The sequence below is a fragment of the Quercus suber genome, unplaced genomic scaffold (assembly GCF_002906115.3).
Source record: "Quercus suber isolate HL8 unplaced genomic scaffold, Cork oak 2.0 scaffold_103, whole genome shotgun sequence".
Taxonomy (NCBI): Eukaryota; Viridiplantae; Streptophyta; class Magnoliopsida; order Fagales; family Fagaceae; genus Quercus; species Quercus suber.
In genome coordinates this window covers 739,637-804,225 of record NW_027069568.1, presented here as the reverse complement: position 1 = coordinate 804,225, position 64,589 = coordinate 739,637, and the positions used below count along the sequence as shown (strand labels likewise).

The window sequence follows — 64,589 nt, the reverse complement described above, 5'->3', positions numbered from 1 at the left end:
TTTTTTTTTTTTTTTTTTTTTTTTTTTTTTTTTTTTTTTTTTTTTGTGTGTGTGTGTGGATAAGATTGAAATAAATTTTTTGAAGTAATGTTTTGATTTAGTTTTGACAGTTTTCAAGAAAATTAAACTAAGCTTGACTTGAGGCCATCTTTGAATGCTTGAAAAGAGTAAAGCTTAGGGGAGCGTATCACGTGTATTTGGTGAATATGTAATCCATATAATGTTTATTACGTAGCCCAATAAAAATAATACATGTATATTAATCACCTAAGCAATTGAAATCCAACTAAAAAATTACACTTCACATTAAACCAAATGAACAAGTCTTGGGATAATTCATAAATATTTTCACTTCCTGTGTTAAAGTAATAGGTTCTGAGTGTTGGAAAATAAAAATAGAGTTACGTGATTGTTCATCACACTTACAACTTATTACCTAAATGAAAAAAAGTTGTGTACACGACAAAGTTGAAACCAAATACATCTTACACTATCACATCTTACAGTAATCAAACAATCACATATCTCCCACACCAGATAAAAACGTTGGTCTCTATTGCTCCACATTCAACACTGGATTCAATGCCACCACAATCATAAGCATCGCCACGTGTTCTTGCCTCTCTGCTTGATGTGAAAAATTGGAATGGGTTCGTTTGCCTACAAGTTTGTGTTCCAAGTGATGGATTATTTGTGTTTGCATTGCAAAAGGAAGTTCCAAGCAATGTTCTCCTTTGCCAAAAAAACTTATAGCTCAAATGTCATATTTTTGTGTTTTCGACAGAGTTAAAACCTCCAACTTTTAACTATTGATGACTTGATGTATCAAAAAAAGTGACATTCTCCTTTATAATATTCTTTCAGTTTTAGTGAAAATTAAACACAATAGAAACACAATACTCATTGTAATTGTTAACATGACATATTATAATTAGAGTAGCATTATTTTGTCTATCATTAACATCACTTTTATTAAAAATTATAATTAGAGTAGCATTATTTTGTCTATCATTAACATCACTTTTATTAAACATGACATGTAAGTAATCATATATATTATATATAATATATGGTAAAAAAAGAGTAGTGAAAAATAGTTTTTTTTTTTTTTTTTTTGATGGGTGAAAAATGGTTGTTGGTTTGGTTGAAAATGAGCTTGAGAGTTGAGAGTAAAATATTACATTACTCATACATTAGATTGTGGTATCCCATGAATGATACATTGATAGTTGCAGTGAGTGAGTTTTATTATGATTTAAGTAGCCTTAAATTCTGCCTCGATAAAAAAGTAGCCTTAAATTCGTTCACTCATGACTGCTCAGTTCTCGTGAAGCCTAAAAAAAAAAAAAAAAAAAAAAAAAAAAAAAACTTATTTCAATGGTTCAAACTAATGAAGTTGATTTAGTTTCTTGAAAAATGAAATTTAAAAACAAAAAAAACAAAAAAAAAAAAAAACCTTTGTTTCGATGAGCAAAATTTACCATACATAAGAAAACCTTATTTCAAAAGTTCAACAAAAATTAATTTATTTTTAAGATTCTACTACTAAATTCCAAGTCTTTCAATCGAGAAAAATGAAGAACAGTGTGCTTTTGAATATTAAAAGCAGCAGAAGAAAGATTAGTGTGAGATATGGCCATACGGGGCAGGTTTTCCTTGGTCACTCAAGAATCACTATTTAAAAGAATCAATTTTGCCAAACCCAAGACCAAAGAGACTGTACGAGGATTTTTGTAGATTTGAGAAGGAAACAAATTTGTCCAGATTCCATACACGAACATAGGATTCCTTCCTTCTGGGCTATGCTATCATATGTTAATGGACATTTCAGCCTTTTAAATTCCACTTTCAAAACATCCTCTGACAAATTAGACAGAAAAATTTTGATTTAGACCAATAATTTTTTTGTTGAGTAAATTTGAAAGAGATGAGTAAATCAAGTCCATCAAATATACTTCTAAACTCATCTCATGTAATTCTAATAAAGATGCATATATATATATATATATAAATTAGAATTTGAAATTTTAATTTTGCGCTACTTAGTTTATCCCATTTTTAATTTTTGTCTCAAGTGAATTATTGAGTGTAAAAATCGAAGAGTTCGAATTCAATTAGATTCTAAATTAATTAGATTTCAATTAAAGTTCAATTTTGCACCATATATCTATCTAAATTTTTTTTTTCCTATGCAAATGAATTATTGAGTGCAAAACCAAAAAAACTAAATCCAATTAAATTCTAAATCATATCATGAAAAACCATTACATATTTTAGAAATATATGATTTTAACAAAAAAAAAAAAGTAAACTAATACCATGTATAATTTGAACATACTTCTAAATATACTTCTAAACTCATCTCATGTAATTCTAATAAACACGCATATATATATATATATATATAATTGGAATTTGGAATTTCAATTTTGCGCCACGTAGTTTATCCCGTTTTTAATTTTTGTCCCAAGTAAATTATTGAGTATAAACATCGAAATGTCCAAATTTAATTAGATTCTAAATTAATTAGATTTCAATTAAAGTCCAATTTTGCGTCATATATCCATCTTTTTTTTTTTCTATGGCAAATGAATTATTGAGGGCAAAACCAAAAAAAGCTAAATCTAATTAAATTCTAAATCATATCATGAAAAACCATTACATATTTTAGAAATGTATAGTTTTAAAAAAAATGTAAACTAATACCATGTATAATTTGAACATCTTCTTAAAAAAATATATAATTTGAATCGTGTAATTATGATTGTAGGGACTCGATTTGGATTGACCCTGAAAGGTGGGTTTGCAGCCCAATAAGCCTAAACAATAAATTTATAGAGTATGGGTCCAAGAACTAGTACTGTTTTCAGGAAAGGTTATACTCTTCAATAAGGGATACTTTTGATTCGCTCTTCGAGGAAAACTCTCCTCGGATCTCTTTCAATTGGTTTCTCTTTCTTTCTCTCTCTTTCTCTCTCTTTCTCTTTCTTTTTGGCCAGAAAAATCCCCCCAGCTATTCGGGCTTCCACTCCCTCTACCCCTATAGGGGAGGTATCTGTCATTGTTGCTGAGCCTCCTGAGAAAATTCAGACTCAGGCTCTTCCCACACTGAGCCAACAGGAGCCACAATCAGTGCCTGGCAAAGAGAAGGATCTATCTTTGGCCGAAGACATAGCAGGGCTCAAAGATGGAGCAGCCTCCTCTACTTTCGAACAGGCCTTAGCCTTGACTACCCAACCTGCTGAAGATACTCCCACGGTGCAAGAAAGAGATGCTCCTCAAGAGGTAGCTGGCAAAGCCCCTCCCAAGCTTCAAATAAAGTTGACCAAATAGCTGCTTGTAATTAATTTTCTTATTATTATTTTCTTTTCTTTTTTTTGACCAAAGAGCTTCCTGCCAAGTCTGGGCACAATATTCCCGACACACGACAGGAACCTGGGCTCGGAAATTATCCTCTGTTTCGGCTACTCCCATATTGTAACCCTGCTGCTCAGCGGCATCTCTTCCCCTCTCAGCCTCGGCTTTGGCTTTTTCAGCCTGATCTCTGAGCTTTTGGACTTCCTCCAGTTGTTTTTGTAGGGCCAGCACCTGTTCCTTAGAGGATGTCAACTGGGCGTTGGCGTCATGTAAAAGCCGCCCCTGTTCCTCCGCCTGTGTTTGGAACCCCTTTAGGGCCGAATCAGCGTTTTTCCGAGCTTCCTCTTCGGCTGATAGCTTCTTCTTTAGCTGCGCAATGTTTTGCTCGGAAGAAGCATTCAGAGTGCGTACAGCCGATATCCTTTTCTTCTTCTTATTGTCAATTTGGTCGTAGTAGGATTTGGCTATCTCTTCCAATCTAAAGGTGGCTTGTACGGCCTAGAGAAAAAGAGAGTTAAAAATATGCAACAGTAAGAAATATATCTATACGTACAATAACGGTCAATTAAAAAGAATAAGGCAACAATCATAATGCCGTACCATACCCAAGTATCTCTTAGTATTTTGAAAGACCTCGTCCTTCTTAATCGCTCTCAGCTCATTCATATCCTTGGGAAGAAGAAGTGTTTCTTCTAACGCTGAGGCAACTCGGCACCCAAGCCCGCCGTTGAAGTTCCTAATTGAGGCATCCTCTTTTATGGGCTTTTTGTCGAGCGTAGGGTGGGAGCCAAATCTCGGGATCCGAGGACTGGGTGGTTGTTTATCCACCCCTCGCTGGGTCCATGACCTGTTTTCTGCTGCTTAGCAGCTCTTTGGTCTTCATCCTCGTGGTAGTAGAAGTTCCCAGCGCCATCACTTCTTTGCCCTTCGACTCTCTTCTTCTCTTCGGTTCACTGGGCTCATTCAGCGTCGGTTGGGATGACTGGGGAGGTGGAGGTGGAAGAGACGGAGATTGGACCTGAACTTGCTTCTTCACCACCCTGCCAGGCTGACCCTCAATTACTTCTTTCAAGCTCCTCTGACTTCTCCTCTGGATGACCATCTTCTAGAAGTCGCTTCAGGAGACTGGGGGTGATCAAAAACTTCAAACTCGTCGGCAGAATCGGGCAACTCAACAAATCCTCCGAGAACTTCTTCTTCTTCTTCCTCTTCTTCTTCTTCTTCTTCTGCGGTTTCTTTTTCTTTGTCTTCTTCTCCACTTTTTGGGAGTAGAGCGTGATGACGAAGCTCCTATAGAAAGATTAGCCTCCGACGAAGGTTCAGTAAAGGGCTCACCTTCAGGAATAGGTTCGCCCTCAGGAACGATGAATCCTCAAAAAGTACACTGATACGGCGGAGCCGAGGATCCTCTGCCTTTATTACGTATTTGGGAGCCTGAAAGGCTGTGGCTGACGCAGGCGTATACTTAAGTATTAGGTGTGCGGCTCGTATTGGCCGTCAGAGGGATTCACGAATACCTCGGACCGCAGAATTCTATCTAGGCTCTCCCTGTTATCAACCTGAGACACGCCTAGTTGCGCGATCTGTCTGCAGAGTAATTAAAACATAAATTCCATTAGAAATGAAAACTGCGCCAAAATATAAAATAATTAATAATAAAAATAATAATAAAAATAATAAAAAAATAATAATAATGAATTAATTAGTCTGACTTTCAAGGACGTATATTCTGGAATCCCACCTGGTTGTCCCTCTTCAGTTGGGCAAGGCGAACCATCGTGCCATTCCCGGACAGAATAAGGAAGTCGTCTTTAAAACCTTTGTTCGAAGTAGGGAGGCACTGAATTAGTCTTACCGCAGGGTACCTAGACTTAAGGTAATACCCCTGATTCCTCAAATGATTGAGGTTGTATACCCAATTCACATCATGGTGTGTTAGACCTAGGTTGTATAAGGCGTTTAAAGCCTCTATACTCCCAAGCACCCTGAACATATTCGAGGCGCACTGTGTGGGAGATAACGTGAAAAACCTAAGGTAATCTCTCGTCAAATTACCCATTGGGATAGTCATCCCCCCTTCAACAAATGCTACCATGGGAATGACTACCTCCCCCGTTTTTCTATCGCGCGGCCAGACTTGGGAGGAAGCGTATCTCATACCCACTGTCGAGGGAATCTTGTACTTAGCCCTAAATGATTCCATTTGCTCCTCGGAATCGACTAGATACTTAAATCTACCCATCTTCTAGCAATAGAAAAAATTAATACAGAAAATGAAAAAGTAGAGAAAGGTAAAGAAACTTACAGGTGTGGAAAATGAGCTCCTCGGACGGACTCTTGGTATTTATGAGAGTGTAGAATAATGAGAGAAAGACAGATTCAATGAATACGCGCTGAGAGAGAGTAATTTGTAACTGAAGAAAGATTTGATTTGAAAGGTACTTTACGAGGGCACAGAAAAAAGGAGCGGGAAAAGCCCCGCCCATAAATGCAAAGTATCCCCCACCGTTAGATTTGCATCAGGTCGTTGAACGTGTGAGACAGCAGAGCAGTTACCATTTAATAATAGCGTGCCCATGACGCCGAAGCGTCAGGAGCGCGCCTTGGGCAAACAAAAAGACATTCTGAAAGTGGGGGCTGGATATCAAAATCTCCTTTTTTCCGAGATGGCAAAAAACGAGATTTTGAAGGGCTATTGTGGGGCCTGTTACCTAAAAAAGGTATAGTAGCCCTCAGAATTGGGCTCGGGGCCCAAAGGCCCGATCCGAGAACACGCAGTCGTCCGAGGACATCCTAAAGAAGTTTTATTCACGTCAAATAGGTGATATGAAAGGTATAAACAGGTGTTATATACCGTGGTATAGCACACGTCCGAGGACGCCAAAGTCCGAGGTGAAGGTAACCTTCGTACTGACTGAAAGAGTTTGCCAGGTTGTAGCTGAATTGGAAGTTGGATATAACTTAAAGAGGCGTCGGAGAAGGTAGAAAATATCTTCTAAAGTCTATCACCTCTTCATTAAATGCTGTCCACCTAACGCTCTGGCCGCATTAATGTGGAGGTGATACCTGAATAGTAACTAAGCAGCTTTATGACCACTAAGTTGAAAGTTCCGGTAGGGACTAGATGGGACAGAAAGGAGCTCCCAGGATAAGAACTACACGTGTACAAAGGAAACAAGAAAAGAAACGAAGTATATAATGTAGAAACGAAGAAAAGAGAAGGGACTTCTGACCAGAAAAGAAAAAGGAAAAAGAGAGAGAGAAGAACAGACCAATTGAAAGAGGGCCGAGGAGAGTTTTTCCTCATAGAGCGAATCAATAGTATCCCTTATTACTGGATGAGTAGAACCCTTCCTGAAAAACAGTACTAGTTCTTGAGCCCATACTCTATAAATTTATTGTTTGGGCTTATTGGGCTGAAAACCCAACACTCAATTCAAATTGGGTCCTTACACTAACAATATACTAAGTCTTTATCCTTTTTAAGCATGGAATTTTTTATCAATCTAACAAAGAATAGGACTCTCCTTTTGGCCTTGAAGAAATACAGTAAGGAGTATGAATAGCTGCAAAATAACATAATTAAGTCCACCTTCAAAATAACATAATTCTTTCCTCTTTCCATTTCAAAAAGATTTAAAATTCCAATATGCATAATCTGATTCTTCTTCAACCCCAAGAAACCCATAAACACCACTCCATACCTAATCCCTACAAGTTTTCCCTCACCATAACCAATTCTATGCATATTTAATATCACGGAACTTGATTAGAATTCCCAAAAACAAATCTGATTTCCCTAAACCCAAAACTTCTGCAAAAGATTTCAGATTGCATTTGTAGAAGCCTCAGCCTTTAAGGTAATCCTATAGATCTACTAACAATCTCAAATTTGATGGCCGATGATATTATTTTGCTGAGTTTCACATATATGGAAAATGATGCAAAAGATTTGACATGGCTGTATAAGACTGTACGCAATTTAGGTAGAAATCAAATGCTCTAAGTAATTGAACTTACAATTTCTTGAATCTATATAAGACTATAATTTATTGAATCTAAAATACTGTACGGAATTTAGGTAGAAATCAAATGCTTTGTCAATGCTGACATAATTATGTAGGAATAAAAGTTCTGGACTTGAAGAAGAATCAAAAGATAATCTGCTTGGCTGTATAAGACTATAATTTCTTGAATCTAAAATATTGTACGCAATTTAGGTAGAAAAAGGCCTTGACTTTAAGAACTAAGAATCAAAAGATAATCCATCTAGTGGACATTCATTACTATCAATTCATATTAACATTGTCTGTAAGTATTGAATCTATTGATGTATATAACAGAGCTCCAATTAAAAACCACAGCAATCAAAACAATCATCCACACCACAACACAAAGTACTAAACCTAAAAGACAAAGCTCCAATTAAAAACCCCAGCATTCAAAATTTCAGCATAACAATCATCCACACCACAACACAAAAGAGGCAGTAACAAAATGTAAAAAGGGAAACAAAAAGCATCAAGCAAAAGAATGGAGCACAAGAAGAACAGGGATTTAGAGATACCTCAATCAAATCCCCCATGTTCTGTCAGTATTTATATAGGCTGAGGAGAGGAAGACAGGAAGGAAGGAAGTCAGATAGGCGGCTGTTACTGTGAAACTGTAGAGCAGGAAGATGGGGAGATTTTCACGGCTTCAAATCGTATCAGATTCTTTCCCCTTTACTGTGAAACGGTATGAAACAGTAGAGCAGAAGTTCAAACCATCTGTTTGTGCGTAACCGTAGAACAGAAAGGTGGGAGAAATTCAAACGGTCTGTTTCCCATTCCCCATGATGTGTTTCTCACGCAATACCTTTTGTTAAACCTTGTTTCACGTAAAACCCTGAACACTTCCCCTTTTTTTTTTTTTTTCTTTTTCCAAACCGGCTTGAACATTTTATGTTTTTAATTTCTTTTTCCTTTAAGCTGAACTGAAAAGGCCCTTGAATGCTTCCCCCCCTTCTTTTTTTCTTTTTTCCTTTCTTCCAAACCGGCTTGAATGTTTTATATTTTTAATTTCTTTTTTCTTTAAGCTGAACTGAAAAGGCTTTGGGTTAGGCTTGATAGTGGTACTAAATAACTAAGAGGTGGGTTGGATTAATTATACAAACTAGCAAGTTGCCCACGCAATGCGCGGATAATGCTAAAAGCTTTTGTGTAAGGTGCTTTTGGAAATTGTTGTACATATATTATAACATAAATGGTGGATATTTTCATTGCTAAAATCACCTACAATTATAGCAAAAACCTCTGAGCAAATAGCCATATTTTGTTCCCTATTATTGATTGATTGTGAACCAATTAACCGCAACCGTTGTGCATATCAGACTCCTTGAACCTATCCCTTGTCATATGAAATGTCTAACCAAGGCATTGATTTTATCAAGCATCTTCAATAGTAGTTTAACTATAGCAGTGTCAAGGTCGCTTAGTGATTCATGTCTAGGCAAAGCAAAAAACACAATTTGATTTTGTCAAGGCTCTCTCGGGCCATGATACCCAAGCAATGGTACAATGAAATGAAAAAAGTTAGTCGTTTCAATGATGGTTGTGCTAGACATTGTTTAACATATTTTATAAAGGTGTACTTGTAAAACATATTTAACAATTTTTTTTAATACCAAGAAGCAGACGGGTTTTCATACAAAGAGATTCTAAGTTTATATAAATTCTAAGCTAACCTTCAAATAATGAAGACACCACATCATTTTTTCTACCCACTTAGTTCTTAATTTGTACCTTTGTGGTTCTCTTTGTTTTTTTATTTTTGGCAACTGAGTTTTTGTCATTAAGTAGGACATATAGAATATGGGTAGATTGTGGTGATTATTTTAAAAATTTATTGTCAAATAATCCTTAATCCAAAATTTGTTGTCAAATTATTCACTTAAAAATAATAAAAACTTTCTTACCTGTAGCTATGTTAATTTTTTTCACTCGTGTTAGTTAGAGGTTGATACACCATAGAACCAAGATTGGCATGAGCAACAATAAAGAAAACACAAAGAGACCAACCAATCCTTGAGAACCAAACAACACTGATTACTTGGCATATAACATGGGGAAAAAAATGAATGCAAGCTAAGTATATGCAAGTGCTTTAATAAACTTTTCCCAATTTAATTGTTTCTAATCCCAACAAAATACAGAACAAAAAAATATGATTAATAGAATTGTCAAGTCGGAAATAAAATTTATAAATTTTCTTTCAAGCATTTTATCAAACACTATGGATTCAAAATAAAATATATAATTACTTTTGGGATCTTTGCCATGCGAATTCTACAAAAGTTTGGCCTCAATTGACGTTTTGAATGTCAGCCAATCCATACAGATACATGGGTCTGTGCTTCAATTGCACATGCGTGGAGGAGTGCTTTTTTTTTTTTTTTTTTTTTAAATTTTTTTTTATTAAGCTTCTTCCTCATTGATCATTCTAAACAAAACCAGATTACTTATTTACTTATCTTTTCCTTAAGGTCTATAGTACGAAATTTAACAAATTTTCTTAATCACACCCCCATGTAAAGAGCCACATGGCAGGACCTCATGCACTCCCGCATGAGGTCTCTGCTTTTATATATATATATATATATATATTGATTTATTATTATAGGATAATAGTGAGAGTAAATAAATAAGTAGTGGGCTGCATTTATAGGGCTGGGATTTATAGGGCTGAAAATTGCAAAAACCATTTTAAAATTGAAGGGAAAATTATATATTTTTTTTAAAGAAAATGACATGGCAGCTGATGTGACATAACGTGAGAGCAGCAGCATTAAACGCTACGCTTCAGCTTTTAGTAATATATAGATATAGATTATTTTTTTAATTTTAATTGATAATAAGTTTATTTTTAATGATTGTAAAGAAATTATTTCCTATATTATGCAACAGTGGCACGAGAGTAATTTTATAAAATTATATTTTTTACCTCCTCACTTTTTTTCTCAACCAAACAAATAAGTTTTCCATTTTTTCACTTTTCCACCATTCTAACCAAAAGCAAATGAAAGAAACTAAAATCTCTTCTGTCCTCCCGTTTTTCTATTCTCTACCTATCTTCTATCCACCCACTTTTAAGATTCCTAATTCCTATGAGTTGTTTGTCTCCATTTGATACATTTTATTTCGTAATGCTGAAATTTTCTTCCACTTATAGTTCTAACTACTTTAAATATTTGTATTACTTGGTTGGAGCTTCATTTTGGTAAATAGAATGTGTCAAATATTGTAGATCGTTCCTTATTTTCAGATTATACTTGTTCCATTGGCCTTTCTAAGATCTATAGCAATTATTTATTTATTTATTTTTGTAAAAAAAGAAAAGAAAAGAAAAAAAGAAGTCCACAAACAGGCTTTGCAAATTGCAATGCCTTTAACTTTTACTACATCACATTTGCCTTGTTCTTCCTTATTCATTGTCAAACATTTTTTCCCCTATATCAATATTCATATACCAAAAAAAAAAAAAAAAACACCTTCTCAAAAAAATATGAGAAATGATATGTCTACAACATTTTTACAATATTTTTACAACAAATCCTAAGTGGCAAGTTGTTACTGGTTGTTATTGTTGGGGCAAAAAAGTAATCTTAGTATTAGTTTCAAATTTGAACCAATAACAACTAAACACCTGTGATTTGTTGTAAAAATATTGTAAAATTGTTGTAGACGTAGCATCTCTAAAAAAATATACCCAAAAAAAAAAATTTGAAAGTTTATATGACATCCCAAATCATTAATAGTGAAAATTAAACAATTCTTAAACTTAACACATATAAAACAAAACAAAGAATCAAACAAAACACATCAAAACTATTTATATATATATATATATATATTTATATCTATTAAAAAAAAAAAAAAAAAAAAAAAAAAAAAAAAAAAAAAAAAAACAGCATCTAGTCTCATTATCAACAACCCATTACCAAACAACATCAAAGAATGAGTTCTAACATTTACATTTCTAACAATGTGTAACCCACCATGCAAAAAGCCTAATTCTATAACATAAATTCAGCAAAAGAGGAACGGAGAACTGTTACCTAGCAAGCGAGATGAAGAACGACGAAGATACAAAGCAGAAGACTGAAGAACGACGAAGATAAACAAAGCAGAAGACAGCCCGTGGAGACTGAGAGCACAGGGGTAGCTGATTTGGGAGTGAGAGTGAGTGATTTTGAAATTTTGGAAGTTTGAAAATTTTGGCGTGAGTGTGACTGAGAGTCGCTATTCTTTGAGAGTTTTTTTAGGTTTTATGTTTGTGTAAAGAGTGTTTCTAAAACCGGGTTAAATGAAAAACGTTAAATAGAACTCGAGTTTTAGAAACTCGAGTTATATTTAGCGAGTTTTTAAAACTTGAAATCCGCGTGGACAAATTTGTCCGAGTCAACAAATGAAAAACCCTAAAAACGAGTTTTAATTATTTGGATCTCGAGTTTTAAAAACTCGAGATGTAGGGATGGCAATTTAAATCCAACCCGCGGATACCCGGCCCGGCCCGATCCTAATGGGCCGGATTTTACCCGGCCCGATAAAGAATAGGGTCGGGTATGGGTTTTTTAAAAAAAAATCCGAAGCGGGTTCGGGTCGGGTCCGGGTTTTATCAAAAAAACCCGAAACCCGACCCGGATAAGACCCGGTTATATATATATATATATAATTACTAAATTACCCTCCCATATATATATAGTAAACCCTAAACTCTTCTCTTCTTCTCCTCATTTCAGCTGAATCATCAGCTCACACATCCGCCTCTCCCTCTTCATCTCTCTGGCTCTGCTCTCTCACACTAACGGCCACAAGTCCACAACACACACGGCCACAGTCCTCTACCCCTCTCATCATCCTTACGCCACCGCCCCTCTCATCTTCCTCACGCCGTCACCGCACATGCTTTACCCCACGCCGCCGCCGCACAGGCTCTCTACAGTCTACTCTCTCAACTCCGTTTCATCTTCCTTGCCCATGGCCACAACTACAAGCGTGACAGGACCTCACTCCATGACATTCTCCTTTTTTTTTCTTTTTTTCTGGGTTCAGTTTCGCAGTTCGCCTCGGTTTGTGTTTGTGTTTATCATTTCTGAAAGGGAAAAATGAAAATAATAGATCTGAAATTTGTGTTTGGTTTGTGATTTTGAAAGGGAAAATTGTAGATCTGAAATTTGTGTTTGGTTTGTGATTTTGAAAGGGAAAATTGTAGATCTGAAATCTGTATTTGTGATTTCTGTGTTTATGTTTGTGCTTGTGTTTGGATTTATGTTTTTGTGATTTCGGGCCGAAAAATCCTAAATCAAAATTTTTGTTTCTGATTTTGGGTTGGGCTGGTCATGAGGGACAGGGCCCGTGGGGCCCGGCGGGGGCGGGTCCGAGCCCCGGAAAAAAAATCCGATTATTAAACGGGCTGGGTTCGGGCCTCGGGTCTTGGCCCGCGGGTCGGGTTCGGGTATGAAAAAACCCGGCCCGAACCCGACCCGTTGCCATTCCTATCGAGATGTTAGTTTTATATATTCTTTCCTAACCGGGAAACTAACAAAATTCTTAGCAAATTTTAGTTATTTAGAAAGAGTGTTCCGTCAAGTTCTTCGAATCTGAAGAATCAGAAGATGATGATGATAAAAATAATAATTATAAAGAAAAGAAGGCAATGTATTTGAAAGATGTGGTGGCAAAGCAATTGATAGAGGAGGGTCTGGAGTTTGAAGAAGAGGATGGTGAGATAGAGAAAAAGAAGAGTTATGAGGAGGAGCAAGAGGAGATAAGGAGAGACTTTTTGAAAGCAGCAGAGGCAGCAGAGAGAGAGGAAGTTGGAGAAGAGCAGTTATTGAGAATGAAGGAGAATGGTGATCAGGATGAGGAGGAAGAGGAGAGTGGCGAGTTTGTGAGGAAATTGGATGAGTATTTTGGAGGTGATGAGGAAGTGGAGGATGAGGGGAACAAGTTCTTGAAGGAGTTTTTTCGGAATAGGATGTGGCTGGGTAAGGAAGGGAAGAGTAGGGAGGTCAGGGAGGAGGAGTTGGAGCACATTTCAGAGGACGAGAGGGAGATAGAGAGACAGGAGGAGTATGAGTATAGGTTTCAAGAGAATGTTGGGGATAGGGTGATGGGGCATTCGAGGAAGGTAGAGTGGTCAGTTAGGAAGAAGGCAAATGCAAGAAAGGACCAAAGGATGAGTAAGAAGGAGAGGATGGAGACAGAAAGGGTAGAAAGGGAGGAAGAGTTGAAGCATTTGAAGAATTTAAAGAAGGAAGAGATGGATGAGAAGGTGAGGATGACAATGAGGACGGCAGGGATTAGGGAGGATGAGGTTCTGGCGTTGAGTAGGAAGGAGTTGGAGGAGGAGTTTGATCCAGAGGAGTATGATAGGATCATGGAGAAGGCATTTGGGGAGGAGTATTATGCAAATGACGACATGGACCCAGAGTTTGGAAGTGGTGGGGATGACGATGAAGATGAGGATGAGATTGAGAAGCCAAATTTTGAGGAGGATGATTTTCTTGGGCTTCCAAAAGGTTTGGATGAGCGTGGGTCTGGTGATGGGTTTTGGTCTATGAGGTAAAGGGTTATGAAGAGTAAGGCAGAAAATGCTAATGAAAATGTCCAAGAAGAAGAAGAAGAAGAGGAGGAGGAGGCGGAGAAAGAGAAAGTTGAGGAAGGTAAGCGGAAGAGGAAGCGGATGCGTAAAAGCATTGCTCTTTTGGAGAAAGCTAAAGAGGTGATGATGGAGGAGTATTATAAGTTGGATTATGAGGATACAATTGGAGACTTAAAGACGAGGTTCAAGTATGCGAAAATAAAACCCAATAGATTTGGATTGAGTCCAGCAGAGTTGTTGTTGATGAATGAGAAGGAGTTAAATCAGTATGTTTCTTTGAAAAAGATTGTTCCTTATAGGGAGGAGTGGAAGTTAAATGAGCAAAAGAGATACCAACTAAAAATGAGGACTAAAGAACTTCTCCGAGGTGGGCAAGTGGATGACCAGAAGGTTGGTGAGAAGAAGAGGACAAAGGATAAAGCAGAAAAATCAACTTCATCGATGGGTACCATGGAAACTGGGAAAGTAAAATCTGTGAGATCAAATGGTGATATGAGCAATTCATCCAAGAAAGCTAAGAGAAAACGACTCCAAGCTGAAGTTAAACTATCGCTTTCAAGGCTTGTCGCATATGGAAAGATACCTTCTAAATCTAAAAGCAAAGCGAAGCACTGAACCTCAGCCGTGATTTAGGCAGTAGACAGGTAATTCTTTTTGGAGTATATAGTTTTTCAACATTGAGATGAAGCATATATTATTTCTTGTTGCTTGTTTCTTTGTGACTAATTTGCATTAATTGTCGCTGGAAACAATTAAATGAAAAAAACACAGAAAAGAAAATCTTAATAGTATGATATGTTGAAACTTCTGTTTTTTTTTTTTTTTTTTTTTAAATGCCTTTTTAGTACTTGTTAATTCCTCTGTATAATTTCAGTAATTATTTTCTAAGATTCACAGCTTCTATGACCCATTTGATGTTATTACCTTGAGCCTTGATTTTTCACATAGAGTACATCTTTTTGCTATTTGAGTTAGAGTTCATAGGTTTTGCATAGTGATGCAGTAAGTTATGAAAAAGTGAAGTAGTACTTGGAATTCCCACCCCCCCCCCCCCCCCTCCCCTCTTTTTCTTTTTTCTGGGGTACGTCAAGCTTGACTAGCAGCTGTTCTATTTATGTTGTGTTTGTTTTTTTGTTTTTGTTTTTGTTTTTAATTAATAAACCATTCTGTTAAAGTGTGAATTGGCTGACTGTATAGAGAAGCTATTAGATTGGGTGTTATGGGATCTGGATCAGACTAACTATGCTCCTGGTTGGATTCAACATGATTTATAAATTGCACCCTAGGAAGTACTTGATAAATGTTTGTGAGCCATGTAGGCTACTGCTAAAATGCCCTATATTATGCCAATGAGCTCTAGGTCAAATGGCAGGTCCTTCACCTATAAAAATTAGTGGAGGGTTAGGTTGTGGGTTCAAAGACCACTATGTGTATGTGTAGCTTACCAATTAAAAAGAAAAAGAACGTGGTAGGTTTGAGTGCAAAGACAGAAGTTCTGTGCTTTTGTTCTTTTTTTTTGCTTGAACTGATGCGATTTATTAATTTTTCATGTTTTGTTAGAGCTTTGTGATCTTTTTTATAATCTTTACATGGTTATTGCCATTTTTGTTTTTATACAATCAACCTGAGGTTCAAGGAATAAGGTGCTTTTTTTTTTTTTTTTTTGATAATAAGGAATAAGGTACCGTTTCCTTATTTTGTGAAAGATTTCTGTTTAACGATTTCATGAATACATATAAAATGTTGGTACCATGGGGACTGGAAAGACACATGGATGAAACCAATGTTTTAATACTGGTCATTCAACGAGCCTCAAAAGTGACAGGTTTAGGGGTCATGGGTTCAACTGAGGTTTGAATGTGATGTCATAAATATGTTTTTTTTAAAATAATATGTTAATAATAATAATCAACTTGTGTGTATTCGTGTGTGTTGTAAAAGAAAAAGTTACTAGGATCAAGGTTAGTAATAAAATTTTTAATTAAAGATAAATTATTTTTGCATTTATTTTTTTGATAATTTTGTTGTTGAGGAAGGGTGGATTTAAAACTTGGAACAGTGCCAGAGTGACAGTTGAGTTACAAGGCTCTTGGTTAAAGTAAAAATAAATTATTGACGAGGAAAGTTAGTATGTTGATAATTTTGGTGTTTATAGTGTTTCAATTCATAATTTTTATATATTTTTCAATCTTGGCTTTGATTTTGAAAAGCTTTACAGAGCATTGCATGCAAAGTCTTCTCTTTAGCTTGATGGAAAAGGCTCTGGAAAATTCCCCCACATTAGGGGTGAAGTCATGCTGCATGCAATCATTGTCCAATCCAGAAGTTGACCCAAGATGGTTAATGGGATATGACTAGATCAGAATTAGGATGTTCACAATTCAACCAGTTGGATTGGCCAGTCTGGTCCAGTTCTTGTTTAAATTTCATGTTCTTTAAATACTAATTATGAGCAAGTTTGGAAGCTTATGGGATCTTATAGGGCTACTAGAGACTATTCCCAAAAAACATATGGGGATGCTAGAGTGATGGATAGCTATAAAAACATTTTATCTTATAATGAAGTTAAGAATATAGTCAAGGTCTTCTAATCCTAGATTAATTGTCATGGGATATTTTTATTTTTTTTATTTTTTTATTTTTATAATTTTTTATATTTTGAATTCATTCTAAGCTTGTGTTCTCTCTAATGAAGTTTGAGCTGGTTTAGGACTTCTTTTGGAAACATTTTTAGTAGGGCCTAATTCTTATAAAGGAAGTAACAATTATAACTAAGAAATCTTGGGAATTTCTTTAATATAGGACTTCCATTTAAATGAATGTGAACTACTTTTATGCGTTCCTGAAAGAAAACCTTTCCATTGTATTTGTTTCTGGTTTTTTGTGTTTCTGTTCCCTTCCAAGTTTAAAATTTGATCTTCTCCTCTCCCCTTTTTTTCTCTCCCTCTATCATTTTACCACTCACTTTATTTTCCCCTTTTGGGTTCAAGAGTTAGTTGGCTTTTTGTAAGGGTGAAATTTCATGATGTTTGTAATTAGGATTTTACTAACTTATGCCCTTAGGGCATATGTTAGTACACCATTTTTGGAAATGTTTTATGAGAAAATGAAAATGTGACTTAACCTTTTGGACAGTTTTTTCAATTTTCTATAAAGAGTTTTCTAAAATAGATGATTAATGTATGCCCTTAAGACATACATTAACCAGACCCCTGTAATTATAATCCAAGTGTTTTATTTGATAAGATATACTCACACTTGATGGGTTTTGAACCCCACGACTTCATCATTCACCTAGGACTTTTATAGGGAGGAGGTGCCAATTGTGTTAGAGCTCATTGGTATTATAATCCTAGGTTATATTATGGTCTTTTATACAAAACTCAGGCACACTGTTTGAAAACTGATGCATACAACTTTAATAATGTGGAGAAGATTTTCATGTTAGTCCCAAACTGGGCTCTTTTTCTAATATGAAAAGACAAACTGATCCAACACAAGGAAAGTTGGAAATGTCTAAGAATGAAAAGCTGAAAGTTTCTCTATGGTTGTTGGATTTATGTGAGTATATTTGTTTTTGTTTTTAGTATTTTTTCACTTTTTCTCAAGTGCAAACTTTTTGCCCTATTTGAATGTATTATTGGCCTCTTCAAACTTATTACGCTGAAATATAGTCGACAGTTGGTTTGGTATGTTAAATAGTCTGAAGAAACTAATGGCATGTTTGGATGTTTAAAAAAGGAGGGGGAGTAGAGTAGAGGGAGGGAGAGTAATGCAATTACCTTATTTGGAAGTTTTTTAAAGGATGAGGGAGAGGGATTTGGAGGAGTTTGGAGGGGTTTGGACTCCCTCTAGCCCCCCAATTTTAATTCCTCCAAATTGGAGAGATTTGGAGGGGGAGTAGAGTACATAAACTATTGACCAAGTAAATTACCTAATTTACCCTTATTATATTAACAAAATTACACAAGGGGAAGGGCTAATTAATCCCTTCCCCCTTACTAATTTTAAAAACATCCAAATAAGGTGGAGGTGAATCATTCTCCTCTACTCTCCTCCCCACTACTCCCCTTCCCTCTACTCCCCTCTACTCTCCTCCCTCTCTATTTTTTTTTTTTTTTTTTTGATAATAAGGAATAAGGTACCGTTTCCTTATTTTGTGAAAGATTTCTGTTTAACGATTTCATGAATACATATAAAATGTTGGTACCATGGGGACTGGAAAGACACATGGATGAAACCAATGTTTTAATACTGGTCATTCAACGAGCCTCAAAAGTGACAGGTTTAGGGGTCATGGGTTCAACTGAGGTTTGAATGTGATGTCATAAATATGTTTTTTTTAAAATAATATGTTAATAATAATAATCAACTTGTGTGTATTCGTGTGTGTTGTAAAAGAAAAAGTTACTAGGATCAAGGTTAGTAATAAAATTTTTAATTAAAGATAAATTATTTTTGCATTTATTTTTTTGATAATTTTGTTGTTGAGGAAGGGTGGATTTAAAACTTGGAACAGTGCCAGAGTGACAGTTGAGTTACAAGGCTCTTGGTTAAAGTAAAAATAAATTATTGACGAGGAAAGTTAGTATGTTGATAATTTTGGTGTTTATAGTGTTTCAATTCATAATTTTTATATATTTTTCAATCTTGGCTTTGATTTTGAAAAGCTTTACAGAGCATTGCATGCAAAGTCTTCTCTTTAGCTTGATGGAAAAGGCTCTGGAAAATTCCCCCACATTAGGGGTGAAGTCATGCTGCATGCAATCATTGTCCAATCCAGAAGTTGACCCAAGATGGTTAATGGGATATGACTAGATCAGAATTAGGATGTTCACAATTCAACCAGTTGGATTGGCCAGTCTGGTCCAGTTCTTGTTTAAATTTCATGTTCTTTAAATACTAATTATGAGCAAGTTTGGAAGCTTATGGGATCTTATAGGGCTACTAGAGACTATTCCCAAAAAACATATGGGGATGCTAGAGTGATGGATAGCTATAAAAACATTTTATCTTATAATGAAGTTAAGAATATAGTCAAGGTCTTCTAATCCTAGATTAATTGTCATGGGATATTTTTATTTTTTTTATTTTTTTATTTTTATAATTTTTTATATTTTGAATTCATTCTAAGCTTGTGTTCTCTCTAATGAAGTTTGAGCTGGTTTAGGACTTCTTTTGGAAACATTTTTAGTAGGGCCTAATTCTTATAAAGGAAGTAACAATTATAACTAAGAAATCTTGGGAATTTCTTTAATATAGGACTTCCATTTAAATGAATGTGAACTACTTTTATGCGTTCCTGAAAGAAAACCTTTCCATTGTATTTGTTTCTGGTTTTTTGTGTTTCTGTTCCCTTCCAAGTTTAAAATTTGATCTTCTCCTCTCCCCTTTTTTTCTCTCCCTCTATCATTTTACCACTCACTTTATTTTCCCCTTTTGGGTTCAAGAGTTAGTTGGCTTTTTGTAAGGGTGAAATTTCATGATGTTTGTAATTAGGATTTTACTAACTTATGCCCTTAGGGCATATGTTAGTACACCATTTTTGGAAATGTTTTATGAGAAAATGAAAATGTGACTTAACCTTTTGGACAGTTTTTTCAATTTTCTATAAAGAGTTTTCTAAAATAGATGATTAATGTATGCCCTTAAGACATACATTAACCAGACCCCTGTAATTATAATCCAAGTGTTTTATTTGATAAGATATACTCACACTTGATGGGTTTTGAACCCCACGACTTCATCATTCACCTAGGACTTTTATAGGGAGGAGGTGCCAATTGTGTTAGAGCTCATTGGTATTATAATCCTAGGTTATATTATGGTCTTTTATACAAAACTCAGGCACACTGTTTGAAAACTGATGCATACAACTTTAATAATGTGGAGAAGATTTTCATGTTAGTCCCAAACTAGGCTCTTTTTCTAATATGAAAAGACAAACTGATCCAACACAAGGAAAGTTGGAAATGTCTAAGAATGAAAAGCTGAAAGTTTCTCTATGGTTGTTGGATTTATGTGAGTATATTTGTTTTTGTTTTTAGTATTTTTTCACTTTTTCTCAAGTGCAAACTTTTTGCCCTATTTGAATGTATTATTGGCCTCTTCAAACTTATTACGCTGAAATATAGTCGACAGTTGGTTTGGTATGTTAAATAGTCTGAAGAAACTAATGGCATGTTTGGATGTTTAAAAAAGGAGGGGGAGTAGAGTAGAGGGAGGGAGAGTAATGCAATTACCTTATTTGGAAGTTTTTTAAAGGATGAGGGAGAGGGATTTGGAGGAGTTTGGAGGGGTTTGGACTCCCTCTAGCCCCCCAATTTTAATTCCTCCAAATTGGAGAGATTTGGAGGGGGAGTAGAGTACATAAACTATTGACCAAGTAAATTACCTAATTTACCCTTATTATATTAACAAAATTACACAAGGGGAAGGGCTAATTAATCCCTTCCCCCTTACTAATTTTAAAAACATCCAAATAAGGTGGAGGTGAATCATTCTCCTCTACTCTCCTCCCCACTACTCCCCTTCCCTCTACTCCCCTCTACTCTCCTCCCTCTCTAAACTTCCAAACAAGCCATAAATGCTCCTGACCTGCTATGCTACTCTGTCCAAATAACTTATGAGGTTGACCATTCTCCTATCCCTTGCTACTCTCTCTCTCTCTTAAGTCACAGTGGTTGATCTTATGCCATGTTTCCAACAAAAAGATCTCATCTGTGAGAGCAGTGCTGCTTTGGAAACATTTTCCACAGTCTCTTACAGGCTTGCCAAATAATTTCATTATCCGGTCAATCCTCTTCCTCTCTCTCTCTAGTTTTTTCATTGTTTATGAAAAGATAGGAAATTAGGAAGGTTCAATGTTTGCTGTAACAAGTTAATCTATGTGTAATGCCAGCTTACTTAGCTGAGAGTTGAGTACATGTCTTGATATAGGATTCTTCTTTAATGCCTTATCATTATTAGTTCAAGTCAACCCTGTTTACCAGAAAACTAAAACAATAAAAGACCTTTTTTTTTTGGTATGTATTACCTTTACAGCGTACAATTATTTATATGAGCTAGTTTAAGGTTCCAAAAGCAAAATAGTCGAAGGTTCCGAGTCAAATTAGGCTCGAGGTCATGAGCAGCCTGAATATGTTTATTTATTTACTAAATAAACAAGCTCAAGCTGGAAATTAAGGTTTGTTTAATAAATGAGCCAGCTTGAGCAAAGGCAAAGTTCAGCTCGTTTGGTCTTGCAAACAAAGTTTGCAAACTAATTCATGAATAAAAGCTAAGGAATATGTGTAAACAAAAAAGCTACAAGAGCCTTGACTCAATGGTGATGCTTGCTCTCCTTTATGAGGAGAACCAAGGTTCAAATCCATTCTCCCCTATTGTTGTAATTATTGAATTATAAAAGAGAAATTGTAAACAAGCTTGATTTTAGGAATTACATGTCTGCCCGGACGCTCGCGTGTACACAAACACACGCACATAGGTCTATTTTCATGTCATTTTGAACTCTAGTTACATTGAACATGGTATTGTTAGCTTGAATGTTGTGAAAATGAGGCCCAAGATTGGTATACTTGTGTTGATGATTGGGTTTTAAATTGCAGGAGTTAGTGATATAATATTTGTCACATGGAGGACTACATGAACAAACAACGAGAAGACTAGGGGAGTATGAATGAAGACATTCATTATTCTATAAAGGTCTTGTTTTTGTGTGATTTGAAGAAGAGAAGAAAGAGGAGGGGATGGGGATGGGGGTGGGGATGCATTATGGACAACTGCTGCAAGTTTCTTTATGGATAGACATGAGTTGCAGCTATCTGATAAATTTTGGAATCGACAGCATATTGGAAGAACTAAAGAGAAATGCTGGTGTATTATAGCCGGTTTTTTTTTTGTTATTTATTATGTTCTTTTATTTTGAAAAACTGAAGGTTTTAATATATTAATCTTGGATTGGAAGAGATATGGTGTCGCTCATTTTTTTCATTTATTTACCATCTTTACAGATAGTATTTCTTTTTTTAATTAATTTAAATACGAATTTCGCTGACATGGATTTATACTGGTCATGAATCATAACCATTTTAATACTAATAAGATTTCTCTCAAAAAAAAAAAAAAAAAAAAACCCTAATAAGATGGTTGGAAAGGGGAAATATGTCCATAAAAAGTAAATGATAAGAAGGGAAGGGGAAAAAACTATAATAAAAATTTTGACTTAGGTTGTGTTTAGTTCATGTAAAATATTTTCCGGAAAATATATATTTTTCGGAAATGCTATTTTCAGGAAAAGAAAATGTATTCAGGCTGTTTGATTGCATTTCAAAAAATGCTTTGAAAAATATTTTCTAGTGTTTGGTTGTATTCTTGAAAATACTATAGAAAACACATTTTCTACTTGTTGCTCACATTTTCTCAGCTTCCAAACAAATATATAATATCATTTCTCAGTTCACAAACACAAAAGAAACAAAACCCAAAGAAAAAAAATCATCAAATCCGGTCAAAAGGCAAAGGCGTGTGGGTCAGCGCAGTGCTGCGATCTTTGCTTGAGGCGAAAGCGTGTGGGTTCGAAGGCGAAGGCAACGGCGAAGGCACTTGAAGCGACTGGGTTCGATCTTTGCTTGATCGGTGCGGTGCTGCAATCGACGACGAGATGATCTTGGCGGGACAATCTCAGCGGGACGATCTTGAAGGCATGATCTCGCTAGCACGTCTGGGGGTTGGGGTGCGATCTCCACTCCTTCTTCTTGCTCTTTCTCTCTCTCTCTTTGGGTGTCTGTGATCCGGAAATGATTTGAAATGAAGATATAAACGGAAATGATTTTATGGGTGTTTTGGGTTATTTTACGATCAAAGGGGAAAAGTATTTCAGTTGACTGAATTTCCTAGTTCAACCAAATACTCAAGTTTTACGAAAAAAATATTTCCGAAAGCAATTTGAAGCCAAAACAAACCCAGTCTTAAAAAGAATATACTACATAAGCATGCATAGTGCATGTCAATGATGACTGTTTGTGAGAAAATGGTCTCCAACTTTGTTTATTTATTTTAAATTTTTTGGGGGGCAGGAAAAAAATTTTAAAAATAAATAAATAAGTAGGACCATCTTTAGCAATTTACAGCTGACACCGGATCTTTTTAAGTGGGAACACAAATATCTTTTTGTCAATATATTCAAATATCTTTTCTTTTGTCAATATAAATAATATCTTTTGTCAATCCTTCAATTGTATCTCAAAAATATCTCCCATCCCATCATCTCGTGTTTTTAAATCAGAAATCTCTATATTATTATTTTATTATTATATTCATCGAGGAAGAGGGAGAGAAAAAAATTAAAATTAAAATGTCTACGGCATGCCTTCCTCTGTTCGCTGCCAGTACTCCTTCAATCACAAGATTCACAACAAAGAAATTAACCCAAAAAAAAATCAGTCCGTTCAATGCAACTGCTAGAAAGCTGTACAGAAATTCGATGACCTGCAAAGCTGCTGCCGCTGCTTCCTCTTCAAGTTCAATCATGGACTTTGATCTCTATGATCTTCTTGGCGTAGATAGCTCTTCTCATCAGTCGCAGATAAAACTGGCGTATCGGACGCTGCAGAAGCGGTGCCACCCTGACATTGCTGGGCCAGCAGGACATGACATGGCTATCATACTCAATGAAGTTTACTCCATCCTTTCTGATCCTAACTTACGTTCAGCTTATGATAAGGTTTGTGTGGTTACGTTCAGCTTATATGATAAGGTTTGAACTTTTGTTTTTATCATTTTATCCAAACTAACAACAACAACAAATAATAATATCATTGATTATAACCTAGCATGACATTATTAATTATAGCGATTCACTAAAATATGGCTCCTTTAGTTTGAAGACTTTTGTTTGCTTTATTATTATTATTTTTAGAGTCAATTTAGTTTTGTTTAATATGACTATTTGTTATACTTGATTATATGCCAACAAGATCTGTCATTATGTGTAACCAACCATTTCGAAAGATCTGTCACCATGTGTAACCAAGCATTTCGAAAGATCTAATGCATCTGTAGAATAGTTTGGTGGTCAAGGCGTTTGTCTTTTTATTTTTGGCTCATAAATTTGCCATTGCTTCAAAATATTCAAGGATCTTGACAAACCATAGAGCTCGTCTACTTTTTGTATCAATGTTAATAAAAAATATAAATAGTTTAAAATTGAATTAGTTCTATTATAGGTTAAGTTTGTTGAGACTTAAGTTTTTTTTTTTTTTTTTTTTAGAAACAAACACACACACACAAGAGAGGGAAATAGGGTTTTAACACAAAGCTACACCATGACTCCATTCAAAAAACATGGTTTGTCAAGACTAAAGTTAAAACCAAATTTGGTGGAAAATTTACACGAAAAAAATAAATAAATAAATCAGTTTTAAAATTTTTTGGGGTATGGATATGTAAGTGAAAACACCAATTTTTATTCTTGGAATGGAAGATGCACTAGAAAGAATCAAATTTAAACCTATTTTTTATGAGAACATATATATAGTCAAATTTAAAACAATTATTGTGAACCATAACTTTTCCCAAACTATAAGGGTAAAAATTAGATACAATAAATTAGGTGCAGTACATTAAGATCCGCAATTGAATTCAAACATTTGGCTATATTGGGAATGATGTAATCTTTTCTAAGAATAATTAAATTCAAAATAACTAAGTGTTATTTAATTGAGGACTGTAATATATTATACATAAAGTACTATATCTAATTTTTATCTAAAAACTTTATATATAACATACCAAGTACCGTCCTTGAAGTGTTGAAAATGAAAATAGCTTGGGAAAAGAGTGATCAGAGTTGTTTTTTTTTTTGGAGCGAGAGAGAGAAATTGAACCTTGTAATCTTCTCTATGTTCCAATTCTCCATCTATGAGAAACAACATTGACCTTTAGAAACGGAAAGTCGAAGTAATTTTGGAAGATAGCAGGTTGAAGCACAAATGGTGGCTGAAGTCCTAGACATTTCCCTATTTCTGTACAAAACATAGGCCAAAAGCACCAAAAGTTCAAATGTAACAATCTTGGAAACTATAAACAGTGTGTAATTTCTCATTCATGTTGAAACTTTCAGTAACTCTTAAAGCATGTATATCTAGTCTAAATGTCTACGATAGTGTGAATGCTTAGGTAATTATATGATTGAGAATTCCTTTTGACTTTGAAAAGGAATGGTGCAGGAGCAAGCCAAAATTGCAGAACTTAGAGGTTACACAGGCAAACCTATATACTCAGCATGGTTTGGATTGGAAAACGAACAAAGAGCAGTATTTGTTGATGAAGTCAAGTGCGTAGGCTGCTTGAAATGTGCCTTATTTGCTGAAAAGACATTTGCTATTGAATCGGTTTATGGAAGAGCCAGAGTTGTTGCACAGTGGGCTGACTCTGAACACAAGATCCAAGAGGCCATAGGAGCATGTCCAGTTGATTGCATCTCGTGAGTATATATTTTACTCCAGCTACCTAGCTCATTTGCTCAAGTGTTATGATCTTTAACTTATACTTGAGGAGTATCTATTTTCATTCATTATATTGCTAATTAATGATATCATGGCTAAATAATAATCTCCCTCAACTTAATTAATTAATAATGATTTTTAGAGTGAAATCAGAAGTAATTAATACATCATGAAGAAGTATATGTTGTAATTAATAGTAATTGATGAATATTAGTACATATTAAGATTATAGTTAGAAAAGAAAGGAATTCCAATTTCTTTTTTTTTTTTTTTTTTTTTGACAGAAGGAATTCGAATTTCTTTATTAATATATATGTGTGTTCTTCTATATTTAGAAAAAAAAAAAAATTAATGGCTAATATATATAGGATTGTGGAGAGGTCAAACCTAGCAGCTCTAGAATTCTTAATGTCGAAGCAACCACGCGGCAATGTAAGAGTGGGCATGGGTAATGCAGCAGGAGCGCGGGTCTCAAATATCTTTGTAGATGTCAAAAAATTCCAGACCAGATTTGAGGATGCAATGGAAAAAGCTTCTTCACGACACCCCAAGGTTAGTTTCCTTTCCACGTACTAATTAATTATTAATGGGCAACGGCTACAGGCTATTTCTATCTCCCAGAATGTTATAAGGAAATTTATTTACAAACTAAAATTATGGCATTTATAGAATTTATATATATATATATATTTATTTTTTATCTGCTAGCTACTAGGTCCATATATAAATATAATTTTACTATTCAATTAATTAATATGTTCCAGAAATTCTTGAGCATCGATGGATTCGAGGGGCCTGGTTGGTTGTTTTTTGCTGTCTTGGACAGTAACTGATATGCTGACTTCGTGGAATACACCCCATTGTTTGTCTCCTTCCATATTCTGCGGTCATCCGGCCTTCTTGAGCTTAGTGGAATACAAAGAATCTCCTGAGCATCAAAAGGTAGAAATTCACCCCGAATTCGATCTTCATCCCAGCTGGTACCATTTTCAGTCATCAAAGCACAAGCCCTAGTATTCATAGGGAAGTGATTTTGGGGAGAAAGAACTTTGCTGTAGTGTAAACCTGGCAGCCACTTATCACCTCTGATCAGCACACTACGACCATCACCAATCCTCCAATAAGACCCCATTTCAACCATTTGGCGAGCCTTTAGTATGCTCTGCCATGCATACGATCCATTGGTCTTGACCCTGTCATCCATGATTGAGCAAGTAGGAAGAACCTGGCTTTAAAGACCTTGTAGAACAGGGAATCCTGATTGTGTAGTAGCCCCCATACTTGTTTTCCAAGGAGGGCAAGGTTGAAGTTTTCGATATCTCGAAATCCCAAACCACCTTGGCATTTAGGGAGACAAAGTTTATTCCACGCCAACCAATGAGTTTTGCGTTGCTCACCTTTGTAATCCCACTAGAATTTTCGAACGAGAGACTCAATATCCTTGCATAAGGTTCTTGGTAATTTAAAGCAATTCATGGAGTATGTTGGCATGACTTGCAAGATAGATTTGATTAGTACTTCCCTACCCGCCTTTTAGAGTAGTTTCTCCTTCCAACCTTAAATTTTTTGCCAAATCCTCTCACGAATGTAGCTAAAGCTTTGCTTATTCCCTCTGCCCACAAAGGACGGTAGGCCTAGGTATTTATCAAATTGATGAGAGACTGAAACACTCAATCTGCCTTTAATTGAATTTCTGACCTGCTGGTTTGTATTGGAGCTGAAAAAAAGCTGAGTTTTATCATGATTGATCCTTTGACCCGATGCCCTTTCGTACTTATCTAATAATTCCAAAACAGTATTGCATTCCTGGCTCTTTGCTTTACAGAACAATAAGCTATCGTCTGCGAAAAATAAGTGAGTCACTTTGGGACCCTCCCGACATAAGGAAACTCCTGTGATGGTTCCACTGACCTCTGCTTGCTTAATAAGGGCATGTAATCCTTCTACGCACAAAAGGAAAAGATAAGGTGACAACAGGTACTCTTGCCGGAGATTGCGTTGGGGGTGGATTAAACCATATGGTGCACCATTAATCAATATCAAAAAGGATAAAGTGCTAATACAGGATTTAATCAAGTCAATCCATTTCCTATCAAAACCTAATTTGTCCATTAAATTTACCAGAAAGGTCCACTCAACCTGGTCGTATGCCTACTCATATCAAGTTTTAAGGCCATAGAACCTGTTTTTCCAGTCCTCTAGTTTTTCAGGTGGTGTAAGGTTTCAAAGGCTATCAGGATGTTGTCTGTGATAAGGCGATTGGATAGGAATGCGCTTTGGGATTCAGAGACTAGTTTTGGGAGGCATTTTTTGAGGCGGTTGGCTATGTTTTTGTAGATTAGTTTTTATATGACATTACAAAGGCTTATGGGTCGCAAGTCTTTGGCTGTTTCAGGGGATTTTGTTTTGGGAATGAGGCTTATGAAATGTATGGTTTATTTTTGGTGGAATGGTTCTTGAGTTTAGAACAAAGAGAGTGGCAGAGAGGACATCAGGACCAAGAATATTCCAAAAATGTTTGAAGAAAATAGGGGGTATACCGTCTGGACCGGGTGCTGAAATGGACTTCATTTGTTTCAATGCAGCCTCTACCTCACTTGCCATGTACTCTCTGGTCAACTCCAGATTCATTTGTGGCGTACTTTTCTTTCAATCCCTTGAAGGATAGGTTCGAAGTTGGAAGGTGCTGTTGTTGTAAACAGTTCACTGAAATAAGAGGCCATCATCTCTCCAATCTTCTGCTCATCCTCAACAACCCGACCATCTTCACAAGTCAGTTTGGAGATGAAGTTCCTCCGATTTCGTTGGGTTGCTTGGCTATGAAAATAGCTAGTGTTGAGGTCACCAGCCTTAAGCCACTCCACCCTCAATCTTTGGTGCCACATAGCGTCCGCCTTGACCATTAAATCATACACTTCCCCTTTGAGAATCCGAAGTTGCTCATGATTTTGTCCTGTCATCGATAAGGCTTCAGCCTGAGCTAATAACTTCGTCTTCTTCTCTAATAAGCTTCGGATATGGCCAAAAGAGAGTCTATTCCAAGTTTTCAGTTTTATGCAGCATGCTTCCACCTTTGTAACGAGCCTGTTTATGGGATTGCCCCAATTTTGTTCATCCCAAGCATCCTTGATCACCCCCTTGCACCAGTCATCTTTCATCCACATCACTTCAAATCGGAAAGGCCTGCCTCTCTTGTAAAAGCGCACATTCTCATCATCAGAACAGATCCACAACGAACAGTGGTCAGATAGGGATCCCGAAATGTGATGAACCCACACTGTGAGAAATTTTTGAGACCAAGATGCAGTAGCCACTCCCCTGTCTAATCTGATCCATGTAACAACCCCATCAAATTGATTGTTGCACCATGTAAACAGTGATCCAACATATCCCAAATCCCTGAAACCACAGAAATTTAAAGCCCCTCTGAACTCCACCATTTGCCTCTCAGGCCGCAATGCCCCACCCATTTTTTCCCCTGCCTTAACTATCTCATTGAAATCACCTACACAAAGCCAAGGTAAATCCATTTGGAGATAGAGGTGCTTGAGTAGTGCCCAAGAGTGTTCCCGGTTGGCTGTTTCTGGGTCTCCATAGAAACCGGTAATTCGCCAGGCGTCATCCACTCCTGGGTCTACTACAACATGAAAAGGAACCTAGCTCGAAGGAAAATCATTACTAATGACTTATGCCATGATCAACCTGAAGATGCCATTCACACATTGTGGGATTGCTATGGGGTCAAAGAGATTTGGTGGAAGGAAGAGGTATGCAAACCATTTCTCTTTGAGGGATTTGTGAATTTCCAGGATCTTTTCTTGGGAATCCTTAAGGCACAAGATCCTCACCTCGCCGAGCGATTTGCATTTATTTCCAGTAGTATCTGGTACAAAAGAAATGCTGTTAGAACTGGTTCTCCCTCCCTGCCCTATTCAATGATCCATACCGAGGCCATGGAGCGCTCACAGGAATTCCAAGGGGTCCAAGAAATGCCTACGACTCCTATCCAACCTTCAGTACCAACCCATTGGTCCACTCCCCCTAATTCTTGGTGTAAAGCTAATTTCGATGGGGCTGTTTTCCAAGAACTAGGAGCAGCAGGCTTGGGAGTGGTTATAAGGGACCATGAAGGTAACGTGATTGGAGCTCTATCCGAAAGAATTGCTCTACCTCCTTCTGTTGAAGATGTTGAAGGTATTGCAGGTAGAAGGGCGATTTCTTTTGCTGCAGAAATTGGTCTCCGAAAGGTAATCTTTGAAGGAGATGCGGTAAGCATAATAAACTCCCTCAACACAGAGGATTAGTGCTTGGCCTCTTTTGGTCATCTCATTGAGGATTCTAGATAGTTGGCAGCAAGTTTCAGAGCTTTTGCATTTACTCATGTAAAACGAAAGGGAAACAGAGTAGCTGATAAGTTAGCTAAGCTTGCAAGAGAGTCCCATTTTCCTCAAAGTTGGGTAAAATGGCATCCATAATGATGCTATCAACCTTGTATTGTTTGACAGCAGTCTCTATTGATCTTTAATTGAATGAAATTATTTCTTTCTCAAAAAAAATAAATAATAATTAATATGTTTTTCTGTGTGTCCGTCAGGAAACAGACCTCCAAAGAGAAGCTCGAATGTCAGCAATTCAAGCAATTAGATCAATCTCAAATTGGTTATACTGGCAATCACCTATTGCAGGAGGAGGAGGGGGATCCACACCTGCGTCGTCACAAAATAATCTGACATACGTTTCTCATAATAAATCTAGTGAGCCAAGCATGGACAAGCTTCGAGAAGCAGCAGCTGCCAGAAAGCAAGCAGGAGGAATGACTTGTCGGATCTCATCAAACTATATGTATCACGAGGATTATTGGATTCCATCAATCTATGCTCTTCCAGCTTCAACTCAAGTCGTCAGCTATAATGCCTCAACTACCCAAAAATCCTCTCCACCTACTAAAGAATACAAGGATAAAAACTATAGAGTAGATGATGACAATCAGAAGAAACCCGTAATATGGGGAGTACTACCAATGATAACAGCAACAATTGCTTCAGTTATAGTTTGGTTACAAGTTGGAGAAGGGACTGTTGGTGGATTAAAACAACATATAGGTGGCTCTTTGGCTTTGGACATCGTTAACAGCTCTTGGTCACAGGTTATGTTAGCAGGGATTACTTGGTACATCATTGGGATTGTAATAATTGAACTTGTGGAAGTCATTCAAAGTAGACGAAGGTTATAGGGAAAGAAATCAAACGATTTAGAAGGTAAACGTAAATCCATTTGTATACAAAAGAACTTAATTAAACCATATGATATATACGTACTGAAAATTATTTGGAGATCAGTTCTCACATAGTATTCAACAAGCAATGACACTAATTCAATCAATGTTCCATCTAAACAATCCTCTCATTTTTATTTTTGATGAGAAAAGGAACAACCTATGCTAGTCAATAATAGCAACAAAGGAAAGATTTGCATTTGCTATACACCAGTATGTATTTTTGTGTCTCAATTAATTTCTAGGCAGTCAATATTCATGAATCTTTTAGAAAAATGATATAAAATTCTAAATGAAGTTGATAAAATTTCCACCATTGTGGGTGAGGGTGGTTGAATAAAAGGTAAAGTAAAATTACTCCCCTAGTTAATTATCTTTTAAAAAAAAAAAAAAAATTGTGTGTAAAATTCACTTCTTACAAAATTGATAGTCATGATTCTTTGTGAAAATTTAGTTTTCACAAATATAAAAAATGTATAGTATTGTATCATTTAAAGTTAAATATCATCGATTATTTGGTGAAATAAGATCTTAAATACATAGTACCATGCATGTATACATTAATTTGTTAAAGTTTTTATTATATTATATTTTCTAAATTTTATGAAAACGATAGCAGTTTTAAAGATTAAAATTTATCAGAATATAAGGATGGTAAAAGAAAAAGAAATGGAGGACAGTCCGCCGCCCATATTCCAACAGAATCTCTCAAGAGAGCCTCTTTGGCTAGTAGACGAGAAGCATGGTTACTAACACTATTGGTGAAATTGAAAATGACCATTCTAAATCTTGAAGTTGTAATGTTCCAAAAATAGCTAAATTTGGTTTAGTTTGTTGTAGTACAGTAAATAATATATGCAGCACAATCGCCTTCAAAAGTGACATCTTGTAAGCCCAAGTCGATTGCAAAATGCAAAGGCTTGTAGAGCCCCTTCTGCTGCTACTATGTTAATCTTTAAAGTGTAAGAAGATGAGGGAGGGGGACTCCAAGTAGAGCTTTGTGCTGGTTGCCTCTCTGATTCTCTCTCCAAAATTGTATGATTGTTAATGGTAAGCCCTCTTTTCTTTTCTATCCCATACTAGATCATTTCTAGAATTCCAAATCATAATCATCCAGGCTGCAACAAAGATTTCCTGGATTTCGTCTAGTTTGAACAGCTAGCTGAGGCTTATCCCCACAAAATCATCTGCAAATTAAGCATTGGGACCAGAGATGGACCTACGTTGGGGCTGAGGGGCCCATCTCCCCCCAGGAGTGAGCAATTGACCCGGCCCACCCGAAAACCCGACCCGACCTGAGATGTTTTGGGCAGGTCTGAGGATATTCGGGTCGGGTTTCAAGTCTTATTTTTGGGTTCAGTTCGGTATCGGGTCAGGCGTCGGGTCATATAAATTCACTTGTCTAAACCCGATTTTTTCTTTTGAAAAAAACCCTACTCTCTCCACCTCCCTCAGCTCTTCGTCTCTGTGTAAGTCAAATATATTGCTTTATGTACAAACTGTAAATAGAGTTGAAATTCTTTGTGGGTTTTTGAATTGATTATCAGAATCATTCCAATTAGATTTATCATCTCTGTGTGTTTGCTCTTTGATTGGTTTCTGAGAAAACTGTGAAAGAAAAAATGAACTTAAAATTCGGGTTTTCATATTTTTCTCACTTTTGGGGTGTTGCTAGTGGTGTTATTTTTCGTGGGTTGAACTCAAAATTTAAACTTTTTTGGTTCGTTCCCCACATTTTCTTGGCAACCAAACATAGGATTAGTCTTGTAAAACTTTTTGGTAGATATTCACCCCTAGTTTCTTGTTAATTTAGTTGGGTTTTTAATACTTTCAGATTTTGGGCCTTTTTTTTTTTTTTTTAAATGTGAATACCCTGTTTAGGTTTGATTTTCTTGCATTTTGTGATGTGGGTTTTGCTTGAATCATTTTTTTAAAGACCAATTTCGATTTTTTTTTTCCAGGTTTTTAACTAAAGAGCTGTGCTCCTCTGCCTCTCTCACTGAGTTCTCTTTATGTGTGTAACAGTGTAAGTCATCCACTCATCCTTCTCTTTGTTGGGTTTTTTTTTTTTTTTTTTTCCTTCTTAATTTCCTTGTCTTAGTCTTTGATTTTGGGAGTTTTTACATCTTATTAGTGCATTAAATGGAATTTAATATATATTGTTGTTTTAAAATGTTTTAAAGCTTTTTTGGAAGTGAAGTTAGCTTCACCTTTAGCAGCATCACCTTCACCATCAAACACTATTACAAATCATGACTGATCTGCCTACAAACATTGGTAAGTTTTGCTTCTGCATTTATTACTTGAGCTGCTGTTCCAATACGCTGCCTCTCTCTGTACCTATTAGCTCCCATCTGGAATATTTCTTGATGATTACTAAAAATTTGGATTATTTTTTATGTTAATGCCCAAATCATTTTTATTGCAATTATGTTTTTACAGTTATTATTATTGTTACATGTTCCACTAGTATATTCTTGAAAGAAGAACTTGAGAAATATTTTCTTGTGCATGTTAAAATATCCAAGCATCATGTTTCATTTCTTATTGTAGGGATTGGCGCTGTTAGGTTTCTCAACCCAAGTTGGAATTTATGTGGGATTACTGGCTGTAGCATTGGGCAAATCTGGTCAAGATCCAGTTTTAAAAGCCTTTCTTGCTGATCGGTTGGGTAGTAGGGAAGACCACAAAGACGAGGAAAAAACCAGTGCAGATGCAGAGCCCACTTAATATTTTCTTCTTTGTTTGTGTTTGTGGGTTGGCCCTTTTTGTCTTATTTGGTTTAAGGCTCTCTCTATTTTGTTGAAGTATCTGAATTTTAGCTGGTTAAATTGTTATTTGGATTATAATTTGTTTTTTTGATTGGTATTATTTTGGTTGGTTCTATTTAGAGTTTGTGTTTTCTAGGTGATTAGATTGAAATTTGATGCAAGTGAATTGCATTGACATGCATGGCATACTCCTTTGTAGAGAATCAATGTATCAGTTCTTGCTCTCCCTCCATTGGAACTTATTACAGAAATTTGGTGTCAGTGTAATTGTGTAATATATATCAATACAGCACAAAGACGGTATAACTCTTCATGTTCTGCTCAATGTGAATAGCTTTGATATGGAGGATATCACCAGTTAGCAAGCAAAAAAAAAAAAAAAAAAGTGTCCAACCCGAGACCCGGAAAAGTGACCCAATTACAGACCCGATTTTCGGGTCGGATCGGGTATCGGGTCACATTAAACCCGACCCGACCCAAAAGATTTTGAAAAAAAATATAGAATAGCGTATCTAACTAGAAAAAAAAAAAAAACTTATATATATATATATATATTTTTTTTTTTTTTTTTGGCTCCCCTTTCCAAAATATTTACATATAATCTCACGAAAACAAAAAATAAAATAAAAAATTTGCTCCAACCTTTTGCCCGTTGGATATTGATCCAAGAATAAGTAGAAAATTTTTAGGTTTAAACAAAGGGTCCGTTTGGATAGCATTTATTGTTGCCGAAAGTTGATAAAAACTGATTGTTGTTGAAAACACTATAGCAAAATAATTTTTAAATATGTGAATAGTGTTGTAGAAGAACCCTCTTTTAATATTAAATATTGTATGAATAGTGCGTGAATAGTAAGTAAACAGTGCACATACTGTTCACGCACAGTAAATTTTGTCCTCCCAAAGTCAACAAAGTGCAGCAAAAAAAAAAAAAAAAAAAAAAAAAGAAGGTAAAACGCAACTTTACTTTGAGTAGCAAAACTTGCTATCCAAATGCAGGCAAAATAGACTGCCCCAAGAACAACATTAATAACCTTTAGACAAACAAAAATTAACTACAAAATAAATCACAAATCCAGTATAAACAAAAACAAAACAATTAGAAATTCCCAACTTTACCCATTTAATTTTTCTCTCTCAGTCTTACTGCTTTCATTCTTCCTCCATTCCACACTGCCTTTGACATTAGATCCACAAACTAGTCAGCAATCGCATATCACAGGCTCACTGTCTCAGGTTGGTATCCTCTGGTCTACTTTTCACACTTGTACACAAGTTGAATTGGCTAAGGTATGGTCTTCTCTTCTTAGTTGATTTCTCTTCACTGATTAGAGTTTATTTCGCCTCTCTCACTAGTGTAGTGGTGTGTCTCTTTTTTTTTTGGTTGATGGAACTGCGAACTGGTGTGTCGTTCCCTTTTTCTTTATCCTTTTTTCGGTTTTATTTCTTCCTCAGCTTAAGTTACATGCTTTTTCCTCAAAAAAAAAAAAAGCTTAAGTTATTTACACGCACACTTCTTTTTATAAAAGAATAGAAATTGAACTTTTCAACTGCTTGTCCAATAATCTTGTTTGGTGAGCAAGTTCTAACACATATTTTCACATTTTAAACAATCTTACACATATTTCAACACATTTTTTCACCTATACGTATATCAAAAACACTCAAACAACATTACTTAAACTGCTCTACCAAACGGGCTTAAGAGTAATATTAAAGTGTGGCCTAGACTGCATATGGACCGTGCACCCAACCCAAGTACCACCGCTCTAAGATAAACACTTATGGAAAGTTGTTTGGGCTATGTGTGTGCCTCAAAAGATGAAGAATTTTATGTGGAGGGCCTGCTATAATGCCATGCCGACGAAGCAAGCTTTGGTGAAGAGAGCTATCATCAACGACCCAACATGTGACAAATGCGGACTTGCCACTGAAAGTCCATTGCACGCATTATGGTCTTGCTCAGGGATTGATGTTGTGTGGGCTGACTAGACCTTGTGGGATTTCAGGAATCATGTTGGTTTCAGTGACTTTAAGCAGTTGGTGACATGGATAGTAGAAGAAGGGAAAGAAATAGAGCTGTTCACATTTACAGTCTGGGCAATCTAGAATCAACGCAATCAGGTTTGGGTCCGTGTACCAGCTATTGCGCTTCACCACGTTGCTGAGGCATCACAATCATCCTTGGCTGAATACCATTCTAGATTATTGAATACCGAGTTACAAGTTGAGCCACGTAGCAATCATTCACAAACAAGATGGATGCCTCCTCCAGAAAACTTGGTTAAGATAAACTTTGACAGCGCAGTGTTCTTAAAGGAAAATATTTCAGGGATCGGTGTGGTGGTCAGAGATGAAAATGGTTTGGTTTTGGGCTCCTCCAGCAGGCGTTTGTCCCAAGCTTACAATGCAATGGAGTTTGAAGCATTGGCAGCAACTACAGCCTTAGTTTTCGCAAGTAAGTTAGGTGTAAGATATGCTATCCTAGAGGGGGACTCTTTGGCTGTCATCAAAGCTTTGAAAGAGTCTGAGTACCCTTTATCTCCATTAGGCCTTTTACTGGAAGATGTAAGAATGTTCTCACAAAGATTTGACACAATGCTTTACTCTCATACAAAAAGAGAAGGCAACACTACAAAAAAGGGGGTCTATAGCTGCATTTCAAAAACGCGACTATAGACTCCAAAAACGCAACCATAGGATATAACCACATTTACAAACCAGGCATATACTATGTAGCAATAGCCCCCTGCGGGTCTATAGCCGCGTTTTTTAACCGCGGCTATAGACTAAGACCTATAGCTGCGTTTTTAAAAAACACATCTACAAACCCACTTTGAGCTGTTTATAGCTGTGGTTAGAGGCTGCGGACCTATAGCTGCGTTTTTAAAAACGCGACTATAGGTTTTTTTTTTCCCTAGAAAGTTGAAAATTGAAATCAAAAAAATTCAAAATCAAACACAAACCCAGAAAATTCAAAATCAAACACAACATATTCATAATACAAACACACCCAGAAAATTCAAAATCAAACACAAACCCAAAAAATTCAAAATCAAACCCAACCCTAGAAAATTAAAAATCAAACACAACATACTCACAATACAAACACATCCAGAAAATTCAAAATCAAACACCACGTGCACCAAAATATAAGAACACAAACCCAATCACTTCTCATTCAACAAAACCAACCCAAATCTAATACTAATTCCATTCAAGGAACACAAAAGCACAAGCTTAGAAACACAAAAGAAACAAGCTCAAGAACACAAACTCATTTAAACATAAACACAATATCAGCAACACAATAGCACAAATTCAAGCACAAATCCAAAAAATTCAAAATCAAAACTCAAATCCAAATCAAGACATGGGCACAAATATTGCTAGAATATCCACTTCATTCAAAAATTTCAGCATTTCCTCCATTTTCTTACTAACTAAACATAAAATAACAAAAAAAAAATAGAGAAATAAGGGAAGGGAAAGAAGGCTAACGGGTGTGGGTGGGTCAGCAAAGAAACAAAGACAAAAAAAAAAAAAAAAAGTTGTGCTGGAATGAAGAAGAAAAAAAAAAAAAAGAGAAAGAGAAAGAAGGAAGAGTCAGGGGCGTGACTTGAAGAGAAGAGAGAAAGAAACTCAGGAAAGTACAAAAATAATGACCAAAGAAAGAAAAAATGAGAGTGGGGGTAGGTGGAAAAGTGGGGATGTCATATGGTGGGGTTTTTTTTGTTACCTATAGCCGCATTTTAAAAAACGCGGCTATAGGTCCTCCTTTAAAAAAAAAAATTATCCGCTATATAGTGAAGGCCATCCTTTTAAAATATATATATTATTTGGCTGGATTATAGCCGCGTTTTTGAAAACACAGCTAGAGGTCCACTTTTAAAAAATACATACGGACCTATAGCCGCGTTTTCTATAGCTCCTCCATTTAAAAAAAAAAAAAAATTTATTCGGCCGTATATTGTAGGCCATCCTTTTAAAAAATATATATTATTTGACGGGACCTATAGCCGCGTTTTCATTGGTCCACCTTTTAAAAAGTACATATGGACCTATAGTCGCGTTTTTAAAAAAGCAGCTATAGCTCCTCCTTAAAAAAATTATTAGGCTACACCTATAGCTGCATTTTTTAAACACGGCTATAGGGCCTATCAAAAAAATGCAGCTAAAGACACTTACAAACGCGGCTATAGAGTTCGCCTATAGCCATGCTATAACCGCGTTTCTTAGAAATGCGGCTATAGGTTAAGTCTATAGCCGCGTTTATAGGTGAACTCTATAACTGCGTTTTTTTAGTGCAATTCTGTAGCACATAGCTTGGCTAGACATGCTATTAGCATACCAGATTTTTTTGTGTGGATGGAGGATGTTCCACCACACATTCAGAATTTTGTACAAGCTAATTTGGCTTCATTCAGTTAATAAAGCTCAGGTCTTCATTCTCAAAAAAAAAAAAAAAAAAAACAAACAAACAAAAAAAAAAAAAAAAAAAAAAAAAAAAAAAACAAAAAAAAAAAACAAAAAAAAAATTAATAATTGATAATTTGTTTTCTTTTCCAAGGTTAACAATTGACAATGTGTTTTTTTTTTTCTTTAATGTTTGTTTGTTTGTTGATAAGTCCAATAAATTATCGTTATTAATTTTATTGTGACTTGTGCGATTTTTTTTTTTTTTTTTTTTTTTGTATTCGTAGATTATGAAAAGTGAATAGCAACGTTTGATTTTTTTTCAAAAGAAAAAATATAATATAAATAATTCGCACGCCAATGTTTGATGTTAAAACATTGCTAAACTTTATTATTAATGTCCTAATTTTTGAAAATTCTTCAAAGAAAATTGAAAAATCACCACGGCACAAGTATCAATCTAACTTTGGTTTGTATTCGGCCCCCTCATATTCGAATCTTGATTTCGTCCCTAATTAAGACAATATGCATGCATCCCACAAGAGCACTTGAAAGTGCTGGGTTTAAGGCATCATAACATGCTGATCTCCAAAAATGCCCTGCCAAACTCCACTCTTGCTACTAGAGTTAGAAAGATTCACCACGAGCCTTCATCCTCACCTTGTCATTTCTCATCATGTGATGATATGCATGCACTTAATTTTGACAGAAAGCACGTACCCTCTTACATATATTCCCATTCCAAATTAGGACATCCCTAGCAATCCAATTATTTTTTTTAAAATTCTTTTAGGAATGCTCCAGCCTGGTGTGGGTAGAAATGATACTGGAACGAATTTTTTTTTCTTTTTCAATCTGTCCTGGCCCGGTTTGTCTAGGAATGAAGCCAGAATGTTTTTTTTTTTGAATACTTTTTTCTTAAAATTTTTTCAGAATGCTCCAGCCCGATTCAAGCAGAAATGATACTGGAACGAATAAAATATTTTTCTCTTTTTCGGTCTGTCCCTGCCCAGTTTGGCTAGGAATGATGCTAGAATGATTTTTTTTTTTTTTTTTTTAACTATTTTTTTTAAAATGTTTTTAGGAATGCTCCAGCCCGGTTTGGGCATAAATAATACAGCAATGAATTTTTTTTTCCCCTTTCGGTCTATCCCTTACCAGGTTTGGCAAGGAAGAAGTCAGAAAAATTTTTTTTTTCTTTTTAAATTTATGAAGATATAGGAATGAAGTCAGAATAAATTTTTTTACTATTTATTAAAAAGTGATACCAGACGATATTATTTTCTCTTTTCTGGTCTATCCCTACCTAGTTCGGCTAGGAATGAAGCTAGAGTGATTTTTAATTTTTTAATTTTTTTAGGAATGCTTCAGCCCAATGGTGGAGAAATGATACCGAAATGAAAATTTTATTTTCTATTTTTCAATTTGTCCCCTGCCTGATTAGGCTAGGAGTGAAGCCAGATTGATGTTTATTTTTAACTTTTTTACTATTTTTAAATTTTTTTAAGGAATGCTCTAGCACGGTTCGGGCAGAAATGATATTGGAACAAATTTTTTTTTTTTTTCTCTTTTTGGTCAGTCCCTACCTAGTTTGGCTAGGAATGATGCTAGAATGATATTTTTTTAATTCCTTTTTTTAAAAAAAAATTTCTACATTTTAAAATTTTTTTAGAGATGCTCTAGTTCGTTTCAGGCAGAAATGATTCCGGAATGATTTTTTTTCTTTTCTTTTTCAATCGGTCACAGCTCAGTTCGCTAGGAATGATGCCAGAATGAATTTTTTTTAATTTTTTTAAAAAAATCATTTTTAGGAATGCTCCAGCCTAGTTCGGGTAGAAATGATACTGGAACGAGAAAAAAAAAATCTCATTTTCGGTCTGTCTTGACCCAGTTTGGCTAGGAATGAGGCCAGAATTATTTTATTATTCTTTTATACTATTTTTTAAAAATATTTTAGGAATGCTCTAGCCCGATTCGGGCATAAATGATATTGAAATGAATTTTTTTTTTCTTTTTCGGTTTGTCCCTGCCAAGTTCAGCTAGGAATGAAGTCGGAATGATTTTTTTATAAAAAAAATTTTAAAATTTTTATGAATTCTCCAACCCAGTTTGGGTAGAAATGATACCGGAATGAAAATTTTTTTTTCTCTTTTGCAGTCTGTCCTTGCCCGGTTCGGATAGGAACAAAGCCAGAATGATGTCTTTTTTTCCTTTTACTATTTTTTTTTAGGAAAGCTCCAGCTCGGTTCGAGCAGAAATGATATTGGAACGATTTTTTTTTTCTCTTTTTCAATCTGTTCCTGCTCGGTTTGGCTAAAAATGAAGTCAGAATTATTATTTTTTAATTTTTTTACTATTTTAAAATTTTTTAAGGAATGCTCCAACCCGGTTCAGGCAGAAATGATATCGGAACGATTTTTTTTTCTCTTTTTTCTGTCAATTCTTGCCCGGTTCAACTAGGAATGATGCCAAAATGATTTTTTTTTTTAATAACTTTTTTAGGAACGCTCCTGCCCTGTTCGGGCCAAAATGATACAAAAACAATTTTTTTTTTGTTCACTTTTTCGTTCTGTCCTAGCTCGATTTGGCTAGAAATGAAGCAATAATGATGTTTTTATATTTTCTATATAATTTTTTTTTTTTTACAATTTCTTAAAATTCTTTGGGAATGCTCCACCCTAGCTTGGTCAAAATGATATTGGAACAAAAAAAAAAAAAAAAAAAAAATCTCTTTTTTGGTCTATCCCTGCCCCATTCGACTTGGAGTTATTCCAGTATGATTTTTTTTTTTTTTTTTTTAAATGCTCCTGCCTAGTTCGAGCAAAAATGAAATAAAAATGAATTTTTTTTGGTCACTTTTTTCAGTCTATCTTGACCTTGTTTGGCTAGAAATGAAGCCAGAGTGTTTTTTTTTTTTTTTTTTTTTCTAATTTTTTAAATTCTTTTACAATTTTTTTTTAAATTTTTTTAGGAATGCTCTTGCTTGGTTTGGGCGGAAATGATACTGAACAAGATAAATTTTTTTTTCTCTTTTTCAGTTTGTCCCTGCTCGGTTCGGCTAGGAATGAAGCCATAATGACTTTTTTTTTATATAATTTTTTTAACTGTTATTTTGAATTTTTTTACAAATGGTCCAGATTGGTTTGGGCGAAAATGATACAAAAATGAAAAATATTTATTCTCTTTTTCGGTTTGTCTCTACCTGGTTTGTTTAGGAATGATGCCAGGATGATTTTTTTTTTTTACTATTTTTTAAATATTTTTTAGGAATGCTCTAGCCCGGTTTAGGCATAAATGATACTGGAATGAAGAAATTTTTTTTCTCTTTTTCAGTCTGTTCGACCTGATTTGGCTAGGAATGAAGCTAGAATAACGTTATTTTATTTAATTTTTTTACTGTTTTATAAATTTTTTTAGGAGTGCTCAAGCCCGGTTCGTACAAAATCATGCCGGAACAATTTTTTTCTCTCTTTTCAGACTGTCTATGCCTAGTTCCGTCTAAAAATGAAGCTACAATAATGTTTTTTTTTTCCTTTTAAATATTATTTTTTTAATATTTATTTATGAATACTCCAGTCTGGTTCAGGCAGAAATGATACCGAAACAATATTGTTTTTCTTCTCTTTTCGTTTGTCCCTGCTCTGTTTGGCTAGGAATGAAGCTAGCGTGATTTATTTATTTATTTATTTCTTTTACTTAAAAAAAAAAAAAAAAACTTTATTTAGGAATGCCCCAGCCTGGTTCGGGCTGAAATGATACAGGAATGAATTTTATTTTTCTTTATCATTTTCTCCCTACCCAATTCGGCTAGGAATGAAGCCAGTATGATTTTTTTTTTTTGAATTTATTACTATTTTATTAAATTTTTTAGTAATACTCCTGCTCAGTTTGGGCAAAAATGATACTTGAACAAAAAAAATTTACTTCTCTTTTTTGGTCTATTCCGGCCCGGTTTGGCTTGGAATGAAGCCAGAATAATGTTTTATTTTTTTACCCTTTTTTTAAATCATTCTTAAGAATGCTTTTGCCCGGTTTGGGCAAAAAAGGTAACGGTAAGAAGAAAAAAAAAAATTCTCCTTTTCGATCTGTCCTTACCTAGTTCGGCTAGGAATGAAGCAAGAATGATTTTCCTTTTTTATTACAATTTTTTAAAGTTTTTTTAGGAATACTCCAACCCGGTTTAGGCACAAATGATACCGAAACAATTTTTTCTTTTTCTTTTTTGGTTTGTCTCGGCCTAGTTTGCATTGAAATGAAGCCAAAATGATTTTTTTTTTTAATATTTTAAAATTTTTTACTATTTTTTTAATTTATGAATGCTCCAGCCCAATTCAGGCAAAAATGATACCAGTACCAATTCGGCTAGGAATGAAGCTGGAATGATTTATATATATATATATATATATATATATTTTTTTTTTTTTTAACTTTTTTTAGGAATGCTTTAGCCCAGTTTGGGCAAAAATGATACCAAAATGTTTTTTTTTTTTTTTCTCTTTTTCAGTTTGTTCCAGACTGGCTTGGCTAGGAATGAAGTCAGAATGATTTTTTTTTTTTATTACTTTTTAAAAATATTTTTAGGAATGCTCCAACCCAGTTCGGGCATAAATGATTGCAGAACGAATTTTTTTTTTTCTCTTTTTCGGTATGTCCTTACCGGTTCGACTAGGAATGAAGCCAGAATGTTTTTTTTAATAATTTTTTTACTGTTTTATTATTATTTTTTCGGTTTTTTTGATCAGTCCCTGCCCAATTCGGCCTGGAATGATGCCAGAATGTTGTTTTGTTTATTTTTTAAAATTTAGTACTATTTAAAAAAAAAAAAATTAGAAATGCTCTAGCCCGGTTTTGGCAGAAATGATACAAAAATGGTTTTTTTTTTTTTTTTTTTTTGGGTCTATCCCGGTCCGGTTTTGCTAGGAATGAAGCCAGAATAATTTTTTTTTTGTTTCTTTAATAAATTTTTACATTTTTTTATAAATTTTATTAGAATGTTTCCGCCTAGTTTAGGCAAAAATGATACCAGAACAAAATGTTTTTTCTCTCTTTTATAGTCTATCCCCACCCAGTTCGACTAAGAATGATGCCAAAATGATTTATTTTAATACTCCACCCCAGTTTGGGTAGAAATGATTGCGGAACAATTTTTTTTTTCTCTTGTTATCCCGGCCCGGCTTGGCTAGAATTGAAGTTTTTAAATTTTTGTAGGAATGCCCTAACTTGGTTCTAGCTGAAATGATACAAGAATGAATTTTTTTTTTTTTTCACTTTCCTAATCTATCCTTGCCCATTCAGCTATCAATGAAGCCGGAATTTTATTTTTATTTATTTTTGTTTGTTTAGTTTTTTTTACTATGTTTTTAAATTTTTTAGGACTGCTCCAGCCTGTTACAACCCATGGGTAGAACTCACCCTTGAAAACCGGCTTTAAAAAAAATCGACTTACAAGGGAGGGTGCCCAAGAGCTTATAAACACATGGTTAAGCTTATTCTTAATCCATGTGAGACACTAGGATCATAACATACCGCTCCGCAACCAACGTCCTCGACGGCACATTCTAGCAACACTGGCCCGTTGGTAGCCCTTTCTCTTTTTGGTGGCTCCACTCAACTATCAGTAATTTTAATCTAGCCTCTAGGTTGCCCTTTCCAAGATTCGACCACAAAGCCACAACTCATTGATCTCACACTCAATGAGCTACGCCCGATTAATCAGGGTGGTGATTGACTTTGATACCAAATGTTACGACCAATGGATAGAACTCACCCTTAAAAACCGGCTTTAAAAAAAATGGCTTGCAAGGGGAGGGTGTCCAAGAGCTTATAAAATTAGGTTTACTATCCTTTATCTTTTGCTTCTTGTTATCATCCTATCTTGTTTTGTTTGTGATCATTATTCCTTGTTCTTGTTTTATGTCGTGCACCAAGTTAAAAAAAAAAAATTAGAAAAAAAAAAACAAAAACAAAACAAAACCAAAAAAAAAAAAAAAAAAAAAAGTCAAAAAAGAAGAAAAAAAAGAAAAAGTCAGAAAGGAAAGAATATATATATATATATATATATATATAAATTTTTTGTAGTTTCAGTTCTCTCAAACCAAAATATTGTCCTCTTCCTTTGATTTGTTTTTTTTCTATAATATTTTCTTGCCGACGGTATTGGTTTAAATACTACAAGTTGAATTTCTTGATCAAGTTTATTAGTGAAAGGCCAAACTTGTTTGGTAGCTAAATTCAAGGATAGCTAAACCTCCAAAACAGAGTGATAGAGGGATAGAGAGATAGAGAGAATATGTAATCTGACGAATAGTCTATGATAGACTAAGAATATATTGACCCCTTGTGATAAATTAACCAAATAATTAACCAAGTGAATTAAGTAATTCAATTAACATGCAATACGAATGGTTGTACAAACAAATCGCCAACTAAGTTAATATACAACGAAAAATAAAGTTGACATGGTGATTTGTTTACGAATGGGGAAAACTTCCAAGGCAAAAACCCCCACCAAGTGATTTTAAGGTCACTAATCCTGAGAATCCACTATAATTACAACAAGCGGTTTACAAGTAAAGAAATCCCAGTACCTTATACCAACTTACAGTTGAACCATTACCTCAATACCCAATTGGACTTGTTCTCTAGTGACAATCTCTCATTTTCAATGCACGGCTCCCAGTACGTGACTAACCAATCGATGCACGGATCCAAGTACATGACTAACCACCAACTTGAGAAGGATGTTGGTTACAAAGTTCTTCAATCCATCCACATGATAAAGATCAAGAAGCTTTTTGGTTACAAAACCCTACAGCGTTCAAATGCAACAGCTTCTTCAAGAGAAAGATGAACTAGGGCATATGTCTCTAGTCATAATATGCTTGTAAAAAACTTTTGCATTGAGTTGCATCAGTTATGACTTCCCTTAAAATAATCCTTAAATATGTTTAAGGTTATGAGAAAAGATAGCCTAAAAAAATATACACAGATTTGTGTGAAATTAGATCTAGAAAATTGATTTTCATAAATCTCAATAAATAGGTTATCTATTGAGTAGCTGTCGAGCATTGGGCTAAAGATCCTTTTTAAACCTTGATAGATGCTATTGTCGAACTAGCTATTGAGCTTTTAAAATACAGCACTTCTTCACTTGATTCTTGGACAGATTTCATGGGTTTAACACTTTGACTTGAACTCTTGTTTCTTGAAGTATTAAACACATCTTAGATCTACCCAATTACAAGTAAAGTGTGTTTTGTCAAAAGATTAGCCAATTCTAAATGACATATATTCCTAACATGATTCACATATGTCCTAATAATCTCCCCCTTTGACAATCCGTGACAAAACCACAATAAAAAAAATGAACATATGAGAGAAGTCATAAATCACTCAACGCATACTCACTTGTTGATTACAATAAAATCTAATCCTAACATAAACTCTTGAAAAATTTTGCAAGAAGAGAGTTCATGGCTAGAAAGACTTTGACAAGCTGTATTTCTTAAACACTTTAAACAAAAATCATCACCGTATCTTAGTGTAAAACAGAAATATAAAAGATTGAATACAATAAATAAGAAGCATGTGCATAAAGAGAGAAAAGAAACAACACATGAAGAGATAGGTGAAAGAAATAACAACCTCAATATATATATATATAATAAGAATACAAGGTTTGCTATCACAAAGTAAGAACAATGTATCTAAAAAGTAAAGAAAAGAAAAGATACAAAAAGTCCTCACTACATCCTTTAAAAAGAAAACACTCCCCCTAACAAAAATATCTCCTGTACTAACTCTCCCTCTAAGTACATGACTACTCTCATACCCAAAACTACTCTCATTTTTTGTCACGAATGACAAAGGGTAAGTCATTAAGAAGCAGTCATCTCCTCGTCACCGAAAGAGCTAGCACCATCATCCTCATCAGCATCATCACTATTAGAGCCATCATCACTCTCATCGTCTAAAGCCTATGGAGATGGAGAAGAAGATACAGTGAAACCACCCATGACAGTCTGTCGTCATGCGATACGACCAACACGGGTGTTCACCTAACACAACTCATCATTGAGAGTGTCAAGGCGAGCATCAATGCGCACAAGCTATGCCATGATGGTCTCGAGAGTCATTACACCCACAGAAGAAGGAGCGGATGTGAATGGAGCAAAAGAAGCCGAAGGAGTCGCCATCTTCATCCGTGGCCACTTCGATTGAAGCTGGGCCTCACTCCGTCTAACGGTCGCTGCGTCTATAGCACACATGATGGAGAAGTGTGAAGACTCAGGATAGGAGACAGATGCATGGTGGAGAATCTGCGTGATAGCTGAAAGCAAAATGAGCTTATCACGAGTCGTCATATACATATAGACATCTATAAGGGATAGTATAAAGTGAGAGGGAAAGTCAATAGTCCCTCAAGTAGAGATAGCAAAAATCGAGCACGAGGCTCTGTAATGGAGTTATAGTAAGACAAGGGATGGAGAACAAATGAGGGTGTCTTGACTTTCACCCCAAGATGGGGGTGTCTCACAGAAGAGATACAAGCGTTCGTCTTTGGACATAGTTCTAAGACGATTATAGCTTGGGTAGTCAGCAAACTCTACCCTCGGTACATGTAGCTCCTTGGATATAAGATCCGGAGTGACTATAATGCACATACCTCGAATGCGAGTGATAAAATAAGGTACAAAGTAGTTGAATTCGTGCATATTGGAGTAAAACTTCTGTATGATCACAGTGGGACAAGTAACCGGGATGTCTCAAAGTGACTCCCAGCCCTTACTATAGATGATAGTGGGAATGTCAGTATTGGAAAAGTCTGATAGAATGACTTGGTGTTTCGAATGAATGTCGCATTATGAAAAGTTCTCTGAGAAGTTCGTACATGCCTTCTCATCATGGAACCGAATGTGAGAGGGAGTAGAATCAGCAGAGGGAGAAGAAGATGTTGCCCTGGAATGAAGAGGGTTTAGGGACAGAGTAGAGTTACGCTTAGGTGCCATAAAACAAACTAACCGAGAGAGAGAGAGAGAGAGAGAGAGAAGAGTAGCAAGCACAGATCAATATCAGAAAAGAAGGTATGTATGCATGAAAATGCATGAGCATGTGACATGCAATAATAAAAACATTATGGGTTCAACCCAAGCCAATCCTACCAGCACACATGATTTCAACATAGTAAACACACATCTAGAATGTATGAAACATTGTGAAAATGCAAATGTTATGCAATGCATGAACATTTAAGATCATTTAAGAAAAACCCATCCTAAAAATTTCACAAAAACTTCATCAATTTTGAAAATCCCCGAAAGTTAGGTCAGAATGAATGAAATGCATGATAAAATGATAGTAAAGAGATCATACTAGAGAGAAGAAGCAAAGATTAGGCCAAAGATTGAGTGGGGAAGATGAATAGTGTGATTGAGAAGTGTTTGGGAGAGGGAGAGACGGTTTTCTATTGAGAGAGATTGGATAAAATGAGAGAAAATATCGTGCTGAGATATATATAGAAAACAAGCTCGATGGATCGAAAGGTGTCGAGAGGTGTCGAGCTTTAATTCTCACCAGATGGAGCTATCAAGGAGCTATCAAGAGGTGTCCACAGCAAAGTGATCTCGATGGATCAAGAAACTATCAAGCATCTATCGAGCATACAGAAACTTTCTCGATGGATCAAGAAGCTGTCGAGAAGCTATCGAGACAAATTCTCAAAAACTTTGATGAATCAAAATTGCGATAACAGCTGTCGAGAAAGGAAGATCAAGAGGCTCGATAGATAGCCTAGTTGTCGAGAGGTATCGAGATTGCTCAAATATAGTTTTTCAAATATTCATACCATTCTCAAAATTTAGTGAAGGAGATTATCAAGATAATAAAAACTCATAAAAATTTCGTATAAACCATTGAACGACTTGTAACAAATATATAAACCATTAATATAAATCATAGGAAGTGTTTACTTTCTCATAGATTAAAGTACAAATGTCTTATTCTATGAGCATTTTCTAACTTTTTCTCCAAAAACAAAAAGAAAAAAGAAAAAAAGCTTTTAAGCTTAGCAATTGGAATTGGCCCCATGTTTTTCATTGTCAACTTCCAAGTCATCAAGGTGGATTCCCCGTATAATATGTTCCTAGGAAGGCCTTGGCTACTCACAGCAGGTGCAGTTGCTTTTACCCTTCACTGGAGGCTCAAGTTCCTATTCGAGCATTTGTTGATCACTATTATGGCTAAAGAACCCCTGACTTTCTTCAAGGAGACTTTTGTCCTCTATTTTGGTGCTAATGCCTTTCCAGAGGCAACTTTCCACAGTTTCGAGCTAGTCTCCATGATTTCTAGAGCTTCAGATCTCGAGTTAGCATGGCCTTCCACTACTTTAATGGCCACTACGGAGATGCTCAAATTTGGCTATCATTAGGCCAAGGCCTCAATACTGTAGGATATGGGAAGGCTTCTTTGATTGAACTCCTAGACAACAAAGGAGGATTTGATCTAGGCTACAACCCCTCCGACAAAGAACTTTTCCAGGCTTCCAGAGGAAAGAAAAGGAAGTGCATTGGCTAAATGATGTCTATTCCCCATATTAGGGTCACTTTTCGAGCTCCGGTTGAGGTCATCAAATCAAAAGTAGCATAGGAATCATGCGAGGAAGAATCATATTTGGCTTGTCTCATACATCTTTGTCCAGAGGAATTCTCAGTAAATGCCATCATGTCCCCAGGGGATGATCTAACTTCTACCATTAGGCCTTGTGTGCCAGGCGAGATAGTAAGCCGTTGGACCATCAAGCCTTATTTTGTGGTTGCACTGGCTGAGTAAGGAGTATTCCATTATCGTGTGGTTGGGTCTTCCAATTGCCAGAAAGAGTTGGAATATGTTAGGACATATGTGGTTTAATTGTTAAGAATATATGTCATTCTTTTATATAATTGGCTAATCTTTTGACAAAATGCATTTTACTTGTAATTGGGTAGTTTTAGATGTTTTTAATACTTCAAGAAATAAGATTTCAAGATCAAGTGTTGAAGTCATCAAGTCTGTCTAAGAAATAAGCTGAGAAGTGTAAATTCATTAAAGCTCGACATTTGCATCTATCGAGCTTAAGAAAGCTGTTCTAGCCCTGTGTGCTCGACACCTGCTCGACAACTTCTATATGTCGAGGTTTATGAAATTCAGAATTCTAATATGATTTTCTTGGGATCCGTGTTTATGTGTTTGAGCCTTCTTTTCTCCTAACCTAGATATATAAAAGGACTATTTTAAGGGCCGCCAAAGAGTACACAAGTTGCACAAGTATTGAGCAAAGTCTGTTCAAGTAATTTGTGATCGGAGACAAAATTTTGCCCTAGTTCATCATTCATGAAGAAGTTACTGTGTATAGGCACCTTTGGGTTTTGTGACCAAGCATCTTCTTGATCTTCATCGTTGGGATGAACTGAAGAACTTTGTAGCTAACAACTTTCTACAGTTGGTGATTGAAGTCATGTACTGCGATCCGCGCATTGGTTAGTCACATACTTGGGAGTCGTACATCAAAAGGAGAAATTGTCACTACAAAACAAGTCCAATTGGATATTGGGGTAAGGGTTCAATTGTAGGTTGGTATAAGGTACTGGGATTTCTTTACTTGTAATAGCTTGTTGTGATAATAGTGGAATTTTAGGAGTGGTGACTTGAAAATCACCCGGTGGGGTTTTTGCCGTTAGGTTTTCCCTATTCATAAACAAATCACCGTGTTATTTATTTTTCGCTACATAATTAGTTTATTGGTGATTTGTTTGTGTTACCACGCGCTTTGCATGTTAATTAACTTAATTAATTCACTTGGCTAAATTAATTAGTTAATTTATCATAAAGGGTCAATTCGTTTTTGGCCTATCAAGTGGTATCAAAGCAGGTAAACTTTGATTAAGTTTAATCTTTACTGTGTTGATCCATTGACTCTTGTTTGTCATGGATAGAGGACAGTCGTTAATTATACCTCCTTTATTTGATGACACTAACTATGCATACTGAAAAGTACACATGAGAGTTTTCTTACAATCTTTAGATGAGAAGGTGTGGCAAGCTGTAGAGATTGGCTGGACTAAGCCAAAGGAAGTGTCGGCCGATTGGGACGAAGCAAAGATCGAGGTGAAAAACTTCAACAGCAGGGCATTGAATGCTTTATTCAGTGCGGTCACCAATGAGAAGTTCAAGAAGATATCCTCAACTGAAACTGCTAAGGAAGCATGGACCATCCTCTAGACAACCTATGAGGGTACGAAGGCTGTCAAGGATTCAAAACTTTAGAGGCTTACTACAAGTTTTGAAGAGATAAAAATTGAGGAAGATGAGTCATTCAATGAGTTCTATGCCAAGCTTAAGGAGATAGTGAAAGTCAATCTTCAATCTTGGGGAAACCATTCCTAAACCCAAAATTGTGAGGAAGGTGCTCAGATCTCTACCTGAGAGATTCCATGCCAAGATTACAGCGATAGAGGAATCAAAAGATATTGACAAGATTCCTTTGACAAAGTTGGTTGGAAATTTGCAGACCTACAAGCTAGAGCTATAAAGAATTGGCAAGTCGGGTAAAGGTAAGAGTATGGCATTGAAGGTTAAGAGCAGTGACACAGATGAGTCTTCCGATGATGAAGATTATCCAAGATGAAGTCATACATCACTAGGCAGTTCAAGAAGTTTATGAAGAATGCCAATGGAAAGGGCTTCGACAAGGATTGTAGGCAATCCAATTCTTCTCAATTCAAAAGCCAAGACAAAGGGTAGAATGATGCAAAGGATGGCGGTCAATATACTGTTCCTACAAGACCAAAGTGCTTTGGGTGTCATGAATTCGGTCACATGAAGCAAAAGTGTCCCACATATCTCAAGAGCATTGGGAAAAGTAAGGCACTTGCTACTAAATTGAGACACTGAGCCTGAGGATGATTCCGATAATGAGGATGACGAAATCTTAAATGCCTTCACTGCCACAGTCAATCCTACTGAAAGGATTATTGAAGACGTAGAAGAAGAAGAAAAATTGGTGGATTCTAAGTGTGAAAAGATGGATGATCAAGATGATATCCATACAGCTTATGGGAAAAAGTACAAGCTTTTTGAGAAGCATGAGAAAATGTATAGGCTAGCCACCAAGAAACTCAGTGATGTGGAACTTGACTGTGAAAAGTTATCCACAAAGTTTGATGAGGCTAATCAGACTATTGGAGCGCTGAGGTTTGAGAACAATTTCTTGGCTGAGAAGACCAAGAAGCTTGAAGCAAAGCTGTTTCAAGTTAGAGCTCAATTGGAGAAAACATCAAGTGCAAAGCTTGATGAGATGCTCAGCATTCGAAAATCTGCTTCAGATCGAACAAGTTTAGGGTATGGTCTTTCTTCCTTTAATATTGCTTCTACTAGTAATACTGTTTTTGTTCCTCCTGCTAATAATGTTAAAATTGAGAACAATGATGTTAAAACTAAATTAGTTAGTGAGAACTTAGACAATGGTAAATCTATCCTAGGAGCACCCCTTAAGCAGGATAAGAAAGATGTTAAAAACCCTAGAGCTAAGAAGGCTAACTCTCAAAACCCTAAACAGAAGAAGCAACATCTCTGTCATCATTATGGAGTTGCTGATCATACTCGACCAAATTGCTATAAGTGGTTAGCCACTCAACAGAGCAACGGCATAATAGCATCCGGAAGCCAGAATCAACTTCAATCATTTCTTGCTCCTCTTTGAGATCTTCTCAAAGCCCTCATGTTCCTTTCGAACTTAAACGGTTTCAATTCTTCTTCCTCACCACTGATTTAAGGATTTAATCAAAGGAGAGGTTCTTCCAAGCCATGGAAGGAAAAGAGCTCCAAGTGATTTTATCACTTTCTTCTATCTTCTTATTTTTGTTTGTTGCATTACTTGTGTGTTTTGCTTTACTATTTTGAGTTAGTCTAGTTTTATGCTTTACTTTGTTTAACATGTTTTTGTTTAGTTATTTTTCAGTTTTGCTTATTTTTGTTTTTCATATAAAATAAAAAAAATTCAAAAATCAGGAAATACAAAAACAGTGTGTGTTTTGTGTACGTTGGTACTTGTGTACCTTGGATGGCCATTGAAACAAAATTTTCTAAAATTTGTATATCTTGCAACTTAGATGAGCATCTCTATGCACAACTAAGCAAGTGAGCTTTATAACTTTATTTGTGATTAGTAAAATTAAGTAATCTCTTGGACTTAACACTCATATCACTCTTTTTGACAGAAAGGACTAAAAAATCTTAAGAAAAAGATATAAATAACCATCTTATCACTGTTGCCCACCAATCATGAAAGACATCTGTATGTTTCAACATAGCAAAAGTGTGATGTCAATGACATTTGTATGCTTCAGCATAGCAAACTTGGAATGTCAAATATCATTGGGTATTTATTTTCTCTCTCTTATATGCCCATGCATGATATAATAAATTTTAAAAAAAAAATGCAAAGAAAATAAAAAGCAAAAAGATTTTAAAAAAATGCTTTAAATATGATTGCAAGCGTGTATTTTAGGAGATGTGAGAGTTATAGGATGTACCTCGAAGATAGTCCCCATCAAACAGTTATGATTGTGTGTGAGTTAAAGTGATTTTCTCATATCTCAAATCGTCATAACATATATACACTTATGTAATCTTGTGATGTTTTTCACACACAACACGCAATATTCTTTGCTACTCTTGATACATGTGTAGGTACAATGTGATTTGGCCATCATAAGGTTTTACATGTGTTAATGTATACTCACTAAACTATCTTGATTTTTTTTTGAAATATAAAATTAGTTAGACTTGTTTAGTGTGTGTGTGTGTGTGTGTGCGTGTGTGATCCATGTGCTTAAAATTATTATTGAAAGATGACTTTGAGAACTTAATATGTTGATTGGATCGTTGGTTGAGTTGTATGTTAGATTGCATTCATATCTGTGTTTTTCACTTCTCAAAAAACTATTTTCAAAAAGCTGGCTCGACACATCCTCGACACCTAGTTATCTATCGAGCTTCTTAGCCTTTTCTTATCGCAATCTCGACAGCTTTTCGACACCGGATGGATCAATCAAGAAAGTTTCTGCCTCCTCGATAGCTTCTCGACAGCTAGGTTGATCGATCAAGCTTCTGTTCTTGGTTCTGGTGGTTTGTTCCTTGACACCTTCTCAACACCTTTATCTGTCGATGGCCAATTCCTCAACACCTTTCTTGATAGATGGCTCGACACTACTGAATACCTTCATTTGTCTAGCTTTACTGAACTCCTATATACTTGTTCAGCACGATCCATAACTCATTTCTCTCAATCTCTCTCCCGATAGTTCTCCCTCTTCTCTCCCAAACACTCTCATATCACTCCGATCTTGTTCCTCAAGGTTTCGTCAAGATTTTTCAAGTTTTTCTTCACTTGGTAAGCTTCTAAGCTCTCATTCTTTGTGCATTTCATGTTTTGAAACCTACGTTTTTGGGGGTTTTGAAAATTTTGGGGTTTTTCAAAATTTATGAGTTGTTGTTGCAATTTTGGGAATGGTTTTCACTTATAGAAACGGTCCAGATCGAGAATTTCTTTTTCTATCTTTCCTGAGTTGTCCTGACCTGTGTCGACCCTTTTTGGCTTGAAATAGTGCCCGAATATGGTTTTATAATTTTAGGAATTTTTTTGCTATTTTTTTTTTTTTTCAGAATTTTCTAGTTTGGGTCGGGCAGAAACGGTCCAAATCGAGAATTTCCTTTTCTCTCTTCTCGGCCTGTCCCGACCAGTTTTGGCTTTAAATAATGCCGGAATGAGGTTTATTAATTTCTTGAATTTTTTTGCTATTTCTTTCGGAATTTTCTAGTTTGGGTCGGGTAAAAACGGTTCAGATCGAGAATTTCCATTTCTCTTTTTCTCGACCTATCCTGCCTCGGTTTGGCTTGAAATAGTGCCAGAATGCGGTTTTTTAATTTTTGGAATTTTTTTGCTATTTTTTTTCGAAATTTTCTAGTTTGGGTCGGGTAGAAGCGGTCCAGATCGAGAATTTTTTTTTTTTTTTTAAAAAATGCTTTAAATATGGTTACAAGCGTGTATTCTAGGAGATGTGGGAGTTATAGGATGTACCTCGAAGGTGATAGTCCCCATCAAACAGTTATGATTGTGTGTGAGTTAAAGTTATTTTCTCATATCTCAGATTGTCATAACATGTATACACATATGCAATCTTGCGATATTTTTCACACATAACACACAATATTCTTTACTACTTTTGATACATGTGCAGGTATAATGTGATTTGGCCATCACAAATGTTTACATGTGCTAATATATGCTCACTAAACTGTCTTGACTTGTTTTTGAAAAATAAAATTGGTTAGACTTGTTTAGTGTGTGTGTGTGTGTGTTTTTGAGGATCTATGTGCTTAAAATTTTTGTTAAGAGATGATTTTGAGAGCTTAATATGTTGATTGGATCATTGGTTGAGGTACATGTTGGATTGCATTCATATCTGTGTTTTTCTCTTCTCGAAAAACTGTTTTTAAAAGCTGGCTCGGCACCTCCTCGATACCTTGTTATCTGTCAATCTTCTCAAGCCTTTTTCTTATCACAATCTCGACACCTCTTCGACACCTGATGGAATGATCGATAAAATTTCTGTCTCCTCGATACCTTCTTGATACCTTGTCGATCGATAGAGCTTCTATTCTTTGAAAATGGTTGTTGTTCCTCGATACCTCTCGACACCTTCAATTGTCAAAGGCCATTTCCTCGACACCTACCACGACAGCTTCCTCGATACCTCTCAACACCTCAGCTGTCAAGAATTACTGAAGCTTCTATATAAGGTTCTGTCACAATCTGCAATTCATTTTCTCGATCTCTCTCGATCTGTCTGCGGCTGTTCATCTCCCCAACCTCTTTTTCTCACTCAAAATCTCCAATCCACGTGATTTTTGGCCATTCCTTGCTTCAAATCACTTGGTAGGATCTCTTTTTCCTTCCTTTTTCATGCATTTCATGTTTTGAATCTTAGGTTTTGGGGGTTTTTCAAAATTTTTGGGGTTTTTCAAAATTAATGAGTTTTTTCTTGAAAATTTGGGTTGGGTTTTCACTTAAATGTGTTCAATATGTCATACATTGCATTTCATGTGCATTAGAATGGTATTTCATGCATTTAGATGTGTGTTTTCTGCTTGTGTGTTGGTAGGCTTGGATTGGGCTGAGCTTATGATGCTTTTTTATTTGCATGTCATATGTTCATGCATTCCCCATGCATACGTACCCATTGTTCAATATATTTGATATATGTGAATTGTTTTGGGACTTTTCTGATTGTCTCCTTCTCTATCTCTCTCTTATTCTGTTTACGTTAGTTATGTCTATGGCACCTAAGTGTAAATCCACTCCGGCTCAAAACCCTCTGCGTTCTAGAGCTTCTTCATCTTCTAATTCTACTCCTCTAAATCTTCGGTTCCATGATGGTGATGCCCACAAGGCATTTTCGAAGAACATTTCTAGATGAGGTGCTCATTAAGGAATACCAAGTCATTTTGTCGAACTTCGCCGACACTGACCCTCCCTCTGTCATTCACAGTAAGGAATGGGAGTCACTATGTGCCGTCTCGGTCACATGTCCTCTCGTACTTATTCAGGAGTTTTACTCCAACATGCATAGGATCAATCGTTCAGTACCTCTCTTTTTCACTCGCATTCGAGGTACGCGCATTCCTGTTACACCGCAACTAGTTACAGATGTGCTTAGGGTTCCTAGGATAGAGTTTCCTGACTATCCTTCTTGTGAGCGTCTGAGGACTGTGTCCAAAGATAAGCTCATTTTTGCTTTGTGTCAGTGCCCCGCTGATTGGGGTGAGAATCAGTATACATCATGTAGACCTTTTGCTAAAGGTCCTAGATTCTTAAACATGGTGATGACTTTTGTACTTCATCCACTCTCTTACTACAACTCCATCACAGAGCCTGATGCTCGATTTTTGTTATCTCTTCTTGAGCATCTTACTATAGATTTTCCTTTTCATTTCATCCTTTCTATCATAGATGTTCATTTAAATTCGGCGTCCCATGATAAGCTCATCTTTCCTTCCGCTATCACGAGGATCTTACGCCATTTTTCTATCCTGTTTCTTGTGTCCGACCACTTCACACACATCTGTGCTATAGATGCCGCTACCATAAAACATAGTGAGGCTCAGTTTAGGTCGAGACAGATGGATTCCACTCCTCCCTCCCGTTCAGCTGCATCCAGATCTGCTCCATCTACGTCTGCTCCTTCTTCCTCTATGAGCGATGTATCTCTCGGAGACATGATGGTGCAGCTGCAGTGCATGGATGCTTGCCTCGATACACTTTCCTCTGAGTTGTATTAGGTGAATGTTCGTGCTAGTCGTATTGCACGATGGCAGGCGACCATGGGTGGTTTTGCTCCTGAGGCTACTCTTTCACCACCTCCTCCAGCAGCTTCTGACTCTGAGGATGATGATGATGGAGATGCTAGCTCTACTGATGAGATGTCTACATGACACTCTATCCTTTGGCACTCATAACAAAAAGGGGAACTAGTTTTGGGTTATGAGAGTAGTCATCTTAGGGGAAGAGTTAGTATATGACATTTTTTATAGGGGGAGTGTTGATATTTGAGGGATGTAGTGACGTTTTGATGTATCTTTTCTTTTTTATTCTTTATAGATACATTCATCTTGTATATGAGGTCTTGTGACCAGTTTTACATACATTGTACTTATTTTCTCTCTATATGTGGATGTATGTTTCTTTTACCTCTCTCTTCATGAGTTATTTCTTTTCTATCTTTATACACATGTTTATTATACTTGTATGCAATCTATTAATTCTGTTTCACACAAGATGCCTCGATGAGTTTTGTTTAAAGTGTTTCAGAAATACAAGCTGTCAAAGTCTACTTGTCATAAACTCTCTTCTTGCAAAGTTTTTTAAGAGTTTGTGTTAGGATAGATTTTATTGTATTCAACAAGTGAGTATGAGTTGAGTGATTTATGACTTTTCTCATATGTTCATTTGTTTGTTGTGGTTTTGTCACGGATTGCCAAAGGGGAAGATTGTTAGGACATATGTGTTTTCACTTGTTAAAAACATATGTCACTTATTTATGTAAATTGGCTAATCCTTTAACAAAACGCACTCTACTTGTAATTGGGTAGTTCTAAGTGTTTTTAATACTTCAAGCAATAAGGTTTCAAGATTAAGTGTTGAAGTCATCAAGTCCGTCCAAGAAAAACAAGCTAAAGTGCAATTTCATTAAAGTTCGACACCTTCTCGATAGCTCCTCGACACCTGCTATCTATCAAGATTTATAAAATCAGATTTTCTGATCTGATTTCTTGGGATCCGTGAATATGCTTTTGGGTCTTCTTTTCTCTAAACCCTAAACATATAAAAGGATTGTTTTAAGAGCCGTCAAAATATACACAAGTTGCACAAGCATTGAGCAAACTCTGTTCAAGCAATTTGTGATCAAAGACGAAGTTCTTGACCTAGTTCATCTTCTCTGAAGAAGTTGCTGTATATTTGCACTAAAGGGTTTTGTGACCAAGCATCTTTCTGATCTTCATCGTGTAGGATGAACTGAAGAACTTTGCAGCCAACCTCTCCTTCTAAGTTGGTGTTTGAAGTCACATACTTGGATCCGCACATTGATTAGTCACGCACTTGGGAGCCGTGTATCAAAAGGGGTAACTGTCACTACAGATCAAGTCTAATTGGGTATTGGGGTAAGGGTTCAACTGTAGGTTGATAAGGTAATTGGGATTCCTTTACTTGTAACCGCTTGATTTGATAATAGTGGAGTTTCAGAAGTGGTGACCTGAAAATCACCCGGTGAGGTTTTTACCGCAAGGGTTTTCCCCATTCGTAAACAAATCACCGTGTCTTTCAATTTCCGCTGCATATTTAGTTTTTGGTGATTTGTTTGTACTTCCACATATTTGCATGTTAAATTGATTAATTAATAACTTAGCTAATTAATTAATTGGTTTAATTACAAGGAGTCATTCAGTTTGTGGCCTATCACCATATGTTTGTGAAAATGCCTCTATAAGCGTTTATCCTTATGCTTGTTATGATAAGTTGCATGACACCTTGGGTGGTGTTAAAATTGTTAATGTCAAACTCTTGAAGAAAAATGCTTTGAAATTTGAAGAGAAATTCAGCAAGTTGTTTGCGAAAATAATGATTTGATTGCTAAGATCAATGAATCCAACAAATTGGTTGACATGTATAAGAAACTTATTGAACATTTTCTTGAAAAATTAAAAGAGTTTGAATTTTTGGACTTAGATGCTAAACTTATTTTGTTTAAAAAACTTGTTGATGATCTTAAATATGAAAATGAATCCCTTAAGATGCATGCCAAGTGTTTGATTGTCAAACCTAATGATAAAAAGGAAGAAAATCTTTGTTGCAATCTTTTTGTGAAACTCAATTTTGTTCCTATTATGAGTTCTATCTCTAAAGACAAATCTATGTACATACCTCCACATAAAAGAAATCATAAAGTAGGGTGAAAGGCTCATCCTAGGGATTTCCATGGATCTAAATCTGTTCCTACTTGCCACCATCCCAGTCTGATCGGTAATATAAGACCCCACTGTTCTCTCAGTCACAAGGTTTGTGTTTGTAGATGAGGAAGGAGATTACAAAATCTTTATCAATACAATGAAAGAGATGGAGAAGAAAGATGGGAACTTGATTTTTCTCAAGGAAAAGCTCTCTCTTTTCCTAAAAGTGCTTGGCACGCCTTATAATTGTGTACTTGTGTGTGTTGGAAAATGTGCAGTCGACAGGTACATAGCAGAGTACAAATATGGTGCAACTTGCGACATGGTCGCCCCCTGAGGTCGAGAGGTGCACGTCTACACTCCCGTTGAAAGTACTTGCCACGTGGATATCAAGGACAAGCTAGGTCGCAAGCAGGTTGCATTCCAAGTCGTGAGATCATTGGTTGATGTTGCATCAAATCTTCAAGGAGAGGCTCAAGTACTCTACCCTAAAATACATGAAAACCAAGAAAATAGTACATCAACATTAAAAGCATTACAAACAAACTTTTATCACTGAATTAAGCCAACAATAAAACATTACTTCTCATTCTCCTCCTTTGGCTATTCTATGACAAAAAACACCTATATATACAGACTCTAGACTTAATGTGAGTTGGAAACTTGAGACCAACAAAGGACTCACACTAAAACTCTAAAGACTAAAACCAAGAACTTGAACTTAATTAGAACCAATACCTAAAACACATGTACAAGATAGCTTATTGTTTATTTTTTTTCTGTTATTTGTAGGTTCCATGTTAGTGACCTACTTATTTTATTTAGCTTCTGCTTAATTTTTATTATTATTTGTAGGTTTCAATGTGAATCATCTAATTATTATTTTTAACTTTTATCTTTTATCTACAACACTTTCAACAAAAAACTTTTTAACAAAAAGTTAAATAAGCTAACACATAGTAATTTCTATATATCTATATCTGTATCTATATAATAACTAAAAACTAAAGTGTAACATTTATTATTGCTATGCTAGAGTTGAGTCACATCAACATAACATTTTGGTCCAGTTTGGTTTATTCAGTCCCCAATCCACTCCATTTAAGTCCATTCGGTCCTCTTCAAAGAATAAGAAATTTGAAACATAAAAATTTTAGTTGTACTACTAGAAATTAGGAAAATATATTGTGTCATAACAATAGTTAGAAGAATATGGACCACTTCAAAGAAGAATAATATCAATAAAAGGACCAAAAGTTTTTAAAAAAAAATTTAAATATTTGTAAAAATAGAGAGATATAAATTACTTTTAATATTATTTTAATTTTTAGGAAGAACAAATTATCTAGGATAAAATTTAAAAAATAAATTATGCATTATACCACGTCTCAAAATAATGATATATTTTCATGTATTGTATAGGTGCGTGACTAATTAGAATATAAATGGTTGACAAGTTTCACTCCTATTCGTGTTCATCACAAAAGACAAGGCCAACATCAAATTCTTATTTATTTATTTATTTTTAGGATAAAAATTTACTAGCAAGTATATGTTGGGGGAGAGTGGACCTCAACCAAGGCCCAAAAAGAGATGTATGTGATGGGTCGGGCTTTTCAAGTTGTACAACACTGGCCCATCAAATGCAGAGACATGGAATTTTTAAAATTTAAGACATGCAAAATTTTACTCATTTTACTCATATACTTTCTTTTCACTTCTGACCTCTGAGTTTTGGCCATTCCTTGGTTCTTTTTTTCGATTTGGAAACTGATTGATTTCTTTATTAAGATTGGATATTACAGATTTAAATATGTATCTAGTGTCACATTATTAAAAATAAATTAATGTTATACTTTGTATATTTTTAGATTCATAAAATTAAATTCAAATTATTAAATGGACTCTCTTTATTTAATTGTTTCAAGTAAACTTCAAATGATTTTATCCCCCCAAAAAAAAAAACCTTCAAATGATCTTGCAAGTACGTATTGTTTTTTCTTGTACCTAATAATCAAATTATGGGTGATAGACATCTGAGCAGTGCTAATAATTTGCAAATAAAAGAAAAGATGATGACAATTTTAATAAGGTTTGGCCATGAAAGCCTACATCCGCAAGAGTCTTTATTATTTTCTATTTTGCGGTGTAGAAATCTGTTATAGAGCTTATACCCTTGTTCAATCCATATTTATGATCATATCCATTAATTTCCTCTATTTTTTGATTTTGCTGATGACACAGGTATGACTTTGTCTATTTTGATTGGGTTGGTGCAGTTTCCTGAAATGTTTGATCTTCAACATCCTTTGTAGTTTGCACCACAAATTATTCACAATCAGGAAGACACAAACTAACTACTAGAGATGCCAACAAAGTTAACCCACACACACACACAAACACAAAGACAGAGAAAGACAGTCCCATCTGTCAAGCTTTAATGAAACAGCTTTCATGGATCAAACTTCATGTCTTTAATGACAAATGAAAAACATATTATTTTTTATATGAAAACAGTTTTAAATCATTTTGGGGGAAAAAAAAGGCAGTTTTTTAACATAGTTTTTATCTAGAAAACATTTTTTTGCGAAACAGATTTTTTATTTTTTATTTGAAAACAATTTTTTTTTTTTTTTTATATTTTGAAAACCCTTTTTTTAAAGGAGAAGAAAAAGCATTAAAAAAAGGTTTTTCTTTTGAAAACTTTTAAGTAGAACGACAAACATTTTAAAAAGACATTTTTTTTCAAAAAAGTTCATTTTTAAAGAAAGAGACGGGAAAAGATTTTTGAACGAAGGAATTTTCTTAAAATAATGTGTAGGGGAAACGTTTACCCAAGCATATTTATTTTATGGCAACTTTAATAATAAGAAATGTAAAGGAACAACCATAATAAAGTGCAGAAAATAAATTACAAGGAAAATAGTGTGCAGAAATTTAAATGACATAAAAGTAAAGTGCGGAAACTTAAATGACAAGAAAGTAAAGTGCTAAAAATTAAATGACAAGAATGCAATGTGCTGAAATATTGTAAATATTGATTAAAAAGGTTCTCTCTCTCTCTCTCTCTCTCTTAAATAGATATTAATTTTTTTAAGCCTTGTGGATTCTTCATCATAAAGAAATGGGAGTTTAGTCATCACCGTTCTTACAAGACACTAGTGCTACCTGCCCAGGGTAAGGGGCATGTAGCATTGGTGTATGCTGATACACTAATGCTAGCCTCCTACTTTTGCCACTTTATAGCCCTTTTTCGTCTTCTTTTATTTATTTATTTATTTTTTTAATTTCTGGCCTGATATTTGCATTGCTATTTGAAGGCCTTTTCAAGCTCTATTTTCTTCAAATGTTATACTCATAGAAAGCACTAGATGTCTAGTTTCTAATAGTTCTAGCCTCGTTCAATTTAGACCTACAACTATCAAGATATCGCTCTTGAAACGAAGGTGATGTAGTGCTAAAAAGTTTTTCACGTTTTTTCTAGAAAAATTCATATCTTCAAATCTGGAGTAGATATCATTGAGCCCTCTTGATTATAATTAGCTAAGACTTTGTTCATCAAGATGGTCTAACCCTCTAATTCTAGTTCTTGCCCAATTGATACAGTTTATTTTGCGGAGTTGGGTTATAAGCTGCCAGGTTACCTTAAAAAAAATAGTGAAGATTTTATTAGGGTTTTCGGTGTTTCGCTGATATCTCATTTGTTTTAACTCTATTTTGGGCCGTAAACTATCATTTCAAAAGAAAAATATGCCCAACGAGAAGGTCCAAAATCCAACACGATCCAATGGTCAGATCAAAAAGTCAACTTTTTAAACCATACCCATTTAGGGTTTCAGTCTCAATTGCTGTAAAATAGATTTTTCAATCATTGAGATTTTTTGATTCACCATTCAAACATTTTGTATTTATTGTCACCCTTTTTGGCTTTGGAATTCATGATTTTGCACATTTTTTCAATTTGTTTGTTTTTATGGCCTTTATTTTGACGCATGAATCGAAGCTGGACCAAGTACAGTATCGGTAATATGTAGTAATGTGAATTTTTTTAAAGGAAATTGTAGCCTTAGGCTACAACTAAGTTTATAGCTAAAACTTTGTCCATTTGTTTATACAAAAGACAACTATCTATGTGGTAGACTGTGATTTCCATTTTTTCTATGCTACTCACAATCAGTCACATAACAAAGTTGAAGGAAAGGGTCAAGAAAAGGGTGTGGTACCAGAATTATTGTTTGCAATGTAGTTTCCATGATGTATGGTCTATAGCACTTTGCAAGGATAGAGTCAGAACTTGGAGTTAGGAAGGCGGCTTTGCTGCTAGCTGCGTGCGGCAACTCTGGCTTCCAACTTTGCTGCTTAGATGTTTAAGGTTTTTTTTTTTTTTTTGGCTACTAGGTACTAGGCCACCAAAGTCTATCAAACTATCACATAGTATTGCTGCCAAGAAGAGTAAAATTGCGACCCTCATACATACTAATATTCAGATATTTAGGTCAGAAAATGATAGTTCTCTTCATATTAGGAGTAATGGGCCCTACAATTGAAAATTTTAGAGGCCAGAATGGTGAAGAGACAAGTACGGAAAATAATAAGACTACTCACTGGAAAATATTAAAACTATGTAAGAAGTAAAGAAATAAAGCCTCTATGTAGATTCGAACTATGCAAGAACAACATTATTTGTACAAAATTTTTTCCAACCAAAAAAAAAAAAAAAAAAAACTCTTTTAATCTTAACATAAAAGATTTTTCATTTTACAATGATTTATATTTTCAAGTTATGGCAATATTTTTATGCATCGCTTGAATATAAGTTTAATATCATTTATTTGTATGAAATTGTTTCCAATTTTTTTTTTTTTTTGAATAAGTATCTTACAATCTTGATAGTATAGATTTTTAATTTTGCAATGACTTATATTTTCATGGCAATATGTCTACGCATCTCTTGGATATAAGTTGTATTTCATTTTGATATTTTTCTATGTATGAGTAGTGTAATTTTCATAGGGAAACCTTTTGATTACAAAAGGTTGAAGGAATTGGATGGTTTATATTTTTCTGTTTTGGATCCATAGGAGCCCACCCAAAATTTTGGGACTAATACTTTGTCATCAGAAGTTCAAGTACTCCTCATNAAGCCTCTATGTAGATTCGAACTATGCAAGAACAACATTATTTGTACAAAATTTTTTCCAACCAAAAAAAAAAAAAAAAAAAACTCTTTTAATCTTAACATAAAAGATTTTTCATTTTACAATGATTTATATTTTCAAGTTATGGCAATATTTTTATGCATCGCTTGAATATAAGTTTAATATCATTTATTTGTATGAAATTGTTTCCAATTTTTTTTTTTTTTTGAATAAGTATCTTACAATCTTGATAGTATAGATTTTTAATTTTGCAATGACTTATATTTTCATGGCAATATGTCTACGCATCTCTTGGATATAAGTTGTATTTCATTTTGATATTTTTCTATGTATGAGTAGTGTAATTTTCATAGGGAAACCTTTTGATTACAAAAGGTTGAAGGAATTGGATGGTTTATATTTTTCTGTTTTGGATCCATAGGAGCCCACCCAAAATTTTGGGACTAATACTTTGTCATCAGAAGTTCAAGTACTCCTCATATAAAAAATCTAAAATATTTAAAACTACTCCTAAAATAAATTTAAAGACATAAGGAAATTTCATTTTGGCATTCTTCAAAAAAAAATTAATAAAATTATTTTACAAAATTTAAACCTCATCTATTCTCACTTCCCACTATTGCTCTTTTTGTTTTGTCGTTAATATTTTCTAAAAAATGAGTAATTTTTCAAAAGTATTTTCTATAAAACTATGTCATTTTACTATGTTTGATAACAACCTTAAATGTGTTGGAAAACGATCATCTAATTTCCCTTATTTAGCTTGAATTATAAAATAGTGGAAAACAGTTTCTAAAAATGAGGCATACTTTTTATGTTGACCAAAAATAATTTCCTTTGACTCATTTTTTCTTATTATAACAAACACTGGAAAACACGAAAAACTATCTTAACACAAGGTTTTCCACCAAAACAAATA

The 64,589-nt window shown here is 35.2% G+C and overlaps 2 protein-coding genes and 1 long non-coding RNA gene across 3 annotated transcripts; all 3 read left to right on the top strand.

The window, feature by feature from the left end:
• Window positions 1-5,933: 5,933 nt before the first annotated feature.
• LOC111989196 (uncharacterized) lies at window positions 5,934-21,966 on the top strand. Its single transcript, XM_065775001.1, is given in 3 exon segments — window positions 5,934-6,077; window positions 12,970-14,645; window positions 21,609-21,966. Coding segments are annotated over 2 exon segments (1,791 nt in total). The 3' UTR covers window positions 14,617-14,645; window positions 21,609-21,966.
• Window positions 21,967-23,252: 1,286 nt separating this feature from the next.
• Window positions 23,253-30,841, top strand: LOC111993430 (chaperone protein dnaJ C76, chloroplastic). Its single transcript, XM_065775021.1, has 4 exons — window positions 23,253-23,725; window positions 25,230-25,486; window positions 25,877-26,060; window positions 30,103-30,841. Exons 1-4 carry the CDS (start codon window positions 23,357-23,359, stop codon window positions 30,739-30,741), a joined length of 1,449 nt encoding a protein of 482 aa, XP_065631093.1. The 5' UTR covers window positions 23,253-23,356; the 3' UTR covers window positions 30,742-30,841.
• Window positions 30,842-32,079: 1,238 nt separating this feature from the next.
• Window positions 32,080-33,872, top strand: LOC111993407 (uncharacterized). Its single transcript, XR_002880973.2, has 4 exons — window positions 32,080-32,252; window positions 32,745-32,809; window positions 32,967-33,060; window positions 33,337-33,872. It is a non-coding gene; the product is annotated as an uncharacterized LOC111993407 (long non-coding RNA).
• The last annotated feature ends 30,717 nt before the right edge of the window (window positions 33,873-64,589 follow it).

Coding starts and splice junctions, on each gene's coding strand:
- LOC111993430 (XM_065775021.1), top strand. CDS start 23,357: ATGTCTACGGCATGCCTTCCTCTGTTCGCTGCCAGTACTCCTTCAATC. Junction 23,726..25,229: donor TACGTTCAGCTTATGATAAG/GTTTGTGTGGTT, acceptor GGAATGGTGCAG/GAGCAAGCCAAAATTGCAGA. Junction 25,487..25,876: donor TGTCCAGTTGATTGCATCTC/GTGAGTATATAT, acceptor TAATATATATAG/GATTGTGGAGAGGTCAAACC.